Here is a 51,753-nt window from a genome sequence, read left to right as displayed (position 1 = left end):
TCAATTTATATATAAAAAAGTCTCTGTATTGAAATATATAATCAATATATAAATAAATGTACATATACATGTAATAAACAAATGTATCTATATTGTAAATAGCAGTAACGCAGCAATGAAATCTAAACAATTTGTTTAATTGAAAAACTTTTTAATTAGTAAATGTTAAAACAGAATCAATGTTATTTTAGTTTCTGTGCTTGTGTAATTTTTTTGGTTAAATTTTTAATTAACCAACGCATTTCTATGCAAGGTGTTAGCGAAAAAGCGTATGTAATCTACAGAAATACGCTTTGAATTGATATAAACTCCCATATCCTTCCAGAGCAGATGCAGTAAATTTGTACTTAATTTGAAATGAAGTTAGTTTGAAACAAAAGTTTTTTGAAATTTAACTTCTCCACGAATACAAACCTTACACGAGCACGAACCTTACTATACTCGTACAGTGTATTTTGGCTTATGTTAGTTATTATGTTTTAGGATTGTGAACACACCTACGTACTACATTTACGCTTTTCGTTTTTGATTTTAATGTCCTGAGAGTGCATTTAGTTAGTTGCCCTTTCGGCTCTTGTAATGACATAAATTTCCAGTGTGCACACATTTTCTGAACTTAAATTAAGCTGAGATCAGCTTAACTGGAGTTGGGCAAGTGTCGAGTGCTCTGTGCTCTGTTCTCTGTGCTGCTGCCAACTTGACTGTGAAAAAGTGTTGCCGTGTTACAGAAAAATTTTAGCGTTATTTCAACTCTTTATCAACGCTTTACTACTGAATTTAAGTGCATGTTATTGCTGTTTTTTTCTTTAAAATTCTATTCCTTTATTATTTTTTTATTTTAATTTTCAATTATAAAAACCAGGCAAAGTACCAGTTTTTTTTTATATTTATATATACTTTTTTATGGACATATTTTGCTTTTAAAAAATTTCACAAAAACTGTAAATGCGGCATACCGACAGGTGTTATTGTTGTTAACATGTTAGCGCAAATAAAGCTCGTGGATTAGCTTCACCCTTATTTCTGCTATTTTTTTTAGGGATAAAATATAGATTTAAAAAAGAAATGGCTTATCTGGTCGACAGTGTAAATGAGAATTTAATGTGTTTTTTTTTCTCAGTCACAACAACTAAAATATCTCGATTTCAGCGTATGTTTTTATATCTGTTTCAGCCATACATGTACACAAATATCAAAAAAGACAGAACGAGATTTTTATCATTTAATATAAGAACGTTTAATATGCTATAAATACACATTGCGGTATGTCAGTATGTTAGCTAACAAGGCCCATATACTTGAAAGAAATGAACTCTTCATTTACTGAAATGTATATGAAACACACAGTTCTCTTCTCTTAATTGGCAGCTGAGTGTTTCGTTTTAAGTGTTTGCTACAATTGCAGGCAGGTACTTTTAATACTACACACGCTGCGCACTAATATGAGTATTAGCCTATTATTACAAATTGGCTGTACACGATAATCAGCTTAAACTAAGCTAACAGCCCTTACATTTTGCAAGGCTGTACACAATTTGCAATTTGGTCATTTTTATACGAAACTAAAGCGCTTATCCTTTTGAGAGCGAACACTAGCGAACACGGTGTAGCATTGCTTAAGCTGAAGAGAAAAAAAAACGCTGCATACTTTTGGACAACTTTCCAAAATTAAATGTAGAATAAGTGTGTGCCTGCCTGTTTATTTGGTATGCTTCCCTGGGGATATTAAGTAGGTAATACGAATTTGTTAAGTTAAAAGGTTTTTGTTTTATATATCACAAATTTGGTCTACGATGTTATGCAGATTTATACTGAGCAAGAATTGGAGGCATAGACAATAATCATAAAATTTTTTACGCTAATATGAATGCTGCTAGTAAAATTTTAAAATTTGTGCATAGAATTTTCGACAATACTTCGCAAAATATCCCAATCCCAAAAGATGAATTTTTTTATATTGGTTAAACAACAATACAAATTGAAGAAATAAAAAGATTCAAGCAAGTCCAAAAAGTGTGTACAATAAAACCAAACGATAATAACGTATAAATTTGCCTTATTAAGGACCTGTCTTTTTGCGATTTGCGGTTCGTAATCGCTAAAACAACCAGGTAAAACAAGAACAAAGTTAAAAAGTTTAAAATTTTCTTAAATTTTTATAAAAATAGCAAAAATGGTGGCTAAAAAAGAAAGTGTAAATTCAAGGAAAAAAGGGAGTGATACAAAAATACAAGCATAGCTCAGCAAAAAAAAACCAAGTTCACAGTGTAAACTAAGAGAACACAAAGGTAATGATTGCCAGAAAACACACCTCTGGGACAAAATGTACAAGCGAAAACAAATGTTTTACACTTTGTGAAAATACACCCACTAACTAAAGCTGTACTTATATATAAATGTTTGAATGGCATATAGTAAAACCTTTTTCTATTTGTGGCAAAGTAAAAACTATCTACTTTCACAAATAGGAAGCCACGGCATCAATTTACCGTGAAATTTTAACGTTAAACGTGTACCAAAGATAGTGTTTAAACGCATCAACTCAGGTGCATTAAGCAAGTATACTTCTTACCATTATACAGCATTCCTTCCCCCCTCCCAATTATTGTATAAAACGTAATGCTTCAGTTTATAAAAAAATTTTTTTTTCTTATTTGTTGATAACTCCATTTGATTGGAGTATGGATTTATGAACAAACTGAAATTTCATATTCATATTAATTTTATGTATTTATCTGTTCAATTAATTTTCAAAAGGTTTCCTATTATTGCTTGTTATATTTATTCAAGCTGTATTAAGCGAGTAACTTTTTATACGTGCTCGCTGGTGCTCGCTGGTGCTCGCTGGTTCGGTCCGACATACATAAAATATTTTATTATAATTTTTAACATTTTAGCTTCAATTAAATTTTCGAAACGTTGGCAAAATTGAAAATTTATGCAGTCATGCGCATAAAAATTTCATTTGAAATTGGGTTTTTCACCGATATTCATTGATTTTAGAATTTTTTGCTTAATTTATATATAATTTTTTGTATATGCAAAGAATTTGCTTTAATAAAACTTTTCACTGTGCAAAACGTGAATATTTGCATTTTGTGAATATTTGATAAATCAAAGTTTTTTGTGTGCTCAATGAAAAACGCTGATTCCATTCAATTTTTGTTATTGTTTTTTCATCAGCGAACTTTGGCTCAATGGTTTCACTGTAATCGCTTTTAAGCCTTATTGAATAACTAGATACTCTAAATTGGCTTAGTTTAGTTAGATTTCAGTTAAATTCTTCAAAAGCAATTTTAGTTAAAAATCAAGTTACAGCATGTAAAAAACATAATTAAATAAAATTCAACTTTGTAGATTTTTCATAATCAATTTAGAAGTGCAGTATGTCTCTCACTGGTAAAATGTTATTTGCTGTATTAAAATGGTATATAAAATATGATTGTATAACTTTAAACCATCTGAACTGCTAGCGCAAATTTAATGCTATGCACAGAATAATCTTAAATATAACATATCATCGGTCACATGTGACTTGGCCATGTTGCTTTAGAAAATTATAAAGCAACAAATAACATCTGACTGATATTATGTTTACATCGAATAGTGTAAGACGTAGTCAAGAGACCGTCCACTAAATAATTGATTTCAAATACATACACAGACAGAGTCCATAGTTCTTTGATATGATTTCCTGATATTTAGACTTAACACTACGGTGTTCTTTAAACACTTATCGGTATAATACAGCGATAAGTGCCCCTATTTGAATTCCAAGGAACTGCACCGATACCAACACAAGCTTTACATTTGGATATAGTTCACTCCTTGGGCAAGAAGTGGGGCCCATCTAATAACGGTTCAAGCAACCGGTTGGAATATTTCAATCTACTTCAAATGAAAGAAATCAAAACAGTTATTCCACCCACTTAACATTGAGTTTTAACAACAACTACCACAATACTTCCATTAAAGCAGCCAACTTCAATTACTCAAAACAGCCTGACCACCGTGGTACCAGCTTTGTGCCTTCACTGCAAGTAAAACTCACTCACTTCCATTTATAATTCGAACAGTATCGGCTGGTGCCTACTAGATTTCAGTTGTCTCTTACGGCAACTATGATTTACCTCGGGAATATTTTTCTCCTCTTTCCATAGAGGTCAGACATCAAGACCTATATTGTTATTTTACGTAACGTTCTATGCCGTGGAGGCTTAACTCTACGGTGTTCAAAAACACGCGTATTAATTCAAAGCGTCAATCAACGCCCCATTGGAGTTTCAAGAAAAATTTTCGCCGGTACCAATAAAGAAATGTGTGCAAAACATAACTTCTACCTTGGTTTGGTGCGAGGCCTACCTACAAACCTCTGCTGATCTTTGGGTCACAGCATCCGGTGATGGTTACGCAACTCCACGCCGAATGAAATGAATCGTTCTATCCGCCTAAGTTTGGGTATTAATCACAACTCTTACGAGTCTAACCTCAACTGGTCAACACAGCCGAAGCTGCGGGTCACTAACTCCCGTTGTAACAGATTTATACCTCTAGTCGAGTGCCGTAATTTTAGTCGCCTTCTACGACAGGCATGCCTACCGCGGGAATATTTTAACCCCTTCACCGTAGGAAGTAGATCCATAGACTGTAGTTCAGCGAACTCGAATTACAGAATCTTTGTTACAAGGTATCGTGATCCTCCCTGGAAATAAATTATTCGCCATTAAATTCATGATTTCTAAAAGACTATGGCCAAACACACTTTTCGAAAAAAGCCAGCCCATTGATCTTATGACAGAATGCATTCTTTGGAATTTATTTAACTCAGCAATAGTCTCAACGATGGTGATGATTTCATCAACAGTAGCGTTTCACAACCTATTTCTTTAGAATTTCACCTGTTAGATTTCCTAATCCAAAACATCAATTAGAGACCAAATAAACTTCCTGCACTGTTGAATTCCCTCCTCTCTCCAAAAGTAATCAACTAACAATATTAATTTTCATAAAAATCTATTTTTAAACCTACCCATCTTAATTATAAAATTAAAAATTAATATATTAATAAATTGATACTTTTATTACAAAAAAAAGAACCTCAGTAAAAACAAATTCACTAAAATCGTCATAAGCTTGAAAAGGACTATGCTTCTTAGAGAATGACGTATATATGTTATCAATGATATATTTCCATCAATATTTTATTATATGTATATTAAAGAAAGTGAAATGCAGTATTACTTTTAAACAGTTTATAGAGTACAGCTAAGTGATTGTTCGAATGGATTATTGTACCTATTCGTAGGGACAGGAAAATATAATTCGAAAAAAATAAATAAATTTCTAGTCCATGTAAGTTAGTTGCAGTAAACATAAAATCAGGAATATATTACACATTTAATATCTATATTGTACTTGCATTTATATTTAATTACTTATTAAAGTAAGCAAAGTTCACTATTAGTTTCCAAACAGTTTTCAGATCACGGTTATGTGATTATTCTATGTGATAACTGTTTTTGAACAGGGATGTCAAAAATAAATAATATTTTAGTCCTTGCGTATTTATAGACTATCAAATGCAAATATTAATAGAGTCTCAAAAATGTTAATAAAACAAAATTTTTAATTTAAATATTTTCATATTCGATCTTTATTATTTTTATATAATTTATACAAATTCCCATGACATTTGATGGAACAATATGAATATTTTATCTATATAGAACAGTGGTCGAAGGAGAAGGTAGTGAGTATTTTCTCCATATTGTTACAAAAGGATATATAGAACTCATCACAAACTTGTTGCACAATAGCCGAACGAATAAAAAGAAGCATTTCATATTCAGCAAACATGTCCTGATTTAATATGAATTTTATTTTATTTATTTCTAAATTTCTTTTATTTTCAAAATTTATTTTACTTATTTACATAAACGTATGTGTGCACTGATTTTGCATAATAAATGCCTACAAATGCCATTTTTTATTTTCATTGAAGTAAATTTTTAAAATAATTTTTAGCAAAACATCAGTCCTGACAGTTGTAACACACACATACACAAACATACACCACATATAAATATCATCAATGCAAGCGCAAGTAATGGCGGCAATAGAAAATGTACAGTATTTATTTGCCTATTCGTGTGCATGTATGTGTTTATGAGAATGTGTGTGAGTGTGAGTGTGAGTGGAGTGTAGGACGCATTAACATATTTAATGGAGCAGAGTAAATATTTTGAAAATACATGTTTAATTTTGAATAAAAATAACAACAAAACACAATTTTAAATGCACAAATTAAACGATTTAAGTATTGTTTTTCTAAATTAAAGGTTTTAGAATAAAAGAGCGTTAATTACTTTGAAACAATATTAGCAAAACCAATTTGCGTGTAAATATAATTGCATAGAAAGTTTATATTATTTTATTCAGTGTTTCGATACAGATGGGTCGGACTACACTGGAGTGTTATTTAATGTGAACGCTTCACGCGAAAATTAATTTCTTTGAATGTAAAAACATGACACATGCATTGAGTGTTTACACTTCTTAAAACAGCACTAAATGCTTAAATAAACTCACGTGAGATAATCATAGAGTTGTGTACATAAATAAATCTATCAAATAAATACTTGAGTTGCTTGCACAGGCTGGTGTGACTTTAAGTGTTTGGCAAGGGTTAATCCTTAAAGTGCCCTCAGTCAAAACCAAAACAAATTTACTCAAGAAATAAACTTTACTGTCAATTGTTCTGCAGTAATGTTAGTTTGTTAGCTATCACGTTAAATAAAATCATTACTTATATTAATAAAATGAACATTTAAGAAAAAGTATGTAAAATCATATTCATAAAGTAAAAGACAATATATGATTAATAATTAAAATTTTAAAAAATAATAACAGAATAGTATTAAAATTTAACAATTAATAATAAAAATATAACTAATTAATTCAATTTTACAGTTGGTATATGATTTTGTTCTAATATAAACACAGCAAGTGAACTTGTTAATAAAAGTTTCACAGCAAAGTAACAAAACTCCAGAAAAATGTGCGTTGACTCTGAGCTTCAAATTTGGCAGGGCACGAGCCCGATTTCTGATACCTGCAGTCTAAAAAAATTATTTAATATTTAAATATAAGAATTATTTCCAAGACCACTGATGCTGGGTATTTGGCAATATTTGAAGCAGCTGTATGGCCAGCCAAAAATATAATTAATTAAAATAGTAAGAAATGAATTTTTGTTCGAAAACCTCTTTATGAAAAATAATAATGAATTTATACAAAAATGAAAACAAATTTTCATTAAGAATACCTAATCAAAACAATATTCAGGTATTTCTTACTTATAATTTTTATCTACTACGTATCCTAGGTTTAAGAATTTGTGCAGTTTTAAATCTGACTCCTGAGAAAGCTACTGTGATGTGTAAATAGTGTATAGAGAGCTCCAAAAATGGAGGAGAAACAGGGCAGTGCATACCCTGTGTGATTGTGCAAGTCGATATTGATATATGAAGTGTCAACCGAATGTATTATCACTGTCCATATTGGCATAGGAAGTGCTGATCCAAGGTATAATTTACGACAGATACAAAGTACCTTTTAAAATTTTTCACTGCTGAACTTCGAGAAAAACTTTACAATTCAAATGTACCACGAAAGATATACCATCGATTGTTACAGTCGGTCAGATCAACCCAAACCAAATTTTTATTTGACAACTCTGTAAAGTAAACCTTATCATTTCATTTGTTTATGATTTGCTTAATTTAGAAGTGTATAAAATTAAAAAATTAAGAAAGAGACTTAATTTTTTTAATCACTTTTTTGGAAATGCACTTTATCTAAACTCCACTATAGCGTTTTACAACACTGTTAACTACCGCTTTTGTTATGAACTTGTATGACTTGAGATTTGAAAGATTTATTTACATTGATAAGGTAAATAGATCTAACAAAAGCATATTGTAATCTTATATTATTGCAATATTTTTTTTAAATTTTATTTTGAATACGGTTTTTACCAAAAAAAATTGAAACACAAATGTTCTCACAAAATTAAAAAACATATAAATCAGTTATGAATAGATAAATTATGCACGTGATGTTGCCATCAGTTTGGAAACTATTGCATTTTGAAGTTCTTTGGAATTCAATTAAGACATCTTTTTAACACATACTTATATTTTCTTTTCAAATTCGACATTTAATTCATATAAACACTGAAGTCGGCTGAAAAATCCTCAAAACTCATTCATCTAATCAACGCTGATGCTTCGGTGCAGCTTCCTTTTTGTCCTGTTTAGAAGTATTTAAGATCGGTTTTCTCTACGCCATTCTAGAGCTGAGAGTTAGGATTTAATTGAAAGCAGTTTTGTCGCCTTGCATACTGCATACAATATTTGTAGAGGTATTTGATTATAGCACAATTTTTTTACTGCTAAAAGAAGCGGTAGGCATCTTACAGCCCAATTTTGCTGATTCCTCTACGTTACAATGATTTATTATTAGTTTTTACTTGCTTAATTTGTAAATTCAAGAGTGCAAAGAAAGAAAAGTTGATTTGGACAAAGGTCTGCTAATGCCAGAGAAAGCTATATTACAACCGTGGAACAACAGTTATTCGAGACATCCGTTTAAAGACACACTAACGCAGTGCAATTCATGTCATCGAAAAGAATCGAGTAACATTGGAAATTATGGGTTTTTTTAAGTTTTCCTCTCTATATAGATTTATGATGTTCTGTCATGATAACAACATACTTGACTCGACAAGAATGTGATATAACATCACGCTCTTGATATAGAATAGGCTAAAAGATATGAAGGTACTATGCTACGTTTGACCATACTTTGTTTATTAAGAGCTCAAGTCCGACTAAGTTACTTTGATAGGAGTCCACGTAGACCTATTATGTTACCGTATACGGGATAACCTCAGAGGTTTATGACCACCTTGAAGATATTTTTGATATAGATTGATATTTGTTGAAATTGGTTATTTTTTAATTACAATTAAACCACATCTGCGAGTAATGCACACAGAATAATTAATGAATAACACAACTATTGTATTTAATTTGACTATTTTTACGATATCTCATAATTAAGTTCTTATCACCAAGTAAATAATCAACAAATGCATAAATAACGAACAATTAAATTCATTGTAAAACACATGTTACTGTCATTTGTGTCATTAATGTGTGCCTGTAAAGTACACATAGGCATGTACGATAATGTAAATGAACCGCACTTCAATTCGTGGCATGCTACCAGTGTAATATGGGGCTCAAGGTGTCAAACGATCATACCGATAATGGAAGGCGAATACCACAGAATAATGTTCATAGTGATGTATTTTCGTTTTCTTTTTTCCCTCATAATACACAAAATTGCTACAAATGCTACAAATTGTTATGGAGTGAATAAGGAAAAAAATTAAATTTTCTTGTTTTTGTTATACGTAAAGTACATGAATGTATTATAATTATTTCATATAGACACGAATATTGCACAGCTGCTTCGCATTACATGCAATCCAAATGCAACACAATCCACAGAACAAAGACCGCAAATGGAGGCCATCATTACACAAACAAAACCACTTCACCGCATAGCGGCACAATAGCACGCAAAATTTTGTGCAAGTGTGTGTTTATTTTTGGACTCTCACCACGAAAAAACAAATAAACAAGAAAATTGCGCACTCCATACAAAGTACTCTACACGGCAATAGCATACTTTGCTGAAAACAAAACAAGGCTGCATGCAAGTGATTGCCAGCACCAAAATGCTGCAATTATTTCCGCTGCATTTCAACAATAAAAAACAAATCGTTAAGTAAATGCTTTGTGTAAGGGAATACACACACAAAGCCATATTTGTTGATAAATATCATAAAAGTAATAACTACGTATCATTGCATTTTATTTCCTCCATTTTTTATTGTTATTGTTGTTTTTTCTTTTGTTTTTTTTGTTTTTTTCTTTTTTTTTTGTTTTTCTTTTTTTGTTTTAAAGTAAGCAAAGCGACACTGTCATGCCACATATTAAAAGATTGCCACAAGCAGATTGCAGCCGTAGTCGGAAATATGTTCTGGCAGCACTGGCAACAAGTAAAATGTTCTATAGGTGCTTATTGATACATTTTTTATGAAAACAAGTGGAAAACAATGGAGGTAAAATTTTTAAATGTATTTTGCGCCAGCAGACGGCATTGTGTCGCAAATGGAAGTAATAAGTAAATTATTGACAATTTGACGTCTAAGTTCATTGACTGTTATTGACATTATTTAAATTGCTCGAAAGTAATTATAAGTAATAAAATCTTAAAGTATCCTTTGTTTTTTGTAAATAAAAAATAAATCAGATTTTCTGATTTCTCTTATATGTAATAAAAATGCACTAAAATTTTATTTTATAATATAATGTGGCGAATAGTCACGTCAGTTCTAATCTATTTCCATTCATGAAATAAAAGCATGTTATGCAGGCAGTCAAATCTCAATTTTCAATATCATTTTGTTACTTTTATTTTAATACTTTTTGGTTGTACCCAAAGTTAAAAGATAATATTTTGAAATTAATTTTAAATGATAAAGGACATTCATTCTAATATTTATAAGTGAACAAAAATTATTTGATTAAATGGTAAGATACACGAAGCCATGAAAAGTTTTTAATTTGCATTGAAAATAAATACAATATCATATTTAAAATTACATCCACTAAGAAATAGCTGCCTTAGTGGCCAAAACATTGATAAATAAGATCGTGAATGCCAAAAATATAGGCGCATTACACTATCCAAGCTATGGGTGATCACTTACGCGACATAATCTTCAGAAAGTGAATCATTTACTAAGCCAAGTTTAATGATTTTTAACTTGAACAGTAAAGAAAGTTTTTTTGATTTGGTTTTTTGTTAAATAAGTAGGTCTACCCTCTATGTCCTACAATAAATATTACGCTTCTTATTTATAGGGATTTCAGTAAATTTTTTGTTTTTTTTTTCATTGAATACATATTTTTAATTTTAGTATTGCCATTGGATATACTTTCCGAAAAAAAAAATATTTTTCAATATATTTTAAAGTTTTCTTGAATTTATATTCTAAAATACTTTTCTATTAATTTGGAAAAACATTCATTACATCTATAGTATTAAAGTTTTTTGTTTAATTTATAACTTCAATAAATTTCCATTAATCTCATGAATCTCTTAACATTTTTATAAGTTGCTTTCAATTTCCACCATCTTCAAAATGCTTATAAGTATTTAAAGAACCACATAATTCCCAGAAACTCATTTTTAGTGCTTGATAATTGATAGCATTGCACTTGATTCCCAGACCAACTAATTACGCAAAGCCTAGACAATCGTTATAGTATTTAGATACTCTTCGTACATTCAAATTCCATTACATAAAACAACTTCACTATAATCATCTACTCAGGTTACTTTCAATGAAATTTCACGCTTACACTGAATGACAGAGTCAAAGACTGCTTGCTACAGAAATGTCATTGACCAGCCCCTTAGTCTTTTCGATACTCGCACAAAAGCTTAATTAATCTTAATAACAGTCTACGTGCTTCTAACAACTTTTGCAAATGTTATACGATTATAAGGCTAATATATACGGAGAATATTATAACAACAACAACAATACGAACAGCAAGAGCAGCAGGAGCAGCCGGAGCAGCTAGAAAAGTGCTACAAATATTAAGTGAAAAATCATATAATTTTATTGATTCCTAGCAACGAAGTAACACTACAACTACAATAACTACAACAACTACAACAACAACAACAACAAATAGTTCAACATTAATTATTATCTTTGCATTGAACTGAAATTGAAGCATTAGTGATGCGTACGTGCATTGGTGGGTAACCATACAAAGAACTTATTCAATATGCGCTGTCTCTTCATCTTCTGCCGTTGTGTGGGTACGTGTTTGTGGGCAAACACAGGTATAGTGAAATACTCATAGCATTTATATTAGCGAACATAGAAGCATTCGTCCATGTTAAGCCCCTGCATTGAAACTCAATTGGTTATACTCGTATATGAGTATCATAGGCGTCCCCTGACTGATAAATGCTATTTGTTTTATGTATGGAGGAATGTGTACATATTAATAGTTTGCAGTATACAATATAAATGAATTGCTATTAGTTATTGAATTGGATGGATAGATTCATGTGAAATGGCGTTTATGTTGAGTGCTTATTTTTCATTTAAATTGCATAATTTCTAATTAAATTAAATGTTTATGTTAATTTCAATACAAAACAGCATTTAGAGATAATTAAGTTGTTTTATTGAAAAGCAAAAGTTTAAATGAACAGTCAATTAATTATATTATAATTATTTTGTTCATATATAGGTTAGAAAGTAATTTAAGTTACAGAAATGAGTAAATGAACAAATAGTTGAACGAATTTGTCAGTGGGTAGAGCAGAAGCTCCTGCGTAAGAGTGACATTTTGTGATATAATATGGAGTGATGGGAATATATTCAAAATAGTATTTTAGTTTTAGAATATATTTGTTAAAATAATAGATATTTAATTAAAAAAAGAAAATAAAAAAATTGGGTGAAATTAATAATATAATTTTTCCGTATTTCTGTGATAATGAAAAGAATTTTTAAATTTAACTTTAATGAAGATATTTTAAAACGGAAGAACAATAATAATAAAATTACTTCTCCTCTCACTTTTGGAAGAAAATAATAAAATATTTTAATAAAAATTTTGTATTTGACATGGTCTAATTGGTCAATTGTTAAGTAATACAATTTAAAAAAAAAAAATTAATTTTTAAAAAACTTTTTATTCAAACTAATATTTCGACCACATCTACAGTCACCTTCAGTTTATTATTATTTATTATAATATTCTAATCAAATTTTACTTGAGACATTTGAAAATTGTATTATATTTAAAAAAACATATTTTGCCAGCTCTAAGATAGTAATCAACGTTGATCGCAACATTGTAAAGGAAAACAGGGTTGTCAAACTGTATGAAAATGTAAATATTACTGCTGGAAAAAAACAATTATTTAAACATTTCAGTTTTGTTTTGTATGTAACAAAAAAAATATGCTCGTAAATCAAATAATGCACGTCGTGTAATAACTTAATAATTAGATTTTTCATAAAGATTTAAATAAATAAAAATCAAAATTAATAGTAATTAACACTTCAACTAAAATTCGATGAAATTATATTACGAGTAAAACTTTAAATATTTCACATTTTCAAGTTATCACGTTCAATGTGGCATACTCGTGCATTATAAAAATAAAATTAAGAAAATGTTTTGCATTTTACATTTAATTAAAAAATTTTTTAAGCGGAAATGATTGCAACTGACATTTTTAATATTTTTCTTTTTTTGTTATTGTAAAACGCACACAAAAATTCATAAATAATTTTGTCTATATTGGAGAAGCAATTGAATAAAACTCAATTTATTTCAATGCTTATACTCAGTCCATTGCGTCGGTTCGTAGTGGAATGGAAAAAATATTAAAATTTTCCGATTTCCATTTATTTATTTATTTACTTCACTGCATTGATTTATTAACAGTTTATTGTGCTTTAATGTCAGTTGCAAATAAATTAAGTCATTAATGCTACATTTTGTAAAAGTTGACATTTGTAACTGGCGTAGCACTTACTTTTCCATACTCGAGAGATGCTCAGCTCTTATAATTGAACTGCATAAAATAATAAAACAAAACAAAAAATGCAAAAATGCAAAAAATGCAAAATTTTGCATCCGCATCCGTATTAAATAGAGCAGAAGTAAGTTAATGTGTGCATGCATTGATGTGAAATATTTATGTAAATTATTTTAAGATTTTAATTTGCTATTACACATTTTGCAGTAAAATTTAGTTTGCCATTACGAAAGCCATACACGAATTTCTGTCCAAAATGAATACCATATATACCATATATATATATATGGTATGTATATATAGTATATATAGTATACATTTGTCGAATATTTTAATTAAATATTCTAAAATGCCACTAGTAATTTTCATGCTAAATGGATTTTACTATAGGAACATAAATGGATAATTATTTTATTAATGGCTTTTGTTACCAAATATTTACATATGTATATAATATACAGCGGCGGAACAAGCAGTAATAAAAAAGTTTAGTTTTATTATTTGTGTTAATAAACATTTTATGGATAGACAACGGGTTATCTTAAGATTAAGAACGATTTTTTTTTGCAACTAATATAATTGTTTGAAGTATAATGGTATATAATGGTATATGTAAAATATGACACATAATTCAAATATTCTCTCAGTGTTAAATAATTAGATTTATTATTTCCTTGAGGTCACAGCTCAGCTATAATTTGGCGAATGTTCGTTTTCAAGGCGTCGCAAGTTAAAGGGATAGCCCACATCAATTATATTCCTTGTATCACACCACAAATAGCTCCAGTGTTGAAAAATCTCATAATGTTTGTAGACAATTTACATCAATAAAACACGAAATCTCAAGTCCAAATAATTTCTTGCTCAAAAGAGCTAAACTAAAACATATTGCGCGACTAATGACTTGTGGTATCATACTGATTCCACACTACAAAAAAAAAATTGGTGGTCTTGCAGATCAAAATGATCAATTTACCATCATTTTTAAAAAAGTACAAACATCTCACACGTACGAAAAATAAATTTCTCAATTTTTTGAAAGCTATAAATGCATATTTTTTGTAGTATTTCTATTTATTCTAGTAAATAAAAGCCATCTTGGACTACTATAATGAGTAGTCAACGTTTACTTTGAATAACCTTATAGACTTCCTTAAAGTGCGGCGCAGACTAATATTTTTGCGTTTCATTCAAGAGAGCAAATTTAAAAATCTAATATCACCAAAATTTTGGTGATCACATCGTTCAGCTTCTTGCCAATATGTTGTGAATGATAGTCTGTAATCCAAAAACTTGCATCCCTCATTCAAGAGCATACTTTTGCATGGTTGCACTAACACACTTGCAACTTGCGAAATACACTTACAGCGTGCGCAAACACCTTTATTCTTCAAAAATTTTGCTTGAATGACAACGCTTTGAATGTGAGCATGTGAGCGCAACTTGAATGACATTCAAAAATGATAGTCTGCACCGCGCTTAAAGGATAATTATTTTTCTACAATAAAATATAAACTACACCACTGATAAATTATTTTACATTGGAATTGTGTGTTACTTTTATTATATGCAAAAGTATAATAAACTTAATTATTTAAATTTATTTATATTTATTGACAATTTAATAATATTAAGTGCCACAAAAACTGCTATTTGTATATTAAATGAATTTTTCACTAAAATTCAACAGCTCCAATGCAACTTATTTGTTAAATAAATTCGAAATTTTGTATTGAGAGTGGCACACACTTTAATTAAATTTATTTATAATGCAATACAATCATTTAGTATAAATTAATTTATTTAATATTTTAGTAGTAATTGAATTACAGCAATGAAGTAAATACCATAAATTAAATTTGAACAGCAGATAAGTGAAATAAATTTTTGGATACAAAATATATATTATATTTATTTAAATAACACCAAAAATTTACGAATACAATTTTTTAATTTTCTAATCATGAGCGCTATATAACCGCAACATTATTTCCTCATCGATTTTTATTTCATTTATTTATAATTATAATTTACATTGTTTTATTTGAATTTAAATACATTTATATTATGATATTGTTATTAATTAGAGCTACAAAAGAATACTTAGGAATTAAAAAGTTATTTGTTATTTTTGATAATACTAATTCTCACTGTGTATTTTTGAGCATATATAATTTTTAACAATGTGTGTTAGAAATATTAATTTAAGTTAGAGATATTTAATTTTAGTAATTTTGTATTTTTTATTAATATAGTAATTACATGACGAATCAGCATGCATACACTTATAACGACTCAATACGACTGTCACTCTGACTCTACTTTTTCGTGTTATTAGGTCTATTCCACGAGCTACTCGTAGTAAAACTCAAGTAAAACACAAGTACAATAAATCAAATCTAAACCAAAACAGCTAATTCACACATTACCAAATTTTACTAGAAATAAAATGTACAAGTAAAGTCTGTGTAGCATTTTCAAATTTCGACAGAGATGTTATTCTCTCTCAGAAGCTCTCATTTAAACGAAAATTTGCTGGTGGAACGCACTTGTGTATACACAGTGTTACTCAAAGTTACTACGAGTAACTCGTGGAACAGACCCATTATTTTCTTATTATTTGATGTTGCCAGATGTAACCAGAAAACCAACTTTTAAACAAAATATTGCAGTTCACTTACATTTGCTGTTGTAATTTAGTGGCTACTTCATTCCTCAGCATAAGCATTTTACCTTTGAAGAATTCAATAATTTATTACTTAGTGATTATTGAGTACATACATTTACTTCTTTAGTAACTTTTCGAAACTATCTAAACTATATTTCTTAAACAATATAACACAACTATCAAATTAGTTTCAGTTTAGAATAGAATAGAAAATAAACAGGGTTCTAGTTTCCATTGATGAATCTTTGCAATACTTACTGTGCCTAGGTAAGTAGGTTGGAATGGCGGTCCTGTTTTTCAAAAAGCACACGTATGCTCAAATGGTGGCCCATTGTGGTACCACAGGAATAGCGCTGATTCGTACATAGATTGAAATCAGTCTACAGCCAACTCCGAAAAGAGTAAAGATACTGTGCTTAAATGAACAAAAAAAACACTATGCCTTTCGAATGAAAGTTAAAATATCCACTTTCAAGGATATTCTGACTTCGGAAAAGGATAAGAAGTCCTAATATAGCAGTCTTCACCCGATCTACGTTAATGCCGGAAATGAACAAAGTATATGCTCATAGGTTTCATTTACTTCCAAGCAGAGAGAACATTCTGCCTCTTTAGATAAAATCATCTTGTAAAGATGTTAACGCAGCCCATCATATAATTTCGGATGACCCATCCTATTCATTTAGTTGACACAACAAACTGTTTCTGATGGACTTAATAATTATCGTAAGATTAACAATGTGGGTATTAACCAAAAAATAAATAAGTGACGAGTAATTTAAAAACCATTTCACCAAATCTTGAATTTACAAATGTGGTTGTCCCAATTCATAATCACTTTTCCTCTTCATTTTAATTTTATAATTTTAATTCTGCATAAGTGATTCAGATTTGCAACCTTTTGGTCACAATTTGGCACATCAAATTTGTAGCAAATCAGGTGCTTGACGTTGCAAACCAACACTTTTAATTAATGTTTAATTAGTTGAACTATAAATCGAAAGCTGTTGTAAATGACAGCTGAAGTGTACTAAATGCATTTACTATTCATTGCTTTAAATGCGAACTGAGTATGTGAAATATCTATGAATTTGTGTATTTACTTCAATCCCTGCCAAATTTGATTTCATTCAATGCAAATGCAATGATTTGCAAAAGTAAATTTGTGGCTGTCATATTCTATAAGTGTTTGGGTATATGTGGATAAGCACGTATTTCCTACCAGTCAAACGATGCTATTTAACATGACATTTTTTAGTTATAATGTATTTGAGCTTTTCTTGTTAAATACAAGAACGACTTCTGTTACTTTTCTGCGAAAAAGAAGGAGAATATTTTTTAAATTTTATTGAATTTGAAAAAATTTCTCTGAAATCTGTGTTTGCCACTTTTTAAGCTTCATTTCTTATATAAACTTTTCATTTTATTTTTTATTTTTTTGTCAACATTAAAATTTTTTTATAACATTTTACTTGCAACTGTCGTATTGTCGTATACCTTGCCCTGCCTTGCCATATACCTTCAAACTTTATTTTTTTAAACTTATATCTACTATATGCATTTTCTGCTCCTACTTCTGTTCTGTGTTCTGTGTATGAATATTTTTGTCTAATTTTCTGCATTTTTCTTTCCAATCGAAAAACTTTTTCCAGATGAATTCACGTGACGAACCGGAAAAAACATTCAAAGTTGCAATGCCTGAAAATGCTTACTCGACTGTTTATCTACGTGACGCAATGTCTGTTGAGGAGTTTCTTGCGAGTGCATGTGCTCGTCGCAACCTAAATCCAATGGAACATTTTGTACGTGTTAAGAAACGACGTGACATGGAGGATCACAATTATTTTGTGCCACATCGTAATGATTTGATTGAAAATTATGTAAGTACGAAAATATATTAAAATTATTATAAATTACTCAATTCTGAAGAAAATCCAATGTAAGATGTTGGTAGATAGACATAGTGAAACTGATGGAACAATATCTTTCTCTTATACTGAATCTTAGATGAAAGCATCTGCGATATATTGTTATTTGAAGAAAGATTTACTTACACACAATAAGATTCTGATAGCACGAAATGCATAGTAAATTAATTGAATCCAAATAATTTAGTTAATTTAATTTATTTTAAATTGGCAATATTAAATAATGAATATAGTTACATGAAAGAACTAAGCCAGCATTGAAAATGTTATCTCAATACACGACTCAACTACATTCTCTAGCTACAGTAGTTGACGGTTGTCAGTGTAGTTTAATTGTATGAAAATACAATATGAAATACAATAACCTACGACTGTAGCTAAGCTACTTACGTGTATCGTCAGTTAGTACATTGTATCCAACTAAGCTCTATTCGTATCAATTATGAAGTATATATATATATATATATATTCACTCCACTCACACAAATAATAAAACTAATGCTAGAATATTTATCTAAAGGTATAATGAAAGCAATTGCAATATTTTTCTGTTGTAGGAAACATTTATTTAAATGATATAAATATGGCACATATAAAAACCTTTTGCCACAGAAACTTTTACAGAAACTGTAATGATCCTCTTAACTCTCACATTGTAATACTCAATGTGCTTGCTAACAAACCCAAAAAGGCAAAAAGATGAAAAATATAGAATGAAAGAATTTCACAGAGATAGTAGAAAAAAAAACGGAGAGATAGTCCAAACATCATTCTAGAAAATGTGTATATATTATCAGGTCATATAATGAATTGAGTTAAATGGCGCGAAGACTGTGGGGTCCAAACTTATTATTTTAACTGCAATATAATGTATTAGAATATAGTTCGTAGTAATTATATTTATATTATATTATGTTAGATTTTATTTATTATTATAATATAATATTTATATATAATTATGATATATATTAATATTATATTTATTTATGATACTTCTATTATCACCATTAATCCTTTAGTTTGAACTTAATTTCTTGATTATAATAATACTAATGCAAAAACTGACAGACTTACGAACACCGCATTATCAAATCTCACAATGGTTACAGACTCCTCGTGGAGGTGTGCAGATCTGAGGTCAATTATTGCTTAGTCTGATGAAGTGATAAACAATAATCCAATCAAGGCGTAAAGAGCGGTTTTGAAAATACCTCAAGTTAAGCAAGAGGAAAATCGCTCAAGTGCACTAGCGCAAATAGCTTCAACATAATAAATATAACTGTATGGAAAAGTAAGAAAAAACCAAAAAACTGGGTTTTAATTCTGAATTGGATACTAATATGATGAGTGATCTATGAACATTCACTGATATGAACATTTGGCATAAACTCAAGTATATCTCGTCTACTACTATTTTATTGAGTGCAATATATATTCAAATGCAATAAAAAGTATTACTTAATAAAGATCATAAGTAATTGTTTTGTTTACCTCAAATTTGCATATATAATATATATATCGCAACAATATGTACAATTTCTTACTACTACTTAAACTTTTAACTATTTGTTAAATTGAGATCAATTTCTATTCAATAAGAATGCAACTTAACCACAAACGGTGTATGAACTATCAACACCTCAATTTGGAACAATGCAACATAAAATGCTCCCTAAGTTCAATGCTTGACCCTGTACTCCCGTGAAAATAAGCAGCAAATAAAACACATAACACGTATATGGGAAAGGAATAGTGCTGAAACAGTATTCCACACGAACAATTTTCTGTTCATTGTCACGTAGTCTGCAAATTAAATGTTCGCCACAGCTTGAATTCGTGGCAAATAGCTGGGAATTACAATCCTAGGCAACGTACCAACCAACCACCAACCAAATAGAGCAATGGAAGCAATAACATTCGTTTGGAAGACAACTTAAGGTTGCTACAAAAGTTTTGAATTTGTGTTGGTTAACTTTGGCAAGAGAAGAAATATTTTTTGATATCTTTCCACATGTGGTAAGGTAACAGATACTTTCAAAAAGAAAAAAAATTACTTCATTTCTTATATGAACACCAATGAAATAAAAACAAAAACTATTCACCTTTTTGCAATTAAGTAAAGTTATTGCTATGTCATTTTCAGTTATCCACAGCGAAGCTACGATTACTTTTTTAAGGCTATAGATAAAGTTTTACCTGAGCTAACAGATGCTTCTGACACTTGACCTTTAAAATATTGTGCCCAGAAAATATTAAATTCATAAATTTTGAAATATTTCTTAATGCTGTCACTTAAATTCGTTTTAATTTTAAAACCATATTATAATTGCTATTTACCTGATCGATCAGCGTTTAAAGTTCACCTTCTGACATGAAAACCATTGCTTTTATTGCATTTAATTGTTTTTCACTCCACAATTGATTTGTGGTAAGACTTTCATATACAGTTGTGCCACCTAAATGCTTTGTGGCTTTTTAATTGATATTTTATTATTGGCTTTAAATTATCACAATAAATTTTCATAATTTTTATTCAATTTGAAAAAACTATTTATAAAAAATTTAATATTCATTTCACGACTGAACAATGAAACAGTTTATTCAAAAGCAATCAATTAACTAATGAGTTAAATACATAAAGATTGGGTGACATGTTTTCATTTTAAAATTATATACTCTATTAAAACCACTTTCATTTTATTATCAACAATATTCCTATTAAGCAATTAAATATTTATTTTCTTTTGACTTCAACACCAACATTGTAATATAGCTAATCTCTAAAAAGCTTCAAAAAGATCCTTAGTACTGGCTGCGATTTCTTGACTCAAATTAATTTTATATCAGAGATCGTATCGTTTAATCTTACAAATAAGAATAGAATATCTGAAGAAATCAAATCATTTTAGTTGAATTTGAATGGACTGATTTTATGTCACGAATGTAGAGTTTTTTTAATAAAATTTCAATACAACATTAATTATTATAGTTTTATTTTCAATAACCCACAAATATTTATTCCCATGTAATAAAGACCAATTGTGGATGGCAATCCATTATGGCACTATACATAATATTGACAGAAGAACACTTTCTTCTTCTTCTTCACTTGAAAAATGTCGTACTTCAAATGCATTTGTGTATAATAGGACCTATATAATATAAGCTATTAAAGTTTATATAATATAAGCTATCAATCTAAATGGAAAGCAATATATATGAAATCATCTGCATATCAAAATGTAGATGATTGTAGAAATGTAGAAGATTGATGAGGTCTCATGAGGTCAAGAATGATGCTCATCATTACCTCAATTTTTCAATGTTAACCGACTTCCCTGATGCGGAATGCCTAAAACTTCACAAGTTATTATTTTATGTTAACGATTAGTTTAGTTTAATCTATAATCAACCTACTAAATTGTTTTCCAGGGTATAGTATAACTTGTCGTCATCAGATTTTGAAGTGTAATTTTGGTATGAGTTTTACTCAACAGATATTTGAAATATTTCCAACCATTATATATACATTCAATTTAAAATTTTGTTTTTTAATTGATGATCTTAGTAAATTTTTTTAAAATTAATTTATAAATCAAAATTCTTTTTGAAATATTATACTAGCTTAATCGCAAACTCTATCATCCGTAAAATTTAAATGCTGCCATAAATTATCATCAAATATTTGTTTAAAAAGACATATAGTACATTTTTTTTTTCTTTTTGAAAACTAAAGTTTGAAATGTTTAAAATTTATTATTTTAAAATTGTATCTACTCATGCTGAAGAAAGACGAACTTTCCTCTAATTGTGTAGAAAAAAAATCAAAGTTCAAATAGAAAAGTTTTCTGCTGATTATGCTATATATGAGTTTCACATTTTCTACTTCATATAAAGTAGACCTGATAGTCTTGTTATGTACCTACTCCGTTCATGAGTGCTTGGTTAATGCTCAAATTATATGAAATGACAGTGCATGCAGCAACTATTGTTACAAACAAATTTCACTGATAAAATGCAGTGGAGCTGAAAACAAAGTCAACGTGATTTTCCTATTTAGTTGTTCTGATACAAATAATAGAATTTCATTTCACTCCTGCCACGGAACTGAATACAAGACAGGTAGGAACCAAGGAGGCGAGTAGGTAGGCAAGCAGACAAGCAGACAAGCAGATATGGAAAGATATAAATGCAAGCTGGTGTGTCTTAACCGTGTCGTTAGTGCCAAGAACGCCTTTGTTACTAACTTAACATAAACTACGACAATGCCACGCACAGCTGCACAAAATAGAAAGTTTGATAGAATCTTAATTTCCATGCCGCCAACGCTGATGTCACAGCGCTGTTGTCTTTTGTCACTAACACTGCTCCTCATATTGAAGACGTAGCCAGGACTTGCGGCTGTTGCACAAGCCTTATTAGTTGTTAGTAAACATGGTGACAACAGGTAAATTCCCTCACATACAACATTTTTGTTGCTTATATGACTTTTGCGGTTTCCGTTAACATGGCCTGACAGTTTAGGTGAGAAATTTCTTGTTTCAGTGTGAAGCCTGCCTGCAGGTAACATAAAACTACCGCAAATCACAATCACTGATGCAAATGGCAGCTACCAGTGACACTGCCACTGCCACTGCCACTGCTACGCCTTAGAGTCACATTAAACTTTTTCATTATATGCAAACGAAATGAGTTACTTCAGTTGTGCTATGTAATCATTGTCTCCCGCCTTGTGGTTTTGTTGGAACGTCAACAGCATTCATAGGAGTATACATGTGAATATGATTCTGTGGGTTCTAAACACATAATGGATTACTGTACTTTCTAACTCAATTAATGACTTAATTTAATAGTTTGCAATCGACAGTCCTAGAGCTTTAAAATATTTTTAAATTGGTTTTTAATTACACAGAAACCAATTTAAATTTGCAGTGTATCTATTTGAGAATAATTGCAATTTTAATTTTGGAAAATGTCTTACATTTAATTTTCTGTAAATTCAAATTAATGTTTCATTATTTTTAAACTTAATATTTAACTTACAGACGAAGATAATAATTTATTAGGAATACTTAAAGCCAATAAAATTTTAAAAATAATATAGTTACTAATGTGTTGAGAGAAGACTACTAATTTTCAAGTAATATTTATTATTGAAAACCAAATCCAAATATTTCTGATAACTTATCTATCAACTGTGCTATTGGAGCATTTAATACTACTATATCTTTTTATAAACCATGAAGAGTTCACTATATGCCAACGTAAGTCCCAAGCTTCGTTCGTCACTACAGGTTCAATATGAATTACAATGAGAAATTAAGCAATTATTAACAAAAAGAGGGCATAGATAAAGCAACTGAACAATTATTATTAGCATTTTCGATTAGTAAATCTGGCTACACTCTAAATTTACTCTTAATCTGTCAAATTTTGTTGCCTCATCGAACATTTTCAGAGTAATCTAACATTTTTGTAGTATTTTAAAGTCGGTTTTGTTTTCTAAGAATTTCAGCTTTTATTTCAATCATTAGTTTTAATATCTATACGTATTTCGACAAATTCGCTTTTGCCTTCATTTGGAGAATTCCATATATTATAATTAAAAATTAAAAAAAAAGTGTTATAGTAGTTGCATTAGATTTTATAAATATACATATCGAATCAACTCACCTTCTCTTTGTCAAATCATATAAAACAGCTGTTAGTTTCAGAGTAATCTTGCTACTCTAGCAAAATATTTAGATTGTTATAAATTAATTTCGAGTGTTAAATATTTTGTTCGTGTTTTATCAATCTAAAATGAAAATTACTCTAAAAGTAAGTCTTGATTGAAAAAATTGCATGAGATCTAGTTCATATCAAATAAAGAATGAAGACCCTTAAAAATTTCCAGTTTGAAGAATTTGCTGAGCTACAGTAATATTATTTTTATGATTTATTAATAAAAATCGATCGTTTACTAGAGGTGCTTGAAGACGCTAATGAAAATCTGGCACTAGTAATATCACTGCAGTTCTCAAGTCTACGTACTTCCCTATTATTTTTTTTCAAATTTTTTAAAATAATAACATAAATGTAATAATAATTATCACATAAAAATTTTAATTATGTAGTGATATTAAAAATAGGTATCAATTACAGCATTAGTGTATTAGCTTTAAAAATTATGTTTTTAATCGGTTAACCAAAATCTTTGTTAGCTGTATTATGTTGCATTTACATCTTTAATGATATTTTTTCACTTATTGCACGAAGAAATCATCTCAGCATATTAAAGGATAGTTCCAGATACTTCTATATACCTATATATACATTTACATATTTAAATTTTTACACTAAAAATTATTTTTTCATTAATTTAATTATTTCTTCGTTTAATTTCGTATAAATGAATGTAATAAAAAACTTTGAAAACTTTTCTATAACTTTAACACTTTTAAATATACTTGTTTCCCAACCTCTATTAACTTTGAAATTAAGAAATTGCTTTCACTTTAACTACGAAACACATAAAAATGTAGTTAAAAACACAATTAAAACGATTAAATTTGATATTGCTGCAGGGTATCAATCCGAAAGCACTTAAAACTTATCCCTGATATGTAAAACATGGAAGCAAAATATTTTAATACATTTTTAACGTTCTGGTCAGAACATTCTGGTCTTTAAAGTTTTTCGCATAGTTATCTGCGATTGAACTTTTATCAAATACTCTACCATCCTTAACCTTTTACAATGCGATTTCAACAGCTTCAAAAATAAGACAATAAAAACATGAAAAAATTAAAATAAAAATGTAAAAAAGTTGCAAGGAAAACAAAACACAGATACTTAAATTAAGACTACTCCTTTTTAATGTGTCAGGTACCACAAAAAGGCACCATTTCCTCTTTTGCTTTTTTTATTTATTTTTTTTGTTTGTCTATTTACCTAAACGTTTATTTGCTCCAGGATCGCAGAGCAAAAATAGTTTCCCTGCCACTTTGACTCCACACCAAACAGTGCCACAAAATGTTGCACTTAGCCAGTGAAATTGTTACTAACAATTTTATAAACGTAAACAAAGTTATTTGCATAGCGAGCAGTCAATAAATCAGTAGAACTACAAGACACACTCGAGAAGGATACTCAGCAGTAAGCAGTAAGCAGTAAACAGTAAGCAGTAAGCAGCAAGGATACATAAGGAGTAAAAGTTTGTAGCGCGGATCCTTTTACTACTCAAATGACGATAACACAACTTTAAATTGCAAAAGTATTTGTTTTTATTATGAACGGAGGTTTCCTAGTTTTTCCAGTAGACAATTTTAAACTTACTTAAAACTTAAATGGGTTTTGTTATGGTTATGAAGCTAGATTTAGGGGCCTACCTGTTTGTAAATATTTTCTAAAACTTTTCAAGAAAACATTACGGGCGAGTGTAAGTATGTTTGGCTTAAATAATGTTCCCAGTTTTGTAACTAAATCAGATACAAAACATTAGAAGTTTTCGACATCAATCAAAGAGTAAAAACCAAACACATAAATATGTGGTGGTAGGATTATTAAGTATAAAATAAATGGTTGTAAACCTATTTTATGAAAGACAATATCCTTGCAAAATACAATGTAATAAAATTTCTAGTGATTATGTACCCAATTTTTATCATAAAATGATTTTATTTATTATTTTTAAATTCCATTAAATCATTTAAATGTTTAAAAGTTAAAAAATATTTCTTTTCCTTAATGGATATATAAATTAAAGTTAAGCTAATAAATAAATATGAAGTAAGTTTCTCAGTTATATTAATAAATTACACAGACATACATATATCGTTTGATATATAGTTTAAGCTATGAAATGTTTTAATTTGTTTTTTAAAGTTCTTCAAATTCATATTATGAAATAATTTTATTTCATAAGTTTCTTATAAATTTATTCACAAGCTAACAAAACTTAATATAATGTTTTTATTATACAAAAATGGATTCATATTAATATAACAGATTTAAATTGAAAACAGATTTATTGAACGAAAACTCATATAAAAAAAACTTTGACAAACTAATTGACTTATGTGACCCCTGGAACCAAAGCTAGAAAATAATAAAAATCGCTTTAATAAGTAATGTCACTGTGTTCGAAAAATACAACAGCCAGTCCAGCAGTTTTATTTTTTTTTATTAACTTTCGCCCTATATAACACTTGATTTTGTATATATCAAGAGGAATCGAAATATAATTTTTATTCCCAATATACAAATCCAAAAAGGCTAAAAAGACTTCATTTCATCCTTGCAATTAAAACTAACATCATTAACACATAGAGACATAAATAAACACTGGACTCAAGTTATAGATAGTTATACCACACTTTATGGAATCGTCTCCATTTTCAGCCATGCAACATTAAATAAATTAAGAATTAAATTAGTTGAGAAGAATTCAACAAATAACAGTAACGAAATTCCCGTCCTTCTTTACTTGGCCCAAACCAGATCAATTTTTAGCTTTGTTAAAATAGCATAGATATTTTAGAATTACTTTTCCGAATACAATCCGATAAATTTATAAAGATGATTGCTTTTATGATTTTTATCTCTTCCACGATTATTTTTAGCATTTGAAAGCGTTTATCTTCAGCTGCAATTTGACATTTGTATCTAGGGACTCCAGTAAATCGAAGTGTTTCCTACCAAAGTGCAACTGCCAAATTATTGCCAATCAAAATGCAATTGCTTCAAAAGAGCCTCTTACGGTTTTATGTACTCGTTATATGTTTATACGGAAAGAAGGAAGGATGAAAGATTGAAGGACTTAAACTGTGCAATAAGTTTGCTTCCTTAGAGTTATTTTTCACTCTCTTGTGTTATTGTTGGCAATCGACTTTTACGCGTTCATCTAAGCTCAAAAATGATTCTTTTTATTGTAAAATTTATTATCTCTTTTGTTTGCTATATAGGAATATGTGATAATATCTTTATTCAGTATTTCATATTAAACTTATTTACTAACAAAGAGTTTAAATCGCAAGCAACAGTAAGATTTACAAATGTGACGCAAAACCGTCTTAAATTTTTCACGGATTAACTAAGAAAAAAGGATTGGAGTTATACGTACACGTATAAGAATTTCATTTAAAATGGGCAAAACTGATTTTAAATGTCGAAATTTTTAATCTTAAAGTTTCAAAAATGTATTTAAGTTATCATTTAAGTATAATACTTTGATTCAGAAAGAGCGAATATCTTCCGTACGAAGTAAATGATATTAAGATATTTAGTAACTGCTCTTATTGCTCCAAATGCAGTTTTCTGTTTGAAACCCAATCAGTGTTTTGTTTTAGTTTTATTTGGCAAGTTTCCCCACCGATCACGATTACAAGCGGATGTCATCTGATTGGACATTAGTAAACTTCGTGAGGTCTCATATGATCTGCGTTGCTGCCAGTTTCCTTCTGTTATCTGAAGAGTTTTCCTAGCAGATTTCTCTTGGACTAGTTGACCAATGTCCTGAGCTTTTCTTTATGTTAAAAAATTGTACCATTTGTTTAAATTTTCGGCATATACTTATCCGACCCACTACAAATGTAGCAACATTTATATGTTTTGGACACAGCATTTTTCATGGAAAGTAGTGGACATAAAGAAAAAGTGCTAACAACTTGATTATAAAGTTGTTGAAATCGGTTTCGATCTCATTTTTGTGTGTATAAATCCTAAAAACCAAAACCGATTTCAAAATATTTTCGACGTAACAATTCAAAGAATTTAAAACAAAATTACATATGAAATTGTTGTTCAAGAAAAAACAAACGCTGGACAGATGTACAACTTTTTATCCGTTTTTTTATCATTGATCTATTTTTACCAAAACTTTTTCATTTGGGTTTAAGTTTTGAATAAAAATTTTCTATATTAAAAGAAATATTGAATAGGTTTTGTAATGAGTTTTCAATTTTCACCAGGTAATTACAGGTCTTGTTGATACTACCGAAAAATCATTTTTGTCAATAGAATCCCCTTCTCCTTTGTACTTATTGAGTAACTTAATTTACTTAAAACTAAATAACAAAGTTCCTTCAAACAATTTTGCATAACATATATCGATAGAATATAATTTTCAACAGAACTTTACAAAATTTTCCGAAGAGTTTAAATTTGTTCTTCACAATAAAGTGGTATTTTTTTTTTGAATTTTCATTTTGAATATTAATTTATTGCTATTTGAACCAGAAATTTTGCTGAACTTCCACAAAGTTCGTTAGTAACGGGCAGCCAATAAAGTGCAACTAAATTAATTTCCTCTGATAACAACTTAAAAGTGGATACCAACTAAATCCGTAGCTAAGGAGTAAACTTTAAGCTGCGTATGGGACTTGTGAAGTCACTGGTGTGGCAGTATCTCTTAGCAACTTAAACAGTTTTCAACAATTTTATTTAATAAAACCACATGAAAATGAAAATGCACGAAGTGTTGAAACCAAGTTAATGTGCAACAAACTAAATTACCAAAGCAAGACCTTGCATGTTAAAAATACACAATAAAATATCTTTTCCAAAAAAAAGGCACAAATTTTATGGCAGTGTATGAGTATGTGCGTTGCTCAGGGTACTCAAATCATAAGCTTACACTTATTATCCTTGTAACAAGCTTAAAAAAACAGCAGGAGTCACTATGGATATTATTCTGTTCCATCCATAAATTTTTTCTCTCAACTCACTATCTGCGTTAGAAAATTCTGCTGTTTATCTAACACTTGTAAGCTGTTATTAAAAACAATTTTTCGTATGATTTTTCCTCGCTTTTCTCGCTTCTCTGCAAAATATTCGTTTGTGGTTGTAATGTCCGTTTTTTGTATCTGCAGACAGCAGCATTGAAATGTTGTCGCGTTAAAAAACAATATCCTTGCGAAGGAAAAAGATATGGAAAAAATTTAAAAAATTACTTTGCACAGTTGGCAGCATTAGTACGCAATTTTTTTTTACAATATTATCACAAATTTTTCATTTTTTTTCTTTTTTATATAAATATAAACGAAATTTTTTCACATCTCATTTTCCTTATGTTTCCCCGGTTTTAGATTCATTCTAATTTTTTTAACCGTTGCATCAGCATTTAGATTGTGTAATTTATTTTCTGTTTTTCTTATAGATTTCCACTTTTTTAATGTACTTCGCTGCCTGCAAACGCGGTTCTTTTCGGATTTTCTGCAGTTATTTATAAACCTGTTGTTTTCCCTTTACTTTACCAGTAAATTAAAACTGTTGTTGTTACTATTTTACCGGAATTTTTGTTGTATTCTGACTTATTAACTGTCAGTTACTGAAACTGAAAAGTGAGTTAATTACTTTACCGTACTTTGTGAACATAACATTTTCCTTGCACACTCCACAAAATCATTTTGTAGAAGAATGTCTAAAAATAAAAAGGATATCCTTAGAATAAACGAGACGTGATTCTTCTCCACAATTGCAAATTTTTATACTTAGCATCACGCAGGAGTGACACCTTAATTTGTTTGAATAAGTAATGTAACACAAAAGTATCAAATACATTCATTTAGTTAAATAACGAATGTGTTTACATTATTATAAATGCCAATGCAATCGAATGATAATTAACATTTGTAATTGATATGCATTAAAGCATTCAAAAAGAAAACGTAAGACACATACAAGGTAAGGTTCAAAGTAAACTGCTGAAAAAGACCTCAAGATTAACATATACCATTGAACATTGGTTTTCTAACTATAAACATAACCTAACAGATATTGATGACGCATCACATCTACATACTTAACATATTTATTTTCCAGCGACTATCTACTGTTCGCAGATCTTTAAACAATGCTGAAGGAAAAGAACAATTGTTTAATGATAAAGTCATTGCCGAAACAAGCACCTTTTTCAAACCAAATATTGCATAAATCTTACCATAAGATTGGTATCCAAATGTTAGAAGAAGTCTACCATAAAAGCCTCGTGACTTTTTAGTCAATGTTTTATTATATTAGATTAGATTCTTCACAGATGGACTATCCAAAGTTCGAATAAAAGCACAATTAATACATTTAAAGTAGTAATCTTTACAGTAGTTACTTTAATAGCTCCTTGTACGTATATTTGCAATAAATGAATAGACTGATCATATTTTAGATCACTTCAAGCAATTTTTTCAAAAAGTCATATGACAAAAGCTCACATCAGTGATACTTTTCTTCTGGTCATGACCAGAAAAACATTTTATGCAGACAGTCAAATCTTAATAGTCAATCTCATGCTTTTAATACTACTTTGATACATTTTAGTTGTTCTTTAATTGTACTTAAAAGATAATATTTTTTTAAACGTAAATGGATGTGTTCAAATTTATTATAATTTGTTGCTAAAAAGCAAAAATCGTAACGTTTCTTAATAAGCAACTTAGTTGTGATTACTTAACAAGATTCAAAAAGCCATAATGATGTGAATGATAGGCGAAGTTTCTGTCTTGCTCCTCATGTCGATAGAAAAACACCAATTTCATATTTTACATGACCATGACTGCCTGCATAGCATAGTCTTAACTACACAGTGATTCCTACTTCGTTAAAAGGGGACGATTATAATCCTTTTTCAAGAAGTAGTTGAGTTCTAAACCACTGTTGTAGTTTTTGATAACAAAGAATTAGAACAATTAGTGAATTGTTATAGTGGTGATGAATTCCATAGGCTCAATCAAGTTCTTCGCACTATTCTGATGTCGCATTCTCGTCACCAAGTCCTTGTTCGGATTCTTCAGTTATTCCTGTTTGAAAACTCCTTTAGCACGTATAATAGTTTATAATGAATATGTCTAAAATTTGTCTGAAACTCTTTATAATTTAAGTGCTAGCGGATTCTCAGAGTGCTCTGAATTATACTTACCATGTGGATCGGGTTATGCACATTAACTATTTTGATTCTAATTAAAAGACTGCGATTTCATTCTGTGGATTGTGATGCCAACAATTGAATTTTCTTTGAAATTTTTAAATTGCGTCTACATTCCTAACTACTAACAAAGTTGCTGTTTACCTAGTACAGTTAAGTAAAAAGCATATTTAACTAAGGACTTTATGACAAATTTAATATTGAAACTGTTAAGTATTTATTGCTTTGTAAGTAACAATTCTATGTAATTCTTCCTGGTATTTATATAAAATCAAACTATTCATATTTTGATATTTTAAAAGAGTAAATAATCTTCTGCTTTAGATAATTTATAAAACTATTTCCAAATTTATTATGATTATATCATTAGTACCTCATGCATTAAATTTTAAATTTCTGATATTAAATAAGATTTGATTTAATATTAAAATTGTTCTCTTATTTATGTTAATAAATAAAAGTAAACACAAATATTTTTTTAATAAATTCAAACTTTTCTGAAACGAATTTAATTGGTTTTTAAAAATATTATTAGAAATATTATTAGAAATATTTTTAAATTAAAATAAATTTTTCAAAGGACAGTAATCCTGCATCAATTCAACCGCAAGTATTCATTTATTAAAAACTTCATAAATGAACTATAATATTTTTTTTGGAAATATTGCATTTAGTCAAATTGTCATTTCCATCAATCAGCATTAATTTGTTTTGCATAATATTTATATTTATATTTAAATAAATATTTATTTGGTTATATTTGGAATAAACATAAATGAATAAAAAATTGGAATCATAAAGCCATGACTTGACAAATGAATGCATTTTTTATAAAAGAATTTATGATGATGACTAACCTAATGCGAATTACAAAATATTTATACGAGTATACACTATACATACATATATATATATATATAAAAATGTATATGAATTTGATGTGAGTTGTTGATTATAACAGACAAAGAAAAACAATATGTAATAATTTTATTCTGAAAAATAGATAAAATTCGCAAATAAACTTGACATAAGCAAAATGTCTGCAAGCAATTTAACTTTACGTATATTTGGCGTGCGTTGGTATGTGAAGACGTTCCAGTATCTCAAACTGAGTTCCTTGTAATCAATCATATTTAATGAGTAAAGCAGAACTGTAAATATGTTGTTTTGTTTATATTTTGATTTAAAATACTGTTTTCTGCATTTGTATCATTTGGCTTCATAAGAGTAGATTTCATTTAAATTTGTCCGTCTGACTGACTGGCTGCTGCCTGCTGCCTACCGCCTGCCGCCTGCATATGGGAAATATATCTACGTTCTGGTATATGCAAATTTATTACGATTTTATTTATGTTTCATTGCCAAAAAAAGCCGCAAAACGGTTTTAATGCTTTTATGACATCAACAATGCCAACAACAAAAATAATAACAAGGATAAGATACATTTTTTCAGTTCAATGACATGGGGAGGAGCATCACTTTTGGAAGGATTTTGCTTTAACGTTTTTCCGGTAGCATATATCAAAACTTTTTGAAAAATAAAAGACATTATTTTTTGGTAATATTTGGAGTTCCGAATGTCTTCTCTTTTTTAAGATAATAGCTTTTAAAGTTTTAAAGGTTTGTAATTATAAATTTCATATATTAAAGGATATTTTTTAAAGTTTAATACAAGAAATATTTTTCCACAATTGTGGTTAAATTAGTCATATTGTATTTTCAATTTTAAACATTTTAGTTATTGCTAAAAACTCTTTAAAAGAATAAATAATTGCAATAATAATAATAATATAGTAATTATTAAATAATTATAATATTATTAATAATTACTATTGCAATAAAAAGAGCTGTTTCTTTTACAAAATACTTTATATAGTTATGTTCGTATTTAATTTGTTAATTAAAATTTCGTGAATAACCACGAAGCTTATGAGGAATACACTAATTAATCAGTGAGATGTGTGGCACTCTGCAGAAACCCCCAAGCTATCAAAGAGTAAAAGTGCCCAGATGTACTAACTTGGAAAAGTTTCAACATAATAATAATCTAATGTATTCAAAAATTGTTTCATAAATAAATTATGTAAAATATATTTAATTACTTAATATATTTTCTTACTTAACATATCCTTCTATATCGGGGCAGCTTTTCAGCTAACATATAATATTAAAGTTTTTGTTTTTAATCAGAGTCTCATATAAATATCTTAAATATGTAAGTATTTAACTTTCATAAAATAAAATACTTTTAAAACTGCTAAAAGACATACTAAGAAATCTTAGAATAGATCCGATCAAAAAATACATATAGGACAGAGCACTGAACCTATATGCGAAAACCGACAGGCTGCCCTGCTTAGCACTATCTAATCTAATCTCAGAGTAATCACTAACCGCACGGGAAGGTACGCAGATCTTAGAGCAGACATTGAATAATCACGAAGCTTATAAGGAATACACAAATTAAATAGTGAGATGGGTGGGACTCTGCAGAAACCCCCCAGCTATCAAAGATTAAAAGTGCCCAAATGCACTAACTCGGAAAATGCTCAACATAATAAGTAACTGTTTAGTTGTGGTTTTTTTAATAAATGCATAAGATGTATTTAATTACTTTTCTATTTAATATAAGGTAATAAATTCTATCTTAATCCTTGCAACTTTTCTGCTAATATTTTAAGTAATAATTTTTCATTTACTTTGGTCTCTTATAGAAACACTTTTCATAATTCTAATTTCCTTCCTTAAAATCTCTGCCATAACTTTCAAAAATAATTTCGTTTTTCTCTTCCTTCTTTCAGCATCCTTACTTCAATATTTGGTTTTGTTGTTTTTAATTATTTTTTAAAAAAATAAAATTATTTAAAAAAATACATGAAATCAACTTAAAGCCGTGTTGACAACGTTAATCCGCTTCATCTTAATTTTGTTGACAACAAACTCTTATTAAGAACACAAAAAAAAACCAAAAAAAAAAAAAAATAACTAAATAAATAAAAGAAGCTTCATCATTTTGATTAAAACGCTTTTTGTATTATAAATAAATTGAAATTTAATTTCATTTATTTTTTTTTTTTTTTGTATCTTTTTGTTCCTTGCAAAAATCTGCTTAACAGTTTACGTCACCACCCTCAGAGCCTAAAGCTCTTTTGAACTGTAATTGGTTTTCTGTACTTTTTTAAATGGCAATTTCCGCTACAAACACTTGTTTGCAATTAGAATGAAGTGAAGGAGGAAATTGATTCATATGAAAACGAAAACGAAAACGAAAACTGTGTAAATTTCTTCCTTTTCCCTTCGTCGTTTATCAGAAAATCGTAGTTGATTTTCCTTTAAATATTACATAAGTTCAATGAACATTTCCAAGTAAACAACTTGTTTGTAATTGTCCTGTAAGCGTTGTGGAGCAGATGTCAGCGGTGAGAATGTTGCTGTCATATCACAAATGCATACAAAATGCACTTGCATTCCAAATGTTAAATAAAATTCAATGTATAAGATTTTTTTACTGTTAAGAATTTTTTTTATTCTTTTTTTCTTTTTTTCGTAGTAAACTTAACTTAAGCACATCACTTTTATACATTTCAGTTGCATAATCATGAATTCGTTGAAGTCTGCATGAAAATTCTTTACCAAGTCGAACTGCAACGCACAACACTCGAGCAAATGTGGGGCTTTTCCGTGGAAGCAGAACTTATTGAGAACGCAGAACGACAGGATGAGTTGTGCTGTTATGTCAGTCGTGTCGAGGATAAGAGTGTGGCAATGCATAATGGTGAGTGAAATATTACTTTTTATTTATTTAACAAAGAATTTGCGTTTTCAACGCAACACAATCAGTACAATGAAACGACAACGACAACAACAACAACAACAACAACAACAACAACAGCAGCAGAAGCAGCAGCAAATTTATGTTGGATAAAATATTAAGTATGAAAATGTTGACAAGCTCCAAGTGTGACGTATAAAATTAAAAAACAAAAAACTCACCATTTTTCACGGATTGCATGAAATGCAATTTGTCCTTCCTGAACTTATTATCGTGTAAAAATTGAATTAATGCGATAGATATAACAATCATGGCAGCACTGTGCGTACATAACGTATATATTCATGAGTATCTGGAAATGTGCTTAATGCAATTATGTAAAAATATTTCGATAAACACAAAAAATTGTTGCTCGTAAATTGAATTCGAGAGATACAAGCACAAACCTGCATAACAAAATAAAATATTTTTTATATGACACGACAACACATTTGTACTTGTACAGCAATGAGATATATGTACACATACCATATATATAATATATAACTTCTCGAACTTATCTGCTTTAATCATAGGGATTTAAAATTATTGCTGACAATAATATGATTATCACCTGCACAAATACTTGACTCAACTGAATATACAGTCAACAACATATTGTCCGTTTAAGTAGTTTTATTGGCAACTCAGTAAAGATAAAAGCTCTTATTGTGCAGATATTTTTAATTATTTTGAAGTGCTACTGAAAAATACTGCCTAGCCGAAAACCCTCAAATTTAGTCATAATTAAAGAAAAACATTATTAATTAATTTCAACTTTTACGATCCTTAAAGGTTGGAATGACATACTTTATATAAAAAATTTGTATATGAAAGAATAATGTTCTGTCATTGAGTCTCCATTTAATTATGTGCTATTAAGGTTATACAGACTGGTGTGTTGCACTAGGGACAACAGACAGCTCTGAGGTTGTGGTAATATACAATAACATTCAAACTTAATGTATCCTGACAAACAATTTAACAGGGGACAGACCAAATGCAATTCGAACATTTATTCCAAGAAAATGATAATTCCAAGAATTGTGCATCGCACGTAAAAACACATCAAGTACATAGCCCAACTGGTGAAGCAAAAAGTTATCGAGGCATTTAATAATAATTATGTACAGAAAATTTATTAAAATTATATATAGAATTCATATTCTACAGTTTCATTGCAAGTATATTTAGCGGCCTTATTAATAATTAATCTACTTAATAATAACAAAATATTCTGTAGAATACACTTGTCCTGGGGACTGTTTAACGCTGACGTTCCATAATAGACTCTCTTAACCGAATCCGTTGCTTTAAGTAACAGCAATTAATTGATTATACTGATTACGATCTATTTATACATTTCAAACACGAATACTCCAGAAAAAGATGTTCAGTTTAAATGAAAAAATATCTCAGAAACAGAAATAGAGAAATTGTTGTATAAAAAAATACAAGAAATTCACATGAACTTTTAAATAAATATATTAGTATGAAGGAAAATTAATTCGTCAATCTATCACAAGATAATATATATTTATATCAATCAAACAAAAATTATTTGAGAAAGAAACTGGAACCTAAGATCACCGTATCACAAACAGCAATGAGAGTGCATCTGATCCATTTTGATTTCACATTTTGGATATTCTACAACCACTTGAAAATGTTGATGGTGGCTAATAGTTGGTTGATTTCAGAACTAGAAACCCTGTGGAGAATAAAAACCCTTACGTTTACTGTTACTTAACAGTTAATCAGGTATCTACTTTTTAGCTACTACCAAATACTATTTATCTGATAAGAAATGGTTAAGAGAAATTAGCTTCACATTTTCATATAGCAAGTGTTTTGTATAAATTGTTATTATTCTAGAGATTTTCATCAAAATTAATCTTATGAAGACTCAATTTCCTAATTTGGAGTATCTCGGCTAAATCGTCGAAACTAATTTAAAATTTCAAATATACAATAATACTACTTAGACTAGTAAAAAATGTAATAAACTGGAACAAACATAATTTTCGGTTCAATAAAATTTCCTCATCAAGTCAATGACTGCGTGGACTGTATCCACAGAACTAAGTTGTCTCAAATGTAAATATGTAAAGTAAGAAAATAATTTTTATAAAAACCTGACAGTGAACTTGTGAAAGTTTTCATGCAATTGAAGAGAAAATACTTCAATGTTTTGAAGTCATCAAACTGTTGAGGACCATCACATAGCCGATGGGTGCCATTATAGATCCAACAATAATACAACGAGAATGTATTTGTGACTTGACACTTATGCTTTGAAAGAAAAAAGTGCACAAAATCTTTGATTAAGTTAAAATTTAAAATTAATACAACTAATATATGAGAATTTTAAAATATGGTATAGATATATGATTTGAATTACAATGAAACAATCTTGAAAATTGTAGTCCAAACACAAATGAATTTTATTACAGTAAGACCCTACTTAACGCGTAGGATTTTTTCCATTAAAATGGAGCGTACTGCGAAAAGCGCTAAACGAGACTATCTTAACATGTAAATAATAGGGTTCCCTTTGCTTTTCTTCGAAATCACTACTGTCAATACTTTTGTTTTTTTTCTTACGCTATTAATTCCTTAGGCTCATCATTAGAAAGACTAGCTACGGTGTATTGAACTATTTTTTCGATGTTTTCCACATTTACCTCATCTAAACCCGTTTGTTTCGCTAATTCCTCTATGTCTTCCATTATTTCATCCATATCCAATGTCTACGGCTCTTACTGGCCAAATGCTCTTCAATACTCTTTTTAAAGATCTTTCTGTTATCTCATTTCAAAAAATTGTTTATGTTTACTACAGCATTCATGATATCGTAGTTTTTCCAAAATTCTCTTATTGATTATTTCCCTTTTCCGTCAGATTTTTCAAACATCTACTTAAATGTTCGGGTTGAAATAAAAGAGCGGTAAACGAAATAGCATTAAGCGGGGTCTTACTGTATATGTGTTCAAATTGAGATAAGTATACTGCCACCAGGAACAAAATTATTTCCTCAATTGCGATTTTTGTGCCAGAAATACTCTTACCTTTTCCGCATTAAACTCAAAAAAAAAAACTCATGCATAAAAATAATGTATATGATTTCTATATAATTTTTTCTTCTTCATTTAATTAAATGCATTTCAACATTTTTATACATTTTTTACCATATAATTTTTTTTAATTAAAAAAAATTTGGATAACATAAGAGGATTAAGAATTACTTTTTATTGTTATTTACAATTTTAAACACAATTTTAAAAATTTGTTTGTATTTCAACAATGAGAAGCTTGTTATGTTTTTAAATTTTTTGCCAATTATTTGCGTTCATGATAGCTTTTTGATGTTATCAGCTTATCATTACATTTATGAAATAAAAAGTAAATATTCCTTTAGTTTTTAATTAATACCAATTCCTTTTTTTTCTTCCAACAAAAAAAAAGTTTCCTTTGTATTCACTCCATAATTTTGAATATAATTAATACTTCTCCGAGCTGTGATTACACTAATAACTTCCAATGACTATAGTGACACAAAGGATACCTAATAAGTAGAAAAAAGTTGAAATAACAATCACGATATAAATATTTTTTTTTTTGTAAAAGATTAAAACTATTTGAACAAATAAAAAACTTTATTAAAATTAATTAAAATTTTGTATAAACTTATATAAAAAATGCTATTTAAAATACTTTATATGTATGTGGTTTAAAGTTTTGCATTTTATTCTCATTTTACTATGCTATTAAATGTATAGGAATCCTAGTCTACACATAGTGGGTACATAATCCATTTTACTAGATAAAAGCTTCAAAGTGAACTCTAATTGCGGTAAATACATACTTATTATTGTACTTATAAACAGTAGTTAAAAGTCAACATACATTTATCTAATAGTATTTATTGGAAGGTAGCAAATATTGTTTGTCGATACAAATAAAACCAGCAAAAGAACCAAATAGTAAGATAAATATTACTCATATTATATATAGAATTTTACAATTATCAGAAATATTTCTTATTTACACAAAGTATTTCTAAAAATTAACAATTTAAATGTTTTACTTTAATTTTCAATACTTGAATAGAATTAAAAATGCTTAATGCTCTGCACAAATATAATTTCAATTTCAACAAATTTAATGTAGTTAAGTAAGATATTAGAACTTCCTTCCGAAGTCCATTAAAGTTTATAAAACTCTTTTACTATTATAATAGAAAATTACAAAATTTAATTAAAATTTAAATTGAAGTACAAACTTTATATAATAAAGAAATCAAGAAAAAAGTATTAATGAACTTTGCAAGTCCAAATTATATTAACGTTTCGGCTGTGTTGTGTCACATTTGCGGTAATTGAAATGATTGTTACCTAAAAAACGTCTTATAAATATAAGCACGTGATAATAAACACTGATATATTTATATTTCATTTTAGCTGGATTTGATTCGATTATTGAAAACTATTTCTTCGTAAAGATTACTTCAAGAATGTTCATATTAAAATATAACGCATAAGGTTATTTGTTACACAAATTTATTGCCACAAATTTATTCGTTTACATTTGAGTGGGTGTTCAGACGTCCAGTCCCCCAATTGGCACATTCAAGCTCCACCACCCTCATGAACACACCATACTGTTTTATAAGTGTTTATAGGCATAGTGTTTATAAACCCATACCCTCAGTGCATCGCCAATGCATTCGGGCATATCAAATGTTCTAGCTCCACACATTGCAAAAACTTCCAATCGTATAGATATTAACAAGGTAACTTGTTTATGTTTGACGTAAACATTTGATCATTAGAACCACAGAAGACTAGCCCTAAATAGTAAAGAAGAAAGTGATTTTTCAACAAAGTAATGCGTTATATTTTCTAAATCTGGCCTTTACTGATTACGACAAATTTACAAAACCCAAAAAATGTTAGGCTTCGAAGAAAAAACCTGACGAGAACAATGAAAATATTACTGAAAAAGAGCTCTATTTTGTTGGTCTTAACATATTCAAGTATAAAAAGCAGAAGGAAATAAAAGGTCTTAAAATAAATGTATTAGACTTGACAGTCATAAGAAATGAATAGCTAGGAATAATTTTATTTGACTTTAAAAAGAATATAATGACGAATAATGTCAGGGATCTCTCAGAGTACTCAGAATTTCGAGTTACTAACTTCGTAGCCGAGTATAGTAATAGTGCAAAATCGAAATAAAAAATTTGAGCCCATTAGTCTAAATTATGAGTGCCCTAATATGGTTTCATGTTGTATGCAGTGGCAGTGCAGAGTTAGGAGATATATCTCTCTTGACAATATAATAACATTTACAGAAAAACATTGTAAAAAATGTATTTTCTATACTCTATCTATTTCCACTTCTTGACGCAATCCTGGCTACGTCACTAGGTGATTAATAGCACAAATGCAATAACATTCTCACATCATGTTTAAAGTTTTTACTACTTTTGATTTAGTTCATCTGTTACTACAAAATAGTGGGTTAAAGCATATTAAATACTTTAATTTTATAAGACTTTTTTATACAGTATGTAAGTCATGAGATGTATGACATATTCTACACTTAAAACTTAAATTTTATGTGTTATTATTTTCTTTATTTTTTGTTATATCCACCCTTAGTTAAAGTTAATAATTCATTCAGTAAAAGTAAAGTACATTTTACCTTTGGTCAGTGCAGCTAGTACTAATTTCTTCCGCATAATGCTTCTGTACTCCTGCTTCAGATAGGTAGATGTAAGCCATAAGTCAAGTACTGAACCATATACGTCAATCGCTTTTTGAATAAAGGAATTTTTCTGATTGAAGTAAAATACAATAAAAGAAGTGCTTTTACTTCTGCCTGAAAGCTAACAAAGGAATTAAACTGATTTCAGTAACGGATAACAAACTGTGGAATAAAACTTAACGAGCCAATTTAAAAGTTCCAGTAATAAAATTTTTGCTTAGTAATTTTTTCATATTTTTTTTTCAATTTAATGCCCCGCATTTAATCATGTTAAATCCTTTCTTTGCCCCTTTATTTTGTCCTCTTTGTACTGCACACAAAACTTGTATATGTAAAAGTGATGCATAAAAAAATCTTTTTTTCCACATTGAAACAAAGGACACTTTTATTAATCCTTTTGCTGTATGAAAATTATTATTGTCAATTTGGCACAAAATTTTATGCCAATTTATTTTATTTTCCATTTACACATACCATATGTATGAACTCTATAAACACAAGGACACAAGGATATGTACTTCTAATGAAATAAGAATGCGTTTTTATTGTCAGTTCTTTTTCCTGCAAAGTGAAAGAGTTTATTTTTTTATATATTTTTAATTTTCTTTTGACTGGAAAAATGCTAAATTACACATAATTTTTTCATTTCGCAATTTTCTTTTTATCTTTAATAATCATTTATAACATTCTTAAAAATTCGTGTTTTTAAATTAATATGGGAACATGGGGAGAAATGAAGAAAAGTAAACTGCTACGTGCCTTGTGTTAATATGAAAGTAGGTGTCTCTGTGTTAAGCGGCAACTAATTTAACACACATCCGCCACATTTTCCGTTTTCCGCTCAAGTTTTTGACAGTTAACGCTTTTATACTGCAAGGACTGTGCTTTATTGAAGGATTTCAGCACTGCTTTTTCACGTCAAGTTGAAACAGCACCGAAATTTCAAGAAAATTAAGTCAACGAAGTATGTACATGCATATATATGTACCTAAGAGTTTATAAGCCCGACTGTGTTTTATGAAATATATTAAAATGTACATAAAATAAAGATGTTATATTTTATACATTTGCTCAGTAATTGAATGTCTTTGAGCTGCAATTTAAGACCACTGACAGATTAAAAATTCAACATTTTAAACGTTCCACACTGCGTATGAGTAATATTTTTACGCATTTTCTTTATTGTGTATGGAAATAAGCTTAAAAGCCTTCTGCACAACAGAATTAAAGAAAAAAATTTTTTAGTCTTTTGCTAGGTTTAATAAAACTGCATTCTCCTTCATGACCCAGCATAAATTTCGTATTTACTGCATTGCAGTAGTAGCCAATACACATGCCGAAAATTACTTAAAATTTTAAAGTGCAAGTGTAAGTATCTCATTGCGTTCTCATATAGATTTTCCTACAAATTAGTTTCATATACCACATAAACATGCAATACATGCCATGCACGTTACGCTACTGCTCTTATTGGTCTTAGGTTGATTCCTGGTAGAGACGTATTTCCACACATCTGCACTGAAATTCCATACTGAAAATAATTGGAATTAAAATTGAATTTTCTTTTGCGCACATTGCATTTCGCAAATAAGCAGCATTAAAAATCGTATGCAAAAGTTGCATATGCAATCCAATACGTTGCAAACAATATTCGTATCCTCGTACGACTCACCAGCTGTTGACGTGCCAATGGAGTGTAAACTGCCATTGCCACATATGAGATATATTGTATCATATATTAGCAACCGAAAGATTATTAAAACAGTTTCTATTTGTACTTGCCGGAAAGCTTAATTTTGCCTCATCTATGTCTTTTATCATTAATTCAACAGAAACTTTGCTCAATTTATATTGGAATAGTGTTACGCATACATGCATGCATTAGCCAGAAACACAAATAACATACGTTTTGAATTCAACTCTTAGTTGCTCATATATCGGAAATATATCAAATTTAATATATATGAGTAAATATTACCAAACCATGTGTAATTACTAGATTTTTAATTTGTATTTACAAAGTAGCTTTTAGTTTTAAGTAGTAAATTTACAGGTTATAAAATACTATTAGTAAATGTTTAAATGCACATAAACCCTTTTGGGGTAGTATTAGAATGGTTCTCATATTACGCATACTGAGTTTCGTTTGTAATAGACTTTTAATTTTCAGCCATATTGATTATTGAGCAGAAAATCATCACTACCTGAAAAACTTTTAAACGCAACATTCTGTACCTCTAGATTGCATTTACCTTTAAATACTTTTCGCTTTCATGTCAAAAACTTTTATAAACTTCTTCACTCGCTTTAAAAAGTGAAGTGATTTGAAGTGGCACTACAGAAAGAAAGTCAACTGCTATTTTTATTTTACATAAAAGAATCAGGCTCAGAAATATGATCTCAAGTTTTCATTACACATAGCGCTAAATAAATACTTAATACAACCCATATAACCCACATAACCTCCTTGCCACTGATATGTCGCGCACTAAAATTTACTACTTGAGATTTCCTTTGTTGTTTTACTTTAAATTTTATTTTCACAATTTTTTTTATTTTGTCACTTTAAATCAACTTAAGCTGACATTTGCATTTAATGCGTCAACAAAATGTCAAGTAGTTATAAAATTTCTACCGAAATACTTGAGCGTATTTAGCATTGTAAGCGTGTGATGCTTTCGGTGACGTTTTCATAATGCAAATGAAAAAAGAAAAAATTAAGAAGGTAGCACATCAAAGACCCAGTACCAGAATCAGGAGTTATACTAAGAGCCACTGCTGTTGTTGGTGTTGGTGATACTTGTCATACAAGCACGCGTATGCAATGTCCTCAGGGAACTGATGAACCTGAATGGTTGTGAATTGGAAACGCCATTAAACACGTGAAGTTTTCTTTTATAAACGCAGTATCTCAGCCTCGTACATTGCAAAGTTTTTGCATGCAATGCAAATTTAAGTAAAAAACACTGAGCGGGGTTGACTTTACTTGAGTTGACTTCACTTAAGTTAACTTGACTTGACTTCAATTGAATTGCGCTGAATTGAGTTGAATTCAGTTTAGTTAATTCAGTGCAAAAGAAAAGCGCAAACATCCCTGTCCTAATATTTACTAGAGCGGAAATGTGTATATAGGGTGAAAAAATAAAAAAATAGAGGGAGAATAACTGAAGATGAACTTTTAAATTTGAAGTATAAAAATCTTCATGTGCACTTAAAGTCTACTCAGTAACATATATACACTTTCCATAAAGGAAAAAACTTCACACGTTAATAAAGCAAATTTCATCTCTTAAATCACAATGTTCCTATGTACAATATATACTACACATACTTTGAATTCTTGCTCAACAAATTCCATATACCACAATGAATCATAACTACACGGCCGTTCGTTATTTGTTGTTTTCAATACAGTTTTGAGTCGCTTGTTGTGTCTATAAGAAATCATAGCACTATCTTTACACACAAAAGTCAAAGATATTAGTTTGCTATAGCAATACCAACAATAGAGTACCAGATGCAGTTATCTGCATGCACCAGTCAAACCGCTGCTTACTTATGCGCCAGGCACGAAAATCTTGCATTATTGCACCACAAAAAGGACAATGGAGTTATAGTTTCACACATGCTTACAACTTGTATAAGTCCCAGTGCTGGCTGTCATTTTGTCCATGTCATAATATACGTTATTGTATTCCAAAATCCCCCATTCAACAGTTCCATTCGTGAATACTTGCTCGCTTTGGTTTAGAATCATTTTTTCCTTATGTGCACACTTGTCAATTCTTTGACTGCGCCTTCTGCACCTGTGCACTTACTAAACCATCTACAAATGGCATAGTTTTGTGCACATATGTGCGCTTGTTATTTTCAAAAAATATAATTGTGTTGATTGTGAATTGTGAATTGCGAATTGTGTGTTTACGATATTTTTATGCCACAAATAATAACAATTCTTTTCTTATCTTTTCCATGGTTTACTTGTTTCCGTTTACATTTGACGTACGATGGCACTGTCATTTGCAGGCATCATCAAGGGAGATGAGATAATGGTGATCAATGGCGCAATTGTATCCGATCTGGATATGATGTATCTTGAAAGTGTCCTACAGGAGGAGCAATCATTGAGCATGATGATGCGGTAAGTACTATTATTATATTTACTTTTTATACATAAATGCATTTTGTAAGGAATTTATGTTTTATTGTGTGCATTATCATACAGTAAGTATCACAGCTTAGCTGACATACATTCGTAGTACATAAATTGCATTTAAAATATTTTAATTGCTTTTTAAAGCAACAAAGACATTACTTAACTGTCTTGTAGAAAATACTAAACTTTTTAATATTTTATTTTAAAGATTTCTTCATTTTTACTTAAAATATTAGTAATCGAAGTTAACTACTTGTATCCTTTTAACACTCTGTTTAAACACACCGCCTCAGAAAAATGCTTTCTGGAACTAAGTAATCAAAACAAAAAAAAAATTAGAAAATTAATCCAATTAATAAAAAGGTTTTAAATAGTAGTGAATTACAACATCTTATTTTTATTAATTGAACTTTTAACTAACCAAACCGCAGTTTCGCGTGTTGCCAAAAAGCAATCATCAGTGATCTTTCAGAAATATTTCTTATACGATTTATACAGTTTATGCAGTTTATATTTTATTAAAATATTTTACCAATATTTCGCCTTTCTTCGATAGTCCTCTTCAGGGAAACTAAACATAATATACCATGTTCAATTTTATAGCGGAAAATAACGAAGAACATCATAAAATTATACGAGTTACTAATTTTCCATACTGTTAGTAACTAGAATTGAAGTAGTGCCTTGTCAAAATTGAAAATTTGAGTCAGCGTTAATTAACCAACTGACTCAAAATCATATTTAATTTCTACTGTTATAATTTCTAAGACTGCAAGAACTTGTACACCGTCACATTTAAAGCTTAGAGTCAGTGTGAATTTGTCAACTGACCCAAAGCCGTATTTTGCTTGTATTATTTTAAGTTATTGTTAATTTGTTTTGAGTTCCAAGTGATGTAGATTACGACTTAGCTTTAATAGACGATCAAAAGTCTATGAGTATGATATCCAGCACCAACTTAACTACAATTTTATAGCTTTGCTGATCTTAATACACATTTTCATATACTATATCAGCAAGTTATTTATTTTCTTGAATAATGTTGAAGAGATTTCGAGAATATAAAAGAGAAGTACCTATGCGAACCTATGTAGTTCCTAATAGCTTTTGTGGTGGAACTGCATTGTAACAATTAGAATTATTACCTGTAACAGTAGTGATGAGTAAAGTACAACAAGTAATTGTCGTAACTATTTAATAGGTATTTTAAATAGAGATTAACTGTCTGTTGTTAATATATTTGTTATAAAAACAGATAATAAAAAAAAAAATGAACTATTAAACTTCGTACAATTTACAGAGAATACAAAAGACTTAAAATTGATACTAATTTTTTTTAATATCTTCAAGAGCATAAATATTCTTTACTCTTTATATTCAGTACTTAACTTCAAGTTTAAAAAATGTGTTTATATTTATCTACTTAAGAAAATTGCTTACTTTCTTCGAGTTCTTGTAGTTTACATTTCACCCACTTTAAACTTAATTTTAATTCCAATATAATCAATTTTATATATGAATTATGCTTACACTAACAACTGTTTGCCACACTTAATCCTTTTAAATTTCATCCTCTTCACTCGACTTATTCTCTAAATCACTTACCGATACTCCACAAAATTCCTACGGGAGCTACTTACAAAATTTTATACGCAATTAATAAGAATTTTATGAGTTGCCTTGTAATAAAGAATCTTTACTGCTTACTCCTTTTCACCACACAAACGAAATCCCAAATGTTGCTACGTCGATGTTCGTACAAGGAAAATTAAATTAAAGTTAGGATTGGCAGAAACTGAACGACGACTAACTGTGTGACTGTATGTGCCTTTTACTGCATTTTTATTAGTTAACTAAATTGTTTAATTTGCGGCAAATTACACGAGATAATAGCATTTCTTTTATGCTGAATTTGCTCCACACCACCTCACAACACTGGCACATAAAACTTTAACTAAGTATTTCAAGGAATGGCTCAGTAAATTATGTATGACAGTGTTTAGTTAGGTATAAGGAAATTGTTTAAAACGTGTATTGCATATTACGCATTAAATGAGAAAATTTATGGCTTAAATCTTGTGATAATGTTTTTAATGTTATTAATAAAATTTCACATAATGTGATGTATGCGTACCTAATACTCGTATCCGTATTTAATCAGCTGCATTATTGTGTGTGCTTTTGAAACTATGGTATAATCAAACCAAAAATAAATACCATAACAAGAAAAAGGTTATAAATCAACTTATAGTTGACACAAGCTTGCATACACATATAAACCCACCCGAAATGGCAATTTGTGCTACTCACTCTGACAGATTCAGTTAGTATAGTTTATAGTTTTTGTATCTATGTTTTTGTCTCTTTGTCTCATATGTATGTATGCAAGAGTGAGTGTGGTTGAATCAATTACAATTTTTTTTAACACAATAAATGCTGTCACTTAGACTAATATTCAGACAGTTGCAAGCGGAAGCACATACGATTTCATACAAACTAGTGCAAAAGTTATATATACAGTGGGTTGAGTACGCTGGAATGCACGCATCTCTAGTGTGTGATACGACTGTTAGTGCAGTGGAAATCCATTTTGCTGGTTAACTCGGTTGTGCATATGTCACTCGAAAAATAGAAATAAATTTAAGTCTTCTTAAACTTTTAGTTGGTAGTGTCGACTCAGCTAAAAAGTGTGATAAATTTTAGAAAAATTTTTAAGTTTAGTAATTGATAAAAATATATTCAGAATATGTGCTGAGCTATAATATCAATAAATTAAAAAAATAATACTATTTTATAGCAAAATTGCAATTAATTAAATCTATTTGTGTCTGTCAATGTACAATTTTATAATTTAAAAAAAATTTTTATTGAAAATTCTGCAAGTTGAAAATAATTTTCACTGCCATTCCCAACAGCTACAAAATATCGGCACTCGTTGCGTATGAGTAATTATTTGTGAATAGTACTCGTATTTTATGTAGCAACTTTTCTGAGTTTAAAATATATTTAAAAGGTTTCTATTAAAATTTATATATAAACGAAGTAAAATTCAGTACCACTACTTACACTATCTAAATATTGGTAATGTCAATATTCTACTAACTATATCGTTAGGGAAAAATTAGGTCCTAAAAAAAACGTCGTAATCTGCTAAGACTATGTATGATCCAAATAGCATTCAGAATTAATTATAGCGTTTGATAGTGGAAAAAAGTTTAATAGTTAAACGACAAGATGCTTTAAATATTCCTTGTTGCTTACAGAAAATGTAGCGCTCTTAAGAAAATCCTGTATACCATATAATAATCCACAAGCTCATGCATTGTCTTTTAATATTGCAACATTTGATATTGCAACCACATTTACAGTGTCGTTTGTTTTGTGTTGCAGTTGACATCCTACAAAATGCAGTTTTTTTATGCGTCTGTGGGTGTCTGTCTGTGTCTGTCTGTTTACTGCAAAGTCCTTAGTCAGCTTGTTATATCTACTATAACTGTTGTTTTGTACTGTTATTCGGTTGTCGGTTGTCGGTTGTATGTACTTGATCCCTTTTAAGTATTCACACTATAAATACAATTTTTAATATAAAATTTCACATACTTTATCATACAATAGACAAGTGAACGGAAATTTCCTGTTGATAAAGTATTCGCACGAGTTGTAATGTTTCAGCTGCAGTTTATAATAATATTTGGGGCAATACAGTACCAAGTTACTAGTTACTAGTTACTCGTTGAGGATACATTTACTAGTATCAGTAGTAACAATATTTTGTCTTATGCTTGGTTAAATCGTATAATACAAGTAAATTGTTTTTCTTTTACTGTTTATCGTTCAAACTTTTATTATAACAGCAAAGTATATTCCGTTCTCTTTTTTTTTGTCATATACTAAGGATAAAAACAAAAGTTATTTAAGTTTTGTATTTTTAATATTCATGGAAAAAATTTTAGTTTCGATATTGCAAAGAACTTTTTCCATTTATTTGTTAAATACATATACATTTAGATATATGTATTCTTTAGTATATATAAATGTGCAATATTTTGTTGTTTTTGTTGGACAACCATATAACTCAACTTTAACCTATATCCATAATTACATATCTATTTATGTCATAACTTCATATATATGATATTAAAAAACAATTTCTATTTATGTTAAATATAATTTGGTTGTGCAAATTGTACACAATATTGTCCACAAATTACATATTTAGATATAAATATATTTATATATACATAAGGATGTATTATTGTAACCACAAACTGTGTAATATGGGTATTGGTTGAAGATATCACAAAATACTGTAAAAACCACATTTAGTTGTATAGCTTGCTTCACATTTAAATGTGACAAAGAGTTATGTAGTTAAGTGCATTGTTAAAGCCATGTTCTATTTGTATTCTACGTACAGCTTTTGTAAATAGTTGACATACCTATGGCAAGGTGACATCATTATCAACACCTTTCTAAAGCATTCATCATGATTACTCCAACAATTTGATGCTTAGTTTTAGTGCTAATGTTCTTTCTACCTGTTTTGTGCAATAAATTTTAATGGTTGCATTAAGCATGTGTTCAAAGGGCTGAACACATCGAAACCTGATTGAGTTATCTATATTATATATTTTAATGTTGAATCAATAGTTCTCTGAAATACAATATATTAAAGTTTTATGTTTTGTTTTAGACATTTAATATTCTAGTCATACTAACTATACATTTTGATAACTACACACTAACCTTTAAGATCTTGTGTTGTATAAGAAAACTTGTTGATATCAATGTTCAGATTACTTAAGAAGAATATAAAACTTTTATTTTAAAAACACTAAATACTATTCAAGTAATTTCTTTTGTTAATTTAACTTACGTTGAGAATATTAACTTTATACAAATCATTTAACTAGAAATTCAAACTACTTCAATTACTGCAACTCGTAACAATATATGTTCTTCCTGTTCCATGCAAAATAATGTTATCGCAGTCAAGGTTCAGCTTTCATGTTGAGTGTCATTAAAAGCGCATTAGTTAACACCTTTGCAACTAACGCAGCCACTCCACCCACAACAGGGTTTCATATAAAAACAAATTCATGCTAAACCATTACATAAATAAAACAATGCATAGCTACAACAACAATAACAACAACAACAATTCCAATAATAATAGCAACAATAACAGAAAGGACTATAATAATAACAATAACAGCAACGTTGGTCTTAACAATAAGTTATAACTTTTGACATAAGGCACGCACACATGCACAACTCACGTATACATAAATATAAATGCAAACATGTAAATTAAAATAAATACATACAAACTCATTTGATGTAGTCTGAGATGTGTTTATGTTTGCTTGGCTTGGATAGGCTTAAGAAAACGTACACACAAACTACTCAGCTATGTTTCATACATTTAACAATTTAATATTTCCTTGCATACATCAACACACACCCTGTATACACACCCACTTGCAATTTATTTCTGTTTCAGGTTTCAGGAAACCATACACTGTAGGCGTTAATCTTCTTCTTAATAAAAACAGGCGTAAAAGAAAATAAACAAGCGTTCTAACAAATAATTGCATATGTGCGGATAATTCCTTTGTTGCAAAATAATTATGTGGGTCATATTACTTTTTGTTAAATTAGTACTTGAACTGTTATTTGTTATTTTATTCATCTCAGCTGTGTAAAGAATTATGTAAACTTTTATTTCTACAAGAAACTACTTACTTATTTAGTTGCTTATATTAAAGTTATGATATGCTATCCTAATTATGAACACCAAAACGTTTTCTCCTCCTCCATACAGATAGATTTTTTTGGCCCCTGAAAATATACTACAATAATTATATACCCACTTGAAACAAACAGTAATTTATTTTTATATAAAATAAAAACCTTTAATATATTATTACCATAATCGAAATACGAAAAATCTTTTCTTATTCGTTTACAAACCTATATTATTATTTAATCTTAATTTTTTCTTACCGAGAGTGGCGCGCCTTTATGACGTAAAGAACCTATTTAAAAGTTAGACGTCAAGAACAAGAACAAAAATTTTTAGTTAGTTTACTGAAATTTGACTGACCATAGAACGCTGTTTCAAATATTGCCACGTACTCGTCATCAGTGGTCTTAGGAAATATTCGAATTTCTTTTTAATTAGTTTATAGTTCGTATATAATTTGTTTGGACTGCAAGTTCCACTAGAACTTCGTGGCTGTCAATTTAGAAGCTATGACGCGTTTTTCCACAAGTAGCCAAAACTGAACAAACCTTCAATGCTCAAGTTCTAGGTTTTTTCCATCTTTTTACTTTTTAAGTGACACTAAAAGTACCTCTTTATATATAATGAAATATGGTTCGAAATCTTATAAATGCACGACAAGATTCAATATTTCAAAATGTCAAGTTTTTTGTATTTTAGCGATACTAGCATATTAGTTGTCAATACATTATATCATATGAATTCAACTAAAGTGTTTGATAGTCTTAGTAAAAATTGAACTAAAGTTTTTTTTTTTTTAGTTTTAAACCTTATATCATAAATATCACTATTTCACGAAAAAATTTTCTTTCCTTCTTGCTGAGTTCTTAAGATTTATTTTCGAACTAACTCAAATGCTACCCACAATCCTCTCTTGAGATATTTTTAATGGAGTGAGAGAAATGTTGTATAAATGCTTATTAAGAATAAACTGACAATGGAATGCTAGGATTGTGCAATGGATCCAGTCAAAGTCGTTCAATTTTTACTAATCACTAGTAAATTGAATGGCTTAGCATAGTCTAGAA

General features: G+C 29.2%; 1 protein-coding gene across 1 annotated transcript; it reads left to right on the top strand.

The window, feature by feature from the left end:
* The first annotated feature begins 18,030 nt into the window (after window positions 1-18,030).
* LOC119677039 (protein still life, isoforms C/SIF type 2-like) lies at window positions 18,031-44,929 on the top strand. Its single transcript, XM_038088311.1, has 3 exons — window positions 18,031-18,258; window positions 34,793-34,979; window positions 44,811-44,929. The coding sequence occupies exons 1-3, from the start codon at window positions 18,031-18,033 to the stop codon at window positions 44,927-44,929; spliced, it is 534 nt and encodes a 177-aa protein (XP_037944239.1).
* The last annotated feature ends 6,824 nt before the right edge of the window (window positions 44,930-51,753 follow it).

Source organism: Teleopsis dalmanni, chromosome 1 (genome assembly GCF_002237135.1).
Source record: "Teleopsis dalmanni isolate 2A chromosome 1, ASM223713v2, whole genome shotgun sequence".
In the NCBI taxonomy this organism is placed as follows: domain Eukaryota; kingdom Metazoa; phylum Arthropoda; class Insecta; order Diptera; family Diopsidae; genus Teleopsis; species Teleopsis dalmanni.
The sequence above is the reverse complement of the archived record's forward strand: the minus strand, read 5'-3'. Positions and strand labels throughout refer to the sequence as shown.

Excerpts from the sequence above, each read along its gene's own strand:
- LOC119677039 (XM_038088311.1), top strand. The coding sequence starts at position 18,031 with ATGAATTCACGTGACGAACCGGAAAAAACATTCAAAGTTGCAATGCCT. Across the intron at positions 18,259-34,792 it reads ATGATTTGATTGAAAATTAT|TTGCATAATCATGAATTCGT; the intron begins GTAAGTACGAAA and ends TATACATTTCAG. Across the intron at positions 34,980-44,810 it reads GAGTGTGGCAATGCATAATG|GCATCATCAAGGGAGATGAG; the intron begins GTGAGTGAAATA and ends TGTCATTTGCAG.